Below are 72,089 nucleotides of genomic sequence, written 5' to 3'. Positions count from 1 at the left end.
TCCCAAGGAGTGTGACTCTTGATTCTGAGCCTGGGCAGGACAGCCTGTCTCAGCACAGGCTGTTATGTAAGCGACTGTGGGGAGAGCTGGCAATAAACAAACATTTTTCCAGCCCTTGTTTTCTCTGCAGCCTTGAAAAATATTTCTCTGGGGCTGCTGCTGTGCTCCTGCAACAGGATGGCAAATTCCCAGCTTAGAAATATCTTGCTCTGCATTTCCAGATTCTAAAATCAGAACAAAGTGAACCAGCATGTTCAAAGGAACTGAATTACTGAGAGCCAGGACACATAGATGGGTTTCTCAACAAGCGGCTTTGCAGCAGTGTTTCCAAAGGCTCATCCACACATCCTAGCGGCGAGTAACCATTGGGAAATTACATGGTGATATCAGGGCCACAGAGAGGAGAATCAGAAAATGACAGGAACTCACTTGGGAATGGAGAACTGATGTTATGGCTGCAGGTGTCAAAGTCAGACCCACTGTATAAACACAGACATTCATACATATGAGAACCACAGGACCGAACATTGGTAGAGTCCGTTTCTCCTTGGACCACTCCATCTTGGAAACTCAAAGGAGGAACACTTTACAGTAGTGTTCCACACACTCTGCCTCTAATTCCCAGTACTGAATTTAGTGGAACTCCAACCACAGTTCCTTCCGCCCAAACAGGGAGTTCCTTCTGGGTGTCTCAGAGGGCCATTTAGACAGGACAGCCTCCTCATTCACTGGTGAAAGATTTTCCAGAGCCAAAGCTCTTGCTTCCATGTCACCTGTAAGGGTTGCTGGTACCAGCTGCTTTTCTGAAGCCACTGCACCCTCCCCATTCCCCTGCAGTAGTCTCCATTGTGAGACCTCAACCAGAGTGACCTTGTGCTCTGTCTCCCTGCAATGGCTGATGTTCTGGTGTCACTCCCTGTGCTGAAAGCCAGGCTGATTTCTCCATGTCTCTGAGGAATTCAGATCGTTTTACAATGAATTACCAAGGAGTTTGTTATTGCAGTGCGGAGGGGGAGGGATGGGAAGCACTTTCAGAGTTTCTTTTAGTTTCCTTGAGTCTACTGAGACCCTTGAAAGAGAACTTACTGCCTGTAGCTTGGAAATGTTGCTGCATATCCAAGAAGCTGCCACTCTGCTCATTGGCAAGGCTATGTCTATGGCTATATTAATCCACCTTTCTCATCATTCTCCTCATACCATGGAACTAGGACAGAGTCACCCAGAAGGAAGTATGGGTACTGTAGTTTATCTGAGATCACTAGGCTAGTTTTTTGGTCCTGTGTGGCTAGGATTGGCCGCATAACATGTAGGGTGCAGTGCAAAATAAAAATGTCAGACCTCTGTTGAAAAATTATTAATAATTTCTAAATGGCAACAGGTGAGCATCAAACCAAACTCAGGGCCTATGCAATCATACAAGTCATGTGCTTATGAAGCCAAAGCCATTCTCAGTGTAGCTTTTATTTGAAGCCTCTGGTTTTCACAGTGGAGTGGCTAAATGAGGTAAGTTCTTTGAGGGTTGTGCAAGAAAGTTTAGGAAGGAGAGATGACAGCTGGCTGCTTTTAGCAGGACATTCTTTGTAAGTGGGTAGCACCTGTGGGTCATTATGAAAAACAAGCACCATCCTAAGTACTTTCCATATGTTAAATCATTTCATATACATACATATACATGAATAATGTGTATCTATTAAATCATGAATCCTCACAACAACCATTTAAAGTAGGTACTGTTATTTCTCTATGCTTTTATAGGTAAGGAAACCGAGGTACAGTAGAGTTAAATGAAATGCTGATTTAAAGTTTGGTTCTCAACTTTCTAATAGAAACCTTCTAGTTTTGAAGTGAACTTGGAGCTTACTAGACTGAATCAAGCTAAACTCCCAGAAAATTGATGTATATGCAACAAAACAAATTTATTCCTATAAAATGAGAGGCACTACCATCCCAGTAACTGAGATATTTATTTCTATGACCCAAGATACCCCTTTTGAGTATTAAGGTGACTGGGGTGACTGAAATAAGAGTCAGAAGCTTGCTCAGTGATCACAGAATCAAAAAAAAAAAAAAGCAAATTGCAAAATCTCAGAGGAGATGCTGACCATACTGAGATAGAATCTGGGAAATCATCCCTGTGCTTAATACTTTTCTTCCTGGTAGATGAAGTACTCCTGTCTGCTAAATACAGTCTTAATCCATGCATGGTGTTCAGTTCTCCTTTGAAGGAGTCACCCCCACCACCTCATGCCAAGTCAGTTACAGCACAACTGAATAGGTTGCCCCCTTCTTCATGTTGCTGTGCTCTGGTCTGGGGTGCGATCCCAAACATCATGATCCCAGCAGTAGCTGGTTTGCAAACCAACTCTGAGGGTGCCACATCCATAGAAAACCTGTCGCTTTCTTCTGGTTTCTACTTCACAGTGTGAACTGAATCTGGGCCACCATGTGCTGCCTAAACTTAGCATTTAAGTAAGCTCGGATGAGGAGTAGAATGGTAATGTGTTAAAATGAGATTCTGTTGGTTCCTTTACACATTTAGGATAAAGATGCTAGGCTGGCCCTTTGAAGGTAAATTAACTCCCGAGAAGCACCTACCTGTGTGGTATTAAGTAGTCAAACAACAAAACTACACTTGGATGGGTTTAAAGTGGAACTGAAAAAGTAGGCAAAAAGTAGATTACTTTTGCATCATCAGGGAATTAGTTTTTTGCTTTGTTTGTAACTCTCCACTTGAAAGTTGTCTTTTTCCTGCCAAATTCAGGGTGATTCATAAAACCATCTTCTCTTAATGTGAAGGGAAATTGCTGGAGGTTGTTTTGAAGGGCATCTTTGGGAACCACCTTAACAAGTAGCTGAATAAGGAAGAGGAGGATGATGATCACTGACATAAAAAATGCCTACTATATAAGTGGCTGGCATTGTGCTAACTGGATTAAATATTATTTTTGAACAACCCTGTGAGACTATTCTTATTTTACTGAGAGAAAATGGATTTGGGACCAGCAATGGTCAGAGTTAATGGTGATGATTCTTAAACTCTGAACTTCAAGCATTAAGAATTGGCTGCACTAGAAAACTGGTCCTACATGATCCCAAGTGGCCCATCATGGGCCAGATACTAGTGGGGGATATAGGGAGGACCAGAGGCCACAAAGAACCATGTGATGAATGTAGAAGAAAGAAGGTTTTAAAAGGGCCAGGGCAGAGGTGTTCCTGTCGGATTAGGCACACATAGACAAAGCTCTCCTGAGATCCCTCACTGAGAAGGAATTGGAAAGAACACCAGAATCATGTACTCCCTAGTTTGATGTGGATATTAATTATAACTGATTATGTGTATATATTTATGCTTAAGTTAACTGTGAGTAAATTGGTTGTATGTCATTCCTTGATGTGGATTTTGCCTTCCCTATTCTTTTTTGTTCCATTATAAACTCGGGTTGCTAGAACCCTATTCGATCCTGTGAGAGGTGGGAGTCAGCTGATCCTCACATGGCCACTCAGTCTTTTCCTCTTTCCTGGGAGGTGGTGGTTTAATCATATCCATTTGTAAAAGAGGAAATGGTGGCTCAGCGGTACTCAGTAATTTCTACAGCTAGATAATTCATGGGTGCAGAGTTCAGATCTGGGGCTCGGATCTCTCTGGCTCTTACCCCTAGAGTGTCTGTGGCAGGGAGTCTAGGCAAACAGCAACTCCCACCCACAAGCACCCAACAAGGTTTGTCCCTGTTTTCAGTGGGCCTCCTACTTCCCTGAAAGGTCTAATCTCAGCAACAGAGTCTCATTTAGCTTGTTGTTTTGGCTACTTACGTGCAATAACTGCGGAAAGCAAGAGGATGGGTTGCAATTTCCTTACCTACTTGTTGTGTTCAAATCAGCTCTTTGAAAGCAGAGTCAAGATACAATAATAGTAATAATAACAATAATAATTTATAGTTAAAGCATGGAATTGAATGGTGCTTCCATGGCATCCATGTGTGTCAGGTGCTCTTCTAAGAAAGTTACATTAATTCAGTTTGTCTGATATCTTCATAAAACAAAGGGTGAAGTGTATGAGGAAAAGGATGCTAGAATTTCAGTTTTGTCTTGCTCCATTCAATCTTTGAACTTCTCAAAATGGATTTTAGCAAGGCCTGACCTAAACAGAAATCTGTTTCTTACCCATGGCTCCAAAAAATGGCCCTACTCTGAAGTCTGCATTTTTGGCAATGGCAGGTGCCAGACAAGAAGTGAGGGTCTGAGGCCCACCCTGGACTCCTCCAGGCCTAGTCATCCTGGTGTGTTTTTCAGAATCTATGGTTCCTGCTCTCCTCCCTCCTCTTTTTCTTTCTTCCTGCCACAAAATCTCTTTTTTTTCGTTGTGAAGAGCCACATGCCAATTACTTTATACAGCAACACCCCCATCCTCCTCCAGCTCTCCAGGGTCTAGGCTCTTGGGGCCCTCATACATGTTCTCACACCCTGGAAGGGCAGAGACGCCTCCACCTCCTGGTGCCAGCAGAAGGGTGGGAGACATACGTGCAGTCAAGTGGAGAATGTGGCTCCCAGGGCCCAAAGAGACATTCAAAACCTAGCTCTGTGCGGCAATTCCCCTCATAAATCTCAGCTCTAACTACAAATTATTTACACTATCCAGTTTCACTTCCTTCTTCTCTCCCATCGGATTCAAAGGATTTTAGACTTCAGAGAAACATTGAGTCTGAATTAAACATCAGCATGAACTTGATCATCTGTAAGTCTCTCATTTCACATCAGAAACCAGGAGTGGGGAGTGGTGGGGGCAGGGATCAGAAGATATCTTCAGACAAAAAGACATTTATAAAGCAATATGGAATTAAAAATGGAAAAGCCTACATGAAAAATACAGAGGCCAGCCCACCTCCCTGTGACACTATTGCCCTTAATCATGGTACTGGGATGGTATATCTCTAGAAGTTTGAAACAGGAAGCAAATAATATTTCAGTTTCCAGCAAGCAAGTAAGGACAGCTTTGGAAAGCAGCTGAAGCCACTTTCTGCAATTAGGCCTTTGTCCCTCCCCTTGGCCTTGGCAGTGGGTCTAGGGTGCCATGCGATCCCTACAGCTTTCATTCCATCCAGTTCAAGAACCTGCTTGCAAGCGTCTCCTTGCCCAGCACACAAACAAACTTTAAATGATAAAGGAAAACACTGGCAGCATGTTCTGTGTTCTGAGGCAGGCCTGGGGCGGGGATTTCCCAGAGTTTGTTATGAGAAGCAACCTGCTCTCCCACCAGGTAAAGAGGAGCCTGGACCAAGGTTGAAAAGCCATGAGTCAGGCCTAGAGAATTTCAGTTGCAACACCCTCTTTGTAAGAGGTTATTTAGTCATAGCTGTTGCCTTCAATGAAAAGGTCACCGACTCCATGGTGAATGGTTATTTGCTGGCTGCTTCTCATAGTGTTCCGATTGTGATCCTTTCACATCTTTGATTACCTTTTGTCGGAAAACTATGACGTGCTTCATTTTGTTTCCCGGGGTGGTAGCCACAGTCGGCGGTCAGTTGGCGAGCTGACTCCATTTGACGGTATGCAAACAACTCGGTGGAAGCTTAAAGGGCAGAGTAGGCAGCATGGCCCTCAATGTGCAGTTTCCCAAGTTGAAGCCTCACTGAGTGATTGGAAACCAGGAGAAAAATTATTGTGGTCTGAGCAGGGAAGGAAGAAAGGTCCTGGACACTTGGCTTCTAGAGAGATCCACGCGTGGCATGCCGCAACTGCACTCAGCGTCTTCCAGCTTCCAACTTGTTGTCAGCTTTCAGCGTGACTGACCCAGGGAGATCAGCTGGGAGTCCCCTTACGACCTGTCAGCATGAGCCCCGAGAAGACACCTTGGTCAAGAGTCATTCAGCCTGGTCACACTTGCTGGCTTTTTTCATTATCATCATGGCTAAGCGGGAAGAGGAGAGTTGCCAAATTTGACCTATAATTCAGCATTATAATTTAGCCCCTTCATTTTCATCTTGAGGATAAATGTTAAAAGCCCAATTTGTGGGAGGCCAAGGCGGGTGGATCATGAGGTCAGGAGATCAAGACCATCCTGGCTAACAAGGTGAAGCCCCGTCTCTACTAAAAATACAAAATATTAGTGGAATGTGGTGGTGGGCACCTGTAGTCCCAGCTACTCGGGAGGCTGAGGCAGGAGGATGGCATGAACCTGGGAGGCAGAGCTTGCAGTGAGCTGAGATCAGCCACTGCACTCCAGCCTGGGTGACAGAGCGAGACTCTGTCACAAACAAACAAACAAACAAAAAGTCCAATTTTTTAGAGAATTTTTTAGGAGGGATGAGGGGAATGGGGATTGGAAGATAGGAAAGTCAAATGTGCTCTGATCATTTCTTACTTTTTTCTATGCCTTTTCTATGTGGGACTTGTTGAATGTTTATTGCAAGCTCTTTAATGACCAGAAGCACATCATTTGTACCTATATTCAGGAGCCAGCCCAGTCTCCTGGGGCATGAGGCTGACCAACTGTGGGGATCTCGCTTAAGAAAAGTAAATATTTATTCAGAATCAGGAAAAAAATTCAAAATAAAGCACAAATTTTAAAATGCTGACAAATACCACAAACATCACAAAAATCCAGAAGCATAGCATACTGTTTTTATTAACTTCCTGACATACTTCTGTATGACATACTTCTATTGTTCTCTTCACACCGTTTTAGCTACACACTCTTTGATGGCCTCTTCATAGGACAATAATTTTAAAGAAGAAACGATAGAAAGATAATGCAGTCTTCTCTAATCAACCCATCTAACATGGCTGATCCAAAAAAATTCTTTTACATTTTAAATTAAATAGTTGAATACATAAACATGTGACTGACATAAGGCCAATCTGCTATTGCTAGCGCTACTATATTTTTGTGCCCTAAAGAGACAGAGAGAATTTTCCTTTTGAATACATGTTCCTGAACATTCAAATCTCTGCTTGTAATTTTGATGATGGAGAAATTCCCACAGACCAGTATCTGCCTCCACAATCTTGAACCTTGATCCTCCATTTCCCACATATTTTCAGGGCCAGATTCTGCACAGCAACCCATTTATATCATGATACAACTTCTCTCCATGTGCCTCCAAATCATGATGCTGGTTAAGTTGACACGAGTTATAGGAGTATTTTTAGAAGCAATTCCTATACCACCATGCCAGCAGTGACTTAACTATATACAGAGGTGACTGTGAACCATGTAAACACTGTTTATCCTTTAAGCCCAAACTAAACATATCTCCAACTCAACTTGGCCTCAGCAGAATTCCAAAAATGCTGTAGTGGCGACTCCAAAGCAACCCTACACAAGGGACTTGCCAGTGTGGTGGAGAGGACATCACAGTGGAAGAGATAACCTTAGCTGATTACAGTTAAAATATTTCACTTTTGCAAAGTTGGTAAAACTCATGTGACCATAGGCTCTGGAGCTTCAACTTCATTAACTTCAAGGTGAATTTTCCTCTGCTTGTATCCATTTGTAAGCCTAGTTTGGCTCTCAATCAGTAATTGTTAACTGAAGGAATGGAGAAATTAATCTGTAAAAGACAATGTAGATGGATGGATGGACACATCAAAGGCAAGGCTGCTGCCAGCCATGCATGTGTGCCGACGGCATCTCCATCCCAGGGAAGCAACTGGTTGGCTAGCCACAGAGCCCTCCAGGGAGACCTGTTTTTCAGATCATGACAGTTTTCAAAAGTACAGATTATCTTGGCTGATAGTGAAGATGAGAGGGCAGCCTGAATATGATAGAGAAGAAGAGAATGAGAGGTTAGGTAGGGAGTGGGGCAGGAAGGATCAAAACAACTTTTCTTCCAAATGGGGCCATCGATTCTCTCCCAAGCAATGGCAATTGCATGCACAGGTCCTAGGAGAGCATGTCACAGGTCACTTGTGTGCACATAAAACACAAAGGTTTCTGAAATTTCAGAGACAGCCATCTGCTGGTTCTAGGGAGAATTCTTTGCAGAATCTGAGGGTTTATCTATGTATTCCTAGGAAGTTTCTGTGGTTAGCTTTTTCTGAATGACAAAACAGGTTGGTGGGGGGCAGGAATGGAGTGTGTTCTATGTGACTGATTTGTGAACTTCAGGATATCTGTTGCAGAGCTAGGGCAAAATCTCATGTTCTCCATATCCTTGTCCCCTAGGGCACTGATATTCTCTTATTCATCCATTGATTCATCAACTACGTATTGACTGTGTATTGTTAGCGACTACATGCCAGGCACTCCTTTAGAGCCAGAGATACAGCAGGGGACAGGACGAGCAAAGCCCTGCCCTCGTAGAGCTTCCATTAGTCGGGGAAGAAATAGTGCATTAACAAACAAATAACAGACTCCAGTTCCAGAGGGTGGTAAATGCCACGGAGACAATGAAATGAGGCTGGGATGGGGGTTTGTGGAGGCAGCATATTCAGGAGTGTCCTCCCTTTCACGCTACCTGGGGCTGGAGTGGTGAGAAGGAGGCACTGTGTGGGCATCTGGGCAGAGTGTCCCTTTCCAAAGGGAAAAGCAACACCAAACACGGAGGCTGGAGACCCGGAGGAGCTGGCACGGCAGAGGGACAGAGAGCATGTCAGTGTGTCTGCCGTGAAGTAAAAGAGGCTGGAAGAAGATGGGCTTCATAGATTATAGTGGGGATGATATATTCGTACAAATTAGCCTATCTGTTTAGCCAAATTAACTCTCTGCTTTCACACTGCATTCCACATACCCAGAAAGGTACACAGAAAGTGACCATAGTGAATGTAAAGACCGCCAAAACGGTGCCAGAAGCAGGTCTAGGGAACTATGAGCATGATGGAGGGAGTCTGCCATCCCTAGAGGAAAAATGGGTGAAGTGAACGGGTTCACGTAATCTTACTCAGGCATGTGCCAAGCCACCCAAGAGAGTGAGCTGGCACCAAGTATGAAGAAATAATCTTCTTTACAGTTATAAAGACCTCCCTGGCTCCTATGGATGAATAGATGAATAGGATAAGAGAAGTAGCAGTGAGGCCAATTAGAAGGTCATAGCAATAGTTCTGGCCAGAGATGGTGGTCTATGGTCATACTTGTAGGGACATATGTTGCAGGTAGAGCTAGGAAGTCTTGCTAAATATTTGAATGGGGGTGTAGGAAAGTAGGGAAGAGACTAGACTAATGTCATTTGCTGAGAAAGGAAAGATGAGAGGGATAGAATTTTGATGGGAAGATAAAAAGTTCTATTTGGCTGTGTTGTTTTTGACACTTAACAGTGTGTTTAGTAGGACACTGGACAGAAGAATCTGGAACCTAAGGAGGAGCTTAGGGCTGTTTATTTCTTATCAGTTTTATTAGCCCCACTTCAGCAATGTGGTGAGCAAGCAGGCAAATATGTGGTTCAAATTTTACCAGTGCAACCATGACAGGATGACTGACTAGCTGTTCACCAAAAGTTCTTGCTCCCCTAAAGAAGAGTTGTTGCTGGAAACAGCTGCCCCCTCAGACTAATTTCTCAACCCCTCTTGCATTTGGGCGGGAGTTTCATGACTAGTATTGATCCAGGCCAAGACATTTACAAAGTGGCTCAGTCTAATCAGTTCCCTCTCTTACAGTTTAGCTGGCTACATACAGAAGATAACACTTCCCTTGGGCAGCGTTTCTCAACCTTAGCACCAATAACATTTTGGGCCAAAAAAATACTTTGTCGTAGGGACCATCCTGTGTGCTATACGATGTTTAGCAGCATCCCTGCTAACCTTCCCACTAGATGCCAAGAGAATCTCCCTAAGTAGCGACAATCAAAATACCTCCAGGCATTGCCAAATATGCCCCAGGGGGCAAAGTCACCCCTTGCTGGGAACCACTACCCTCAGGTGGTGATGCCGCCAACTGGAAGGACTTGGGTCCCTGAGACACTATATGGAGGAGAGCCATCGCCTGCTGAAAACCCACATCGTATTGTCACATGAGTGATAAATAAATATTTATTGTGTTAAACCATTGGGCATCAAGGGACTCATTTGTTACAGCAGCTATTTTACTCTGAGAAGTCCAGCACTGTAATAATGCCATAAACAAAGACAAAAAACAACAAAACCTAGAAACTACAACCTTCTTGTCACTTTAATGCCACTAATTACCTGTGTAACTCTATATAAATCACTGACTTCATTAGATTCTCTGAGCCTTAGCTTATTTCTCATCTGAAGATAAGATAATGTTGGCCTCAATATGTGGCTTCCATGCATTAAAGACTGCAACACACAAGAAGAAATGGATTGTGACGAAGATACACATGAGTTTCACAGAGCAATGCTTACTGTGAGCACACAAGTTTGATATGGACAGAATACTAAACCACCATTACAGGTATGGGTGTAAAGAGTGCTTAAGAAAATGGAAAAATGTTGATTTTACAGTACTGAAAAGCGAGACGTCTTAACTGAGTTCCTTCTCATGGCAATTACCTTGAACACCATGCATAAAAGCCCATTTTTGCTTAGAAATGTTGTTTTTCTAATAGAAAGGAAACCTAACACTACATTTTGAATCCAAAGAAAACCCAGATTCTGGCTTCTACAACACTTCTGACAGACTATATAATCTATAAAAGTGGTGTGAGGAAAATATGTTGCTTCCATTAGAAATTTTGGGGGGAGAGAGAATGGCATCATTTGTAGCACTTTCCAAGGACCCATTCTATATAAATACAAGATGTTATTCTATCTGCCTTTCACAATTAAAAGGAAAAAAATAGGAGAATTTTTCTTTTAAAACATAAGACCTTGAACCCTGAGTCATTGGTATCATAGACATTGATTACAGCATGGAGGACAATCTCAAAGAGTAACCTATTTTCCTGTCCCCAACTTTTTGTCTTAATTGAAAAAATTCTACATCCTAAATCTACAGGCTACAGGATTCCTGACAGCTGCAGTAGAAGTGAAGGAATCAGTCTTTGTTGAGAAGTCCCCCTTTCTGGAGCCTTCACTTGAAAGTCTGATGAGAAGTAAGATATAATAGAGGTAATGAGGTAGAAGCACATTTTTTTGAAGACTCCAGTTTTTCCTATGTGTCCTCACAGTTGCATCCTTTGCAACATAGTCTAGTGGGGTTATACATTACTTTGCCAATTGGTTCTAGAAGTTGGTCAACTGTTTTAATATCCCTCTGAGGAGTTATCCTTTGTTGCTCATAGCATAGACACCTCCTAAGACTGCAATTTCCTGGACCTCAATTGCCTGTGAAATCTCTTTTGGAAAGGCTACATCAAGTATCAAGGGTACCATTATCTTCCTTTTCCTACCTAGATATATTAGTATTTCATGCCTCAGTGGATAAGAAGAGAAATTATGGAAAGTGGAAGAGGGAGGTTTGAAACATATCTAACGCAAGGGATAGGGTTGCATATCAGTGGAGACAATATATAGTGAGATGTTTCTTATTCCAGAAAGGTGGTAGAATGGAACATCATCACTATCATTCATCCCAAAACTCTCTTGTCTTGAAGTTCCTAGGCATTCTTGATGACGATAATGATGATGATGATGAAGTAAGAATACTGATACTTAAAGAAGGTTAGTAACTTTCCCATATACCAAAACTAACAAGTGACACTACTAGGATATGAATTTGAGTCTGTTAGAATCCAAGTTTGTGCCCTTAGTCATTATGGTATGCTGCCTTTTTCGTTCCCCTAAGATGTCCATAGTGGAAGTAACTGTGGCATTCTGGAACAGATCTCATGGATAATTAGTGCTAGTGCACCACTGATGGTGATGGCATCCTCTTTTGTTGACACGTTGTGTTTTTCAAAGAAATAATGCTTTCTCTAAAATCCTAACATTAGCTCCAAGGCTTTGTAAGAGCATTTCTTTTTGCTTTTTTCAAGTTTCCCTAGGTGGCCATCTACAATCTTGTTTTCTTCTGGAAATATAGTCACTTTCCCTGATCACATGCTATGTGGGCATGTGACCTAGGCCCAGCCATAGTGGTTGGGCCACACTTTAGTACATGGTTCAGCTGGGCCAATCAGAGTCATTCCCTGAGGTCTTTGGCGGTGAAGACGACTGTGTAGCTACATGAGTCAATAAATAATCTTTTTTGTTTTGTTTTGTTTATTTTGATTTGGAGTTCTGAAAGAGTCATGATAAATACAATCTTATCCTCAATTCTTTCCAGTTTTTGTCTTATTGTAGGCCCCAGCGTACTTTAGCTATAGGAGAATTTGGTTTTGTACCAATAAAGACCAAGATGTTCATTTGAGAGTAAACCAAACATGAGATAAAGATGGGAATGGTACCTATAGGGAAACATCCTTATTGTAAGTGTTGGAGGACATAATTCCAAGGGAAGTTATAATATATCTTCTCAAAATATTTGTTTAAATATGGCAAGAAATTTTCATAAGGAGGAGGTGCTAGAGAAGATGTTGTTCTGTCTAAATGTAGGAGAGTCCTGAGGATTTTCTGGATCTAATCTGTACTACTTTATGCCAAGTTTGAGGACTCATCATACTTTAGGCTTTATAAAATATTTCTCCTCTGGGTGCTCCTGTTTGCGTAAAATTTCTATATTGGGTATGCATGTTTTTTCTAGTGGAACCTTTCTCCATTGTGTACATCTTTTTCCCCCCTAGGGACCCACAAGGAAAAAATATATATCAGCTTGTTTTTCTAAATGGAGGTTTGTACTCAACACAAAATTCTAGCTACAAGTAAATTATGCTCTGATCTTGAGGGATAAAATAAACACAAAGCAATGCAGAACTGTGTTTTGCCAGAGCCAAATGGAACATGACGTTCAGAAGTTTCCAATTGAGTTCCAAAATTAGACTAAATCTTGGCAAAATGCATACTCATGTCCCATTAGGAATCTTATCATTTGAACTCAATTCTGACTGTTCCACTCCTTACTCATTCCATTAGCTCCTAGGAGGCCTGAGGACCTGCCTCCATGTGTTTCAGACCTGCCCCAGGACTGTGATTTCTTTTTTGCTATTGGTAAGACTATGTCCCAGCTGGGATGGAAATAGGGCAACAAAAACCTATTCAGTGATCTAAGATTTGAAGGCCAACCTCAGCTCCATTGCTTCTAGGAAGTCCAGTTGTTGCTGATAGGACATTGACTAGTTATCACTACTTGGTTTTACAGCTGTAGCCCTCTCAGAAGCACTTGGTGGTAGGTGCTGGATCTAAGCCTTTTGGCTGGTCCTTGAGTGTTGGCTTACTATGAAAGGCTCTCTGGATTATACAGTCTATAAAACATATTTCATTTCCAGATTAGAGGCCTTCTTGGATAGGTACTCTGGTTCAAGTGTGAGTGTAAGAGTCCTTATCAGTTCCTATCTGGAAGTTGTTAAAAGCAGCCATATGATTGCCAGTTAGTGTCAAACAAGGATACGTAAATATTTGCTGAGTTATCTTCCAGGGGCCAGGATACCAAACTTCACCACCAAGGTGGACTTGAAACTCTTCCTTCTTTTGTTTATGTGCCTCTAAGCACAAGGCGTTATCTTATCTCCCCCAACTCATGAATCAGAGTATACATTTTAGTCAACCAGTATCTTCTTAATCCCTTAACATGCTGAATTCATTCTAATCTCAAAATTTGACTCATTTCGGTTTCCCCTCTTGGAATACTTCCCTCCATTCCACTCTCTAACTTCCGTTCCTGCCTCAAGCTCATCTCAAATCTTCAAGATCCTCTGTGAGGCATCCCTGTCAACAATTTCAGCTCACTTCAATTGCTTGCTTCTTTCTTTTCTCATTGCCTACCATCACACCATGATGGCTTCATTAATATTCAGACTTTTATTTTTCTGCAATTGAGTTCTACTATGGTACCAAAGCATTTTCAAGTCAGCACACATATTTCGAAATTTCTTTTTTATATCTCTTGCAATTTTGAAAGATAGGTACTTGGTATTTGCTCAAAGTTTCATGTACATCCAACAAAAGACGTGCAAAATCTTTATACTAAAAACTAGAGAACATTACTGAGATAATTGAAGAAGGCCTAAGTAGATCCTAAGTATTTTCATCACACACACAAAAAAGGTAACTGTGCGAGGCAGTGGATATGTTAATTAGCTTGATTGTGGCAATTATTTTACAATGTATACATATGTCAAAACATCACATTCTACACCTTGAATATGTACAACTTTTATTTGTCAATTATACTTCCTAAAGAAAAAAAAGGCTTAAATAAGTAAAAGTATAAACTTTGCTCTTGGTGGGGACTTAGTGTTATGATGCAGAAGAGTATCTTCACGGTAGTGGAAAAGACAAAGCTTGCATAAATAGCACAAAAAATGTACTAAACATAAAGTTGACTAGACATAAAATAAATTAGACTGCATTAAAAATAAGAATCTCTGTTTATCAGAAGACACCATTAAGAAGGTGAAAAACAAGGCCGTGGATTGGGAGAAGATACTTGTGAATCATATATCTGAGAAAAAAACTTGTATCCAAATATACAAAACTCTCCTACAAATTAATAAGAAAAAGATAGATATCCCAACAGAAAAGTGTGCAAAACACTTGTAGAGTTTACAAAAGATGAACTCTGAATGGTCAATAAATGCATAAAAAGCTGCCTCTGATTCCATTACTCTTCAGAAAAATGCCAATTAAAATCATGAACTTCAAAAACAAACCCACCAGAATGGCTAAAATGAAAAAGACATTCAATACCAAGTGTTGGCAAGGATTTGTAGTATTTGGAACTCTTACACAGTTAGTATACAGTGTTAGTACATAGTTGTTACAACCACTTTTCAAATCTATGCAGCAGGATCTCCTAAAGCTGAACATACATGTGCCACATGACCTAGCATTTTCACTCCTAGATATACATGAGTACCTATGCTTATCAAAAGACACGTAGGAAGAACATTCATAGCAGCACTATGCATAATAATAAAAAAGCAGAAACAACCCAAATTTCAATGGTAGAATGGACACATAAGTGTGGTATATCCATACAATGAAATTCTTTCAGCAACAAAAATGAACAAAGTATGGCTACATATAAGCTTGATGGATCTCACAGACATTTACTGAGCAAAAGAGGTCAGAGTCAGAGTATCTAGTGTATCGTTGCATTTCTTTAAAGTTAGAAAAGAAGCACAACGAATCTATGGTAACCTGCGAGGGGAGGTAGAGATTGAAGGAATAACCAGGAGAGCTTTGTGGATGTGGTACTATTCCATTTCTGCATCTGGGTGGTGGTTACAGGGTTTGTTCTTTTAGTGAAAATTCGTTCAATTGGTCACTTACGATAGTGCACTTTTTCTTTATATGAAGTGTTTATGCTTAAAAGCAACAGGCTGTGTCCTGGGAGGATGAACTTCTGCTCAGCAGGGATTCTTCTCACTGCTTCGCTTCTGCAGGAGTGGGAAATAAGGAAAGTTTGATTAAACAAACAGACTCATAAATCAGCTGTTAAACCTCATCATGACCCTGGAAAGGAGAGAACACTGGTTTGAGCTACTCAACTCCTCCTGCTTCAACAAATTTACTCATAAAACCATTTTATACATGTCACCTTGCTTGGCTTTCAACAGGGAGAGTATCTTTATTAGGAACATTCCCAGTCTCATTATCTCCCGACTGTGGCTCATCTCCTGGCTTAGAATTTATGTCTCAGGACTGTGATCTTGTTGAATCCTGCATTATAATTGCTTATATTCTTTTCTTATTCTACCACCCCCACCTCCTGAGGGCAAAATGGCCCTCTGGTGCTCAGTTGTGTACATAGAAGATGCTCAAGGCTGAATTTTTATAAAATTTAATTTAGTTGGATTAACTGCAAGGCTCAGTTACAAGTTAAGTGGGTGCTACAGCTTCACCTCATTAGGCCACCATTCCCACCAAAACTCATTGTGGTGCTGAGGCAGTTTTGCTGGAGTCTATATGACTATAGGTATGATTTCCTAAGGTTCTTCTCGAATATGGAAATTGACTTAGGATATTCCAACCAGAACATTCTTGAAGGATAAGGCAAATTGGTAAATATATTATCCTATTTTTGTGTAAATTCTATCAATTACACCAAAGTAAGGTGTGAAAGTATTGGGTTTAAAGTCTAGAAGTTCTGAATGTAAAATGTTTCTACTGCAACGCTTACTAACTCTGGGACTTTGATGGTGTTGGAGGGGGGCATTTAGCATCTGTTCTCTCATCTTTCCCAATGGGGCAGCAATGCCACCCCTCGGGAGTATTGGGAGGATTCCTTCATGTGTGCATGCATTCAGCTTTCCTCAGAAGCACTCCATGTGTCAGGCACTCCATTGGCCCTGGGGATTCACAGAGGATCACGGTCCAGTTGGTGAGGAAGACGTACAAATAAACCGGTTCAGTATTTCTCAATCTTTTTTTCATTATTATCCTCTAAGGAGCCTTGGTAGACATTTTTTCAAAATCTTCCCTTCTCCAACCTGTGAAATTTTAATACCACAGATATACTGTATTTGTGTACTATATGCATATCTGTGATTTATAATAAAAAGAACAAAATTTTTCCAGCCTCCCTCGACCAAGAACCGCTTCTGGCTCCCTTGAGGATATCAACTCCTTTGAGAATGAAAGAAATGAATGATTACAGAGGAGTGTAGTGAGTGCAATTGGATGAAGGACAAGCTGCCAAGTTTGCCTCCCCGTGGGTACGGGAGACCCACTGCAATGGGTGAAGTCAGGAAAGGTCTCAGGGAGAAAAGTGGAATGCCAGCGATCCCAGAGGAGGAATCTGAACTCTCTGGTGGCCACAAGCAGCGGAAGTTCTCTTGGAAAGGCACAGGGGTGCACCTACTCAGGGTGGGCACAAGAAGAGAGGCCGAGGGACAGGAGGAGGACAGCGGCAGCAAGACAGGGCCTCAAATGCTGAACCCAGGAGAGCAGACGTGACCCAAAGGAAACTGGCAATGCATAGAGTCTTAAGAAGGGGAATGACTTGCTCGTATGTATACATTTCCAAGTTCATTCAGGCTGTGTATGGATAAGTCAGGGAAATCCAGTCAGAGATAAAGGCGGAAATCATGACTTCAATGAGAGTGGTTGCCTGTGAGGATGAGAGGAGAGAAATTTTGGAATAGGATCAAGTGAAACAGTGTATATACAAGCACTTGGCATGCAGTAGGTCATTGATAATAGTGCATATGACTAATGTTTGGGCATTTGGTACCATTTAGCAGGTTGGCATTGCAGAAGCTTCCTACAGGCCACAGAACCTGATTGCTTCAATGTCTCAGGGGCCCGAGGTCTGATATTTGTTAAATTGATGTTTTTCTTTGAGGTGAAACTAGGCAGGGTAAACCTGGCCAACGGGCTCCTGGGGGAACTGCACAGGCTGCTTCTGTCTGGCTGGGCCCCGACCACTCAGCTACCTACTCCATGAATTACATACAAATGTGACAACAGCACAGACCTGGCCACAGGCATTCTCAGAGCTGTGTAGGGTTTTATTCATTCGTTTCAGACGTTCCCTTGCCTTAGCTCCGGCGAAATCAGAACTCACTGACTACACCAGTTGCTACACTTGCCATCTCTTCTGCCTGGCTTTGATCTCTTCTGGGAATCACCCGAACGGCCACCAACACCCTTGAGAGATGACCACACTGTCCTGTTTGTGGCTCTTGTTCACAGTAAATGAGATTGCTATGGGTTATCCAACACAAACTTATTCATTTCCTCATAGTAGTTTTTTAGGTCTTTTGAGAAAACTAAAAGAAGTCAGCAGTGATGTAACATGCAGGGAAGTGTGAGGAGTGTTAACATGTGATGGCTTTTCTATGAAGTGGAGGGGTGGTGGTTGGGGGCCTTTTGGTAATGGAAGGACGGTTTGCCCTTTCTAGAAGCTGAGAAGGAATTCAGGGAAGCAGAACAGGGAGGATGGTATGCTGGTGGTGCTAACTTTCCTTTCCAGGTTGGGAGCTGCCCAGTAAGGCCTTGGGGTTCACAGGGAGGTGTCTGCCTGTCCTCTCTGGGACCCTGAGCTGTATGTTTCAGCCCATGGTCTTTAGCCTTATGCAGAGCACACTTGCTGTGTTTGATAAATGGCTTTGAAGTGCGGATGATGTCTCTTTTGTCTATTCCGAATCAGATCCATCTTCTGGTGGCCACCTCCTTGGCTCTCATCTTTATGGTCCCTTTCAAGGCTTCCAGAGCCCACTGCAATGGAGGCAGAAGTCAAGAACTGCCAAAGCCTCCCTCTCAACTGCCCCTTCTAACCTCCCTTCTGTTTGGCTTCCTCGGCTTCTCTTGGCTTCCCACGCTGGTTGTCCACGTTGCCTAACCCCAGTTGGACCGGCAGCTGTGTCTCGGGCTGTTTACCTTGGCTCTGACACTGAGTGCCTTTAGAGTGCTGCTTTCTGAAATTGTCCTTCATGGGTCTGCAAGGAAACTTGGGCAAAGGGCCCTGGCCCTCTGCTTGCTCAGGGTGTGGGAGCTAGATTCAGCCAGGCCCACAGGGCCCTCCAGTTTCCACTTATCTGTTAGGAGAAGAAAGAAACAACAGTGCTGAGAAGGAGCTGGAGCAGAAGGGAGTTAAGAAGCTTGCTAACCAGCTCCCAGGTGCTGCATGAGGCCAGAGCGCCTGACCTGGCTCAACTTCCATTCCAGGCAGGGCTTACTTAATGAGTGAAAGGATGTATCCAAAGGGTGCTGCTGATTCGGGCATTTTGGTATCTATATGGAGGCCTTCCTTCGGTACTGTGCTACAGGTTCTGACATAGCCAATGTTTACCAATTAACTGGATTCACAGCTTTGGGAATATGTTAAATAAATACTGACACAATGCAAAGCTGGGAGTGGAGATAAGTACGCTGATAAACTCAGGATTTAGAGCAACTTCAAGAGGCTGAACAATGACGTAACATTCAGGGAAGAATGAGAAACGTTAATGAGAAGGGTGAATGGTTTTTCTCTTAGCTACAAAGTACAAGAAAGAGGAGATGTGGGATGTTATCATGAATTAGAAGAGCCTTTAGGCTCTTGACAATAAGGTAAAGGGCCTAACGCACTTGATCTGGCATCTCAAATTTCACATACCCAAAACTGAACATGTCAAATTCATACCTCCCCTGTCAGTCCCAATTTCTGTTGATTAGAGCTGTTAGCCTTCCAGGATTGTTTATTATACGATTGCATTCTGTGGTCAACTATTTAATAAACATATATTTGGTATATAATCCTATAAAATATTTTAATGAGTCATTTGATCATTCATTAATTCTTTTTTTTTTTTTTTTTTTGAGACAGTCTCACTCTGTCTTGTAGACTGGAGCGCAGTGGCACAATCTCAGCTCACTGCAACCTCTGCCTCCTGGGTTCAAGTGATTCTCTTGCCTCTACCTCCCGAGTAGCTGGGACTACAGGTGTGTGCCACCATATCTGGCTAATTTCTGTATTTTTAGTTGAGACGGGATTTTGCCATGTTACGAAGGCTGGTCTCGAACTCCTCAGCTCAGGCAATCTGCCTGCCTTGGCATGCCAAAGTGCTGGGATTACAGGCATGAACCACCACGTCTGGCCTCATTCATTATTTCCATAAATATTTATTGAGCACTGAGTAAGTATCACACATTGTAGTAACTGAGACATCGTCTCTACCCTCCTAGAGCTTGTTCTACCAGAGGAAATGGACATTAAACTTGTGAATACACACAAACTTATTCAAAATTATAATCCTAATTAACTTTATGAAAGAACAAGGTTCTAGACAGCATAGAGTGGGCAGATGAGACCTAATTTTGGAAGAGGGATTAAGGGGATGTTCCTTGAGGAAGTGAATTTTGAGTTCATGGAAAGTTATATAGCTATGTTGTCCAATATGGTAGCCACTAGCCGCATGTTGGCATTTAAATTTAAATAAATTACATGTAAATAAAATTAGAAGTTCAGTTTCTCGGTTGTGCTAGCCATATTCAGGTGCTCACTAGCCACCTGCTGCAAGTGGCTACCATATCACATAACACAGATAATGAATGTTTCCATCATTGCAGAAAATTCTATTGGATGGTGTTGTTATGTAGGATTTAACTAGATGAAAAGGCCAGGTACAGTGGCTCACGCCTATAATCCCAGCACTTTGGGAGGCTGAGGCGGGTAGATCACTTGAGGTCAGGAGTTCAAGACCAGCCTGGCCAACATGGAGAAACCATGTCTCTGCTAAAAATACAAAAATTAGCTGGGCATGGGGGCAGGTGCCTGTAATCCCAGCTACTCAGGAGGCTGAAGTGGGAGAATCACTTGAACCTGGTAGGCAGAGGTTGCAGTGAGCCGAGATCATGCCACTTCACTCCAGCCTGGGTGATAGAGGGAGACTCTGTCTTAAAAAACAAACAAACAAACAAAAAAAACAAAAAAAAAACTAGCTGAAAAGGAGAACAGGGGAAGAGGAAGGGAATACCTTAAGCAAAAAAGATACTACTTAATTTAGAGAAACCTAACTATAACTTAAGATAATTCTTCAGAATGTTCATTGATGGTGACATTGGATGATGGGGTTTTGGGGAAGGATCAGAGGATATTGGGAATGTCTCCTTTTCCTGTATTCTAACTCAGGCTCTGGACAGTTAATACCTAACTGATTGTGCAGTGCTTATTAACAGATGGGGCCCCTGTTCTCAACCCTTGCTTTGGTTCCCAGGTATACAAAATAGTGGTCAAGACAGCATAACACAGAACAATATTGTGCTTGAATTGTCCGATGAAATATAAAATGAGGGACATAGAATAGGAAAATTGACAATAAGTTTCCAATTGTATGGTAAAAAGTCACACATAACTGAATATTGGAAGTGGTCAACCTCTATGTCTTTTGCCATTTGCCACAGTTCCTTGTCCTCTGTCCATCACATAAGCACCAGTGCTCCTGGGCATTCTATCCTGGGACGTGTTCTTTTTTCTTGCCACCGATTCCTGAGCAAGGCCATTCATTCCATGACTTCACATGGCATCCATGTGCTATTGGGTCCCAAGTCTGTATTTCTAGCCCCACACTGCTCTGCTTCAGAAATCCAAATTCAAATGCCCAATAAGAGACTCCAGTCAACTGTCCTATGGACACTTCAAACTCACCCCATATAGTGCCCACCTAAACTGCACTTCCTTCTCAGTGCCTACCTCAACAATGGCAACTCTGTCCACACCAGAAGCCAGAAGCCTTAACTTTCATATGGAAACCCCATCAGTTACCAAGTCCTGTTGATTTTACCTCCCAAGTAACCTCTCAAATGTATTGACTGTTCTCCCTTCCCTTCAGCAACATCCTAACTTGTCATGCACTGCCTGGATTGTGTTACCATTTCCTAACCAGTCTCCTTGGTTCTAGTCTTGGCCTGCTCCAAACCATTCTTCACTCTCCAGCCGTAGCAATCTTCCTAAATCTGGTAATGTCCTCCTGTTGCTGAAAACCCTTCAATGCCTCCCCATTACATCAGCCAGATTGACTTTGTGGTTACAAGGCCCATCTAGATTTGGCCCTGATTACTTCTCCAGCTGCTTCTTTTACCCTTTCTTCCTTGCATTGCTAAGTATTCTACAGACATACTTAGCTTCTTTCAGCTCCAGGTATCCAGGATGCTTAACTTTGTATTGGGATCTTTGCACATGTTATTTCCAGAAACACTTTCACTCCTCCACACCTTTCTTTCCCCGCTTGCCTGACGTATTCAGTTTAAATGTTAACTTATTCAAGGAGACCTCCCCCAACTCCCCAGTGTGGGTTTAGTTGCCCCTGTCATAAACCCTCTGAAGTGAATTGAGTGGTGGTCTCCACCCGTCACCAACAAAGATACATCTACAACCTGATTCCCAGAACCTGGGAATGTTACCTTCGTTTTAAAAAGGGTTGTTTGCAGACATAATGAAATTAAAGATCTTGAGAGGAGATAATCCTGGATTATCCAGGTGGGCCCTTAATACAATGGTGAGTGTCTTTATGAGAGGCATGCAGAGGACAGACACAGAGAGAAGAGGGAAAGGGCAACATGGAGAAGGAGACAAAGACCGGAGCTATGCAAGCCCCAAACCAAGAAGCACCAGAAGCTGAGATTGGCAAGAAAGGAGGCTTCCCTAGAGCCTTCAGAGGGCGTGCAGCCCTGCTGACACCTTGATTTCAGACTTGTCTCCTCCAGGATGGTGAATCACTTGAACCATCCTGGAGGAGACAAGTGAGAGAACACATTTGTGTTGCTGTAAGCCACACAGTGGGTGGTAATTCATTAGAGCAGCCCTGGGAGATGGGTGCATCCTCCCCTTAGTTCTTCTGCGACACCTCTGGTCACACTGCACTGAAGTGACCCCTTTACTCGTTTGCATCCCTAATTTCATCAGGCAGGGACTTGCACATGCTATTACAATCATATCCCCCACACTGGCTCAGTACCTCCACAGATTAAGACATCAATAATCATGCAATGTGTGAATGAAGCACTGTTGGTTGATATCAATACACAGGGCACACTTTGTGGACTTGACCTGCTCTGAGAATGTGGGCAGGATTTGGGTAACACTGAGAAGGGAAGTGATTAGTCCTAGAAACTGGATTCGTAAGAATGAGGGCCTGGAGATGAGAGTGTGACTAATACATAAACTCACAGAGATCAGCCTGACTGCAGGATAAGCTTCCTGAGATAAAGCTGATGAGAACTATAGTGAACTCACAGGCTCTCTCTTGCAGGCCAGAACTGCCCTCACAGGAGTACTCAGCATCTTTGGTTGAAGCTAAAGAGTCACAATTTGCCATCACATCTGTTTTCTCCTGCATGGCTGGCCAGGGTCTGGGTTTCCGGAGCAGCCCACTGCAGCGTACAAATGTTATCACGTTCTTTATTTGTCATTGTCCAGAAAAGATGGAAATACTGCTAAGGTTAGAAGCCATCAAAGCTTCTTGAATTGAAACCTACATTACTTGTCAGCCCTAGTGCAAAATAAAAATGCAGGCCTTTGTTCAGAAATCATGAGACATTTCAAAATGCAACAGCAAGGTATCAACCAGCTGAGGGGTCTCTCTAAGCAGGGGTCTTTCTAAACTGCACGCCCATGAGGCTGACTCTGGCCATGAAAAAAGGATTTGCTTGCAAATCAAAACCACAATGTGATACCACCTTACTCCTGCAAGAATGGCCATAATCAAAAAAATCAAAAAATAATAGATGTTGCCATGGATGTGGTGAACAGAGAACACTTCTACACACTGCTGGGGGGAATGTAAACTAGTACAACCACTATGGAAAACAGTGTGGAGATTCCTTAAAGAACTAAAAGTAGAACTACCATTTGATCCAACAATCCCACTACTGGGTATTTACCCAGAGGAAAAGAAGTCATTCATTATACGAAAAAGATACTTGCACATGCATGTTTATAGCAGCACAATTCACAATTGCAAAAACATAGAACCAACCCATATAACCACCAATCAACAGTAGTTAAAGAAACTGTGGCACATATATGTGTGTGTGTGTATATATATGTATGTATATGTATGTATATATATGCATAAATATATGCACGCATATATATATGTGGCATATATATATATATAATGGAATACTACTCAGCCATAAAAAGGAATGAATTAATAGTATTTGCGGCAACCTGGATGGGATTGGAGAGTATTATTCTAAGTGAAGTAACTCAGGAATAGAATACCAAGCATCGTATGTTCTCACTCATAAGTGGGGGCTAAACTATGAGGATGCAAAGGCATAAGAATAACACAATAGAGTTTGGGGACTCAGGGGAAAAGGGCAAGAAGGAAGTGAGGGATAAAAGATTACCATTCGGGTTCAGTGTATACTGCTTGGGTGATGGGTGCACCCAAATCTCACAAATCACCACTAAAGAACTTACTCTTGTAACCAAATACCACCTGTTCCCTCAAAACATATGGAAATAAAAAAAATAAGAAACGAAGGATTTGCTGAAGATGAATATGAAGGTTTTGAATGGGTGGGGGTATGTTAGGGAGTCAGGTGGAAGGCTACTGCAATAATCCAGGAAGGCAGAAGTGGGGAGTCTCTGGGCTAGGATAGTTTTTTGGGAGATCAAAAGGAGGAAAAAGACAAACTTAAGGGATGATATATGCTCAGAGCCAGGGATGCTTCTAGGTCTTTCCAGGCTTAGAGCGGAGGGAGGCATCAGGAGGGACCCTGAGGAATCCAGGAGACTATTTGTGTGTTATTGACATTGTACTGGGAGTTGCATCAGACAGGAATGACTAGAATTCAGCAGACATGAAAGTTACCGCAGGCATTTTACTCCACAAAGGAACCATATACAGATACCGGATTGTTGCCTAACAACTTTATGGCTTTAGAGAGGAATATGGATGTAAAAGGCAGTAGGAGAGAAGTCAAACCTTCAGATGCTCCCAGGGGCCCGGTGGTTACCTGAATGTGTGAGGATGAGGAGCAGGTGGACTGTGACACACTCCTGGCTGTCCAAAAGTGACAGCCACTGGGCAGCTCCAGCCTGTCATGGCCACATGAAAACACAGGGTCAGTGTAACCAGAGCTTCAGATTTTTAAAGCGAAGCCAAATATTAAGAACTGTGAAACCTCTCCCAATTTTTAACTGTTGGCAAGTAAGTTAGATTTTTAAAAATAAATACAGTAAGCCACAGCAAACATACCCGTAAGACAGGTCTGGCTCATGGGACTCAGTAACCTGAGTTACTTGGTACAGGGTTCTGTGAATAGAGCTGGGCCTGAGTTCCAATCCTGCCTCCACCTCTTAACTAGCTGCAGTCCTCAGGCAGAGCCTTTCTAAGCCTCGTTTTTCTGTAGAATGGGGATAATTGTTGTGTCTACCTCTCAGGGTAGTGGTGAGGATTCAATGGCATCTTCTAGGTAAAGCACCGAAGCCAATGTCTTCATATAGAAGCTAAATAAATGTTGGCTGTCACTGTTCTTACCCATCTACTTTATGCCTGGTTCCTCGCATGTGTACTTTATATATTCCACTTTATTTTATGCTCACAGTCACCCTGTCCCTTAGGCTTTATTATAGTATATCCATTTCCCAGAGGTGGGTTAGAAATGAGGAGTAGAGACAATAACCTCACTTGCTTCATATCAGTCTCCCTGTGTGAGCAAGAATTCAAATCTCATTATTTCTGTCTCCAAAGGTGTTGCTTTCTAAACAGTATCTCTTAACCTGTATTGACTCTAGTATTTCCTATTGGAGGTTTCTACAAAGAATGTTCTAGCAAATGGTATTTTTCAAAGAAAATTTTAATAACAAAGCAAACTCCAAAAAGAAAAAAAGGGCTCCTCCCCGCCCCACATACTGAAGTGTGCACACACACATGCGCACACACACCCACACACACACACATGCACGTGTACACGCATGCGTGCTCAAAGCAAGCATAAGAAAAGCTGCCAGTACATTTTCCCCTATCTGATGGACTGTTAAGTAACACTGTTTGGGGGAACACATTATCCTTTGTGTTTTCCCAATCCCACGGGACAATTATTGCATTTCTATTCTGCCTCAAAGGTGAAGGAGTTGACAGTATAATGAATAAGGGACCTACGTACAGGCCCTGAGGCGAGAGATTAACAGGTAGGACCCAAATGCCTTTATTGCGCAGACAAACTCCCTTGGGTCCACTCAAGAGTGGTGACAGGTGTCAGAGCCAAGCGTGGGGCCTTAGGGCCTCTGTGCCCTGAAAGGCAATTAGATATTTGCTCAGTGGCCTACACTTCATGTATATCCTCCAGTCATGCAAACTGATCATTCCATCTCCCTCTTTTACTCAGGGGCTTCAGACTCTGGAGCTCTCTGTCCAGGATCTTCCAGCAATCAACATTTCTTAACAAAAAAAGAAAAGACTTGCATTATTGGTAAGTCTGAAATTAGCAGGAATTTTAACTTGTTCCTGGAACAAATTCTAGGGCATTTGAATTGAGAGTGGAATTAGGGTAGGGGTGGGGGGAGATCCCAGCTGGGCAAGCCAGAATGATGAAATTCAAGGCAAACAGCTTTGTTTGATTCTTTTGACTATGGCCAAGCCAGTAGGGCTGAGAGCATGATGTTCTCAGTAACAGCCTTGACAATAACATGATTTGTTTCTCTTCCAAAGCCGAAAATGGCATCTCTGCCTGCAAAGGGGAGCTTTCTTCTGAACCTGTGGGATGAGAGGGCTGCTTTCGTCCTACAGAGTAGGAAACGAAGGCATTAGGCAGAGCAGACTGGAATTGAAATGTCATCTGGCAATAACACTTGCCTAAACAATACGTGTTTTATTTTATTTTATTTTGGACTCTTCGTGGGTAGGATTTCAGACTAAGATGTTCCTTCCTCTTTCCTAACCGCCAGTTTGAAACTGAATATTACCTTGGTCCAGGGAGCACAATACCTGTGTTATTTCTGTGTGGTTTTCTTCTTTTTACATTTTCTGGATTCTTTCAGGGAACTGGGAGGATGTAAAGTAAGCCGCAGTGCATTCTCAACAGGGAAAACTGAAAGCTCTTAGGCATTTATGCCACTAAGAAAAATAATTGTTGCAGTTAGCTAGCAGTTAATAATAACTGCAAGTGATTGCAAATCTCCTGTCCTGCAAAAATTTCTACAGACAGAAGCAAGTGATGGTTCCCTTGCTTTGTTCATCAGTGAAAAGCATAGATTAACCTCAACTCTGGCCAAAGGGATGCTCCAGTGCTGCAGGGAAAAACACAAGCCAACAAAACAAGTGTGATCCCTACCCCTACTGAACTTCCAGTATAGTGCAAGAACAAGGTGCACACAGTTGCATGCATGCATACACAGGTGGAAGAGGCAAGTCTCCAAATATGTGCATTGCACAAGTTCATTTCTAAGTCAATGGCAGGAACTCACATTGCATCTGCCAATATAAATTGTACTATAAGGGTTAAGTAGGTTCTTAGGTCAGCAAACCACAGCCAATTTGCTTCTTCAAACCAGGTGAATTTGTCCACCTTGTATAAATTTGTCTCTATGGACAAAGGTATTGATTGATTCTCATGGTGTTCATAGCAAATCCCAGAGGCACCAAGTCACCATCCTGCAGGAGGGAGTGTCTCCCCCTTGTTCCTTTTGCATGAATTCTGCTTTCTTAAGAGTTTCAGTGGTAGTGAGGAGATGATACTTGGCCATTGGTGGGAGTATTGAGCAGTAGGTGGCTTGGGTAGGAATGGGAAGTCAGGGAGGCATTCAGGGAGTGGCTCATCTTTAGGAAGAAATTTAAATCTTAGCCATGGCACTTATTAGTTATGGGGCCTCAGGTAACGCCTTCTTGGTGAGACTCTTTCCTCCTCCTCCTCCTCCTCCTCCCCCTCCCCCTCCTCCTCCTCCTCCTCCTCTTTCTTCTTCATCTTGCTCTGTCACCCAGACTGGAGTTCAGTGGTGCAATCATAGCTCACTGCACCCTCCAACTTCTGGGCTCAAGGCATCCTCCTGCCTCAATTTCCAAAGAAGCTGGAATTACAGACTCACACCACTGAGCCCAGCTACAGGGAATCTTTGAAGCTCAGTTTTCTCATCTGGAAAATAGGATCAGCAATAATAATAAATGAGGCTTCCCTCACAGGGTTGTTGTGAAGATAAGTACAGCACCTCATACTATTCTCCGTCTCATTGTTGGCATTTAGTAAGTATTGAATCTGGATCTGTTAAAGAAAGACACGGCATGTACAAAGGTATCAGCAGGTACAAATACATTGAATGCAAACTATTTATACACAAAGATATGTAGTGTACCAGTGAGCTTTTGATAGGTTATATTGAGGCAACAACTGATTCCCACATATTAAAAGCATGCTTTTTTCCCCCTTAGTCCTCCTGTCTGTGGCTGTGAAAGCCAGGCTTTAAGATAGCCCTAGGCCGGGTGCGGTGGCTCAAGCCTGTAATCCCAGCACTTTGGGAGGCCGAGACGGGCGGATCACGAGGTCAGGAGATCAAGACCATCCTGGCGAACACGGTGAAACCCCATCTCTACTAAAAAAAAAAACAAAAAAACTAGCTGGGCGAGGTGGCGGGCGCCTGTAGTCCCAGCTACTTGGGAGGCTGAGGCAGGAGAATGGCGTAAACCCGGGAGGCGGAGCTTGCAGTGAGCTGAGATCCGGCCACTGTACTCCAGCCTGGGCGACAGAGCGAGACTCCGTCTCAAAAAAAAAAAAAAAAAAAAAAAAAAAAAAAAGATAGCCCTAGTGATCCTTGCCTCTTGGCTGTTGTCCCCTCCCTCATGGCACTAGAGTTGGTATTCTACAATACAACACAGAATACAACACAACACTACAGAAGTGATGCGATACCATTTCTCAGATTAGGTAATAAAAGACACTGTGGCTTCTATCCTGAGCACATGCTGTCTCTCTCTTTCTTGGATCACTTATTTTGGAGGAAATCAGTTGCCATGTTGAGTGGCTCTACGGAGAGCCCCATGTGGTGAGAACTGAGATCTCCTGACAACAACTAGCAAGCAATTGAGGCCTGCTGCAGATGTCCATACAAGGGAGTCATATTGGCAGCAGATGCCTAAGCCCCAGTCAAGCCTTCAAATGGCTGAAGACCCATTGGCGGCTCGACTGCAACCTTATGAGATCCTGAGCCAGAATCACCCTATTAAGTTGCTTCCAGATTCCTGACCTTCAGAAATTTTGTGAGACAGTAAATAGTTTTATGTAAGCTGCTGTTCAATTTTAGGGTGATTCGTTATGCAGCAATAGCTAACTAATACAGTGGCTGTGAGTTTGCTGAGACTGCTCCACAAAACATATGAAACCCGGGCTGGAAGAGCAGCTGCTTGCACATCTGTTCTCATGGCAGAGAAAATGAGGCAGAAGGGAGTGGAAGCCCACAATGGCTTTAGGTTTTCTGCTTAGAACTAGCATACATGACTTCTGTTCACATTTCATTGGTCAGAGTGAGTCACAGGGGTGTGTCTGTTTATGGGGGTGGGCAGGTATACTCCTTCCACTCCTTCCAGAAGTGCCTCCTTCCAGAAGGCACTGCCCAGCCAGCAATGAGGAAAGAGGGCATTCCTCTTTACTGGGAAAGGGGGTATCAATAACTGGAAACCACAATACATTTTATCACAAGAGGCATGATTTATTTGCAAATCTATGCATAAAATACCTCTGGAAACATACACAGGAGGATGCTAATATTGGTTGCCTCTAGGGAAGATAATTTAGTATCTATGAAATAAGAATGGGAAGGAGATTTTTCTCTATATGCCTTTTTGAACCATACAGGTAAATATAGTACCTACTTTAAAATGCTTACTTTAAATTGAACCATGAAGTGGAAGACGTGAGCCTTCTGTTTTGAATTATGCTGCCTGCAGACACTTGGAGACGCAGCAGTTACTTAAGGAGACTGCAGTGAGGGTAAGGCGGGAGCAGCGAGGAGCTGTGATGTTTTCTTTAGGTTGTGTTAGTTATTTTTAAAAAATAAAATAAACGTTTGCTTCTAGGAAGATGGAGTAGATGTACTTTTCCCTATTTCTTCACTAAATACAACTAAAATCCCTGGATATTCAATCTAAAACAAACATGAGATGTTTCTGAAAGGTGGGGAGAAGGAGGCATGAGCAGCTAGGGACCTCGGGACCTGTGAAATGACATGGTGGTGAGTTCCCTGAGTTTTCCTTTTGCTTCATTTACCCCAGGCTTGGAGCTGAGGAAGCCAGCTCAGCTCCAAGCCTGAGAAAGCCTTTCTGAGAACCCAGAAAGGCTAATAGGAGCAGACCCCGGGCCCCTGACAAAAGCCCCAAGGAAGGCCTGCTCTCTCTAGCCAAAGGAAGAGGAAAGGGGCAGTCTAGAAAGACAGACTTTTAGCCAATAACCGCTCTGCTGTATTTTAGCCAAACACCTTAGAAAAAACTGTGTTCCCACCCCTACCCATGCCAGTGAAGGCCTGGTGGAGAACCTACACTTCCCCTTCTGTAAGGCTGTACTAGGAACCCCCATCCTCCAGTGCAGTACTGTCAGAGAAGACCACATAGGGAACCAAGACTTGCATGTCCACTGGCCTGTACAAAAGTCTCCCACTCCCCACCAACAGTGTCAGTGGAGATTATATGGGGAGACCAACTCTCATGTTCACCCAGCAGCAGTAAGGAACTGCCATCTCTGGTGCTTATATAGGCTGAGTGATGGACCTGGATTTCTAGCTCCATTTGACAGTAACAAGGAGGTGACTTCTATCCCCCACCCACCACCCCTCCAAAGCAGGGTCAGAAGAAGCCAGCTAAAAACAGGTTTAGATAAAATCCAAAATCTTGTAACGTATTTTGATATACAGCTTTTTATTGGTTTCCTATAACTGCTGGAACAAATTACTATTAACTGAGTGGCTTAAAATAACAGAAATTTATTCTCTCCCAGTTCTGAAGGCCAGAACTTTAAAGTCAAGGTATTGGCACTCAAGCACTTTCTTCGAAGGCCCCAGGGGAGAATCCTTTCTTGCATTTTCCAGCTTCTGGTGGCTGTCGGCATTCCTTGGCTTGTGGCCTCACCAATCTAATCTCTGCCTCCATGATGATCACATGCCTCCTCCTCTTCTGTCTTCTTCTGTGTGTCTCTTATAAGGACACTTTTTGCTGGATTTAGGTCTCACTTGGATAATCCAGGATGATCGCATCTCAAAATCCATAACTTAGTTCCTCTGGCAAGACCCCTTCTCCAAATGAGCTCACATTCACTGGTTTCAGAGATTATGACATGTATATATTTTTGGAGCTACCATAATTCCACCCACTATAAGGCTTAGCTCAATTCTATCAAAACCTCAGCAGGATTTTTGTAGACCTAAACAAGATTATTCTAGAATTTATATTGGAAGGCAAAAACTTTAGAATGGCTAAAATAATTTTGAAAAGGAAGAATAAGAGGAATCAACCTATCAGATTTCAAGACTTATTAAACAGTTACAGTTATCAAGATTATATGGCCAGGTGCAGTGGCTCATGCCTATAATCCCAGCAGTTTGGAAGGCTGAGGTGGGCAGATCACTTGAGGTCAGGAGTTCGAGACCAGCCTGGCCAACATAGCAAAACCCCATCTCTACTAAAAATACAAAAATTAGCCAGGCATTGGGGTGCATACCTGTAATCCCAGCTACTCAGGAGGCTGAGGCAGGAGAATCACTTGAATCCAGGAGGCGGAGGTCATAGTGAGCCGAGATTGTGCCATGACACTCCAGCCTGGGCAAGAGCAAGACTCTGTCTCAAAAAAAAAAAAAAGCTTATGTGTTAGTGGTGGAGAGAGAGACACATGGACCAATGGAACAGAGCAGAGAACTTAGAAATAGACCCACACAAATATTCCCTATTGGTTTTTAACAAAGGTTGAAAAAAATTTTTAAAAAGCAAGAAAGATGGCTCTGGAGCCATATCCATAGGCAAAAATTGAACCTCAATCTAACTTTCACACTTTACACAGAATTAATACAAAATAAATTATGAACTTCATTGTTAAATGTATAACTCTAAAACTGTTAGAAAAAAATAGAATATTTTTAGGATACAGGGCAAAGAGTCATTAGACTTAATATCAAAAGTACAATCCATGAAAGGAAAAGTTTATTAATTAGAAATGTCAAAATTTTGTTCTGTGACAGACCGTATTAAGTGGAAGAAAAGACAAGATACACAGTGGGAGAAAATATTTGCAGACTACATATCTGACAAAGACTAATATCTGAATATACAAAGAACTCTCACAATGGAACAGTGCAAAAATCAAACAATGCAGTCAGAAAATGGGCAAAAGATATTAAGAGATATTTCACCAAGGAAGAGAAATAAATAGCAATAAGCACATGAAAAGATATTCAATATGAATGGCCATTAGGGAAATGCAAATGAAGACCACAATAAGATATCACTATCCAGCTAGCTGAGCTAAAATAAAAAATATTGACAACACCAAATGCTGGTGAGGATGCAGAGAAACCGAATGATTTATACATTGCTGGGGGGAATATAGAATAGCTCAGACACTCTGAAAACAGCTTGGCGATTTCTTAAAAAAACTAAACATGCAACTACTGTGTAAGGCAGCAATCATACCCCTAGACATTCATCCCAGACAAATGAAGATTTATGTTCATACAAAAATCTGTATGTGAATATTTATTGCAGCCTTTTTGTAGTAGCAAAAACTGGAAACAACTCAGATATTACTCAAAGGGTGAATGGTTAAGCAAACTGGGATACATCTATACCATGGAATACTGCTTAGTAATAAAAAGGAACACGCTACTGATACATGCAACAAACTGGATGAATCTCCAGAGAATTATGCTGAGTGGAAAAAAAAAATCCCAAAATGTTACATACTGTATAGTTCCATTTATGTAACAGTCTAGAAATGACAAAATTATAGAAATGGAGAACAGATTAGTGGTTGCCAGGGGTTAAGGAGAGGGTGGAAAGGTAGTGGGTGTGACTCTAAAAGAGCAACACGAGGCATTGATGCCAACAGCTGGTTGGCATATTGTGCCATAGCTTTGCAAGGTGTTACCACTGAAGATAACTTGGTAACGAGTCAAGAGGATTCTCTATATTATTTCTTATAATTGCATGAGAATCTACAATAGTCTCAAAAGAGTTGAAATTAAGAAATCTGAAGCAAACTTTAAAAACTATGTTTTTATATTGTTTTCAAAACTAAAAATAAAATAAGTAACCTACAGGGAATGTATATTTTACACAAATTACGAAGGATTATTGTTATTATTATAACATGACCTTTATGTAATTAAGAGCAGACAACTCAATAGGAAAGTAAGAAAAAGCTACAAACAAGGAATTCTCAAACTAAGAAATGCAAGTGGTCAGCCACAGTGTGACCATAAGCTCTCACTGATCCTCCAGTCAGTACCCACTTCTACTCTTAAAATACTCCAGATTGGACAATAAATGATATGATCGTCTTACTAATACACCAATAAAAAGATGTTCACCTTTGTAAGTAGTGAAAGAAACGTGAACAAAGTTACTGTTTTTCCCTACCAGCTGTTAAAGAATAAAGGTTTGCTAATTCTCACTGTTGCAGCAGTGTGGGAAAGGTATATGCTTATGCTGTCCTGGTGAGCGTATAAATAGACTCAACTTTTTGGGAGGGTAATTTTCGACATGCTTTTAAAAACCTTTGAAAAGTATATTCCCATGAACAGCAATTCCATTTCTAGGAAATGAGACAAGTACACAAAGATGAATGCTCAAAGATTTTCATTGAAATGTTGTATATGCATTGAAAAGAAACCAAGCAGCAAACGTTCGTTAATTAGGAATTAGGGATGGAATGTTTACATAAATAATGGTACGCACATACATGTATATTTGATGAAATATTATGAAGCCATTATACACACACACAGGAAGTATATACCAGACATTAATGTTACCATATCTTGGTAAGTGGGATACTTGTTAAATGCTTACTTTCTTCTTTATTCTATCCTGTATTTTCTAAATTATTTTCAAAAGGCATATACTGTTTGTATAATCATGATACAGCAAATCTGTTTTTAAAGGATCAAGAATATTATACCTAGAGGATCAAGGTAACTTCAATGAGATGAAGTGAAGCAAGAAAACTCACTGTCACTTAGGAAAGTGGCCTTCAGGATGTGGAAATTGATTCGGCATCTAAGCATATTGTTAGGGCTAGGCCTAGCCAGCTTGAAAAATATCATCACCTTACTGTTCTGTTTTTGAATGCAGTGGCTCTTCATTCAAAATGAGAACACGAGATAGGTATTTTATAAACAATAGCATGTAATGAAAACGTTGGTTATGATTATTTAAAGTGGCCTCTCCATGGGGCTGAGATAGGATTTAAGGGCTGCTCTGAAACTGATGAGCCAGTCGGATTGTGAACTGGGCCCCCATCGCTCAGTTTACGCTCACCCTTTAGCCGTCCTTGGGTGCCACGCTGAGATGCCACATAGTGCGGTACCAAAAGTGAAGATTTGGGCAATATTTAAAACACAGGCTCAAATCCCGATGGACCCATTTGCTACGTTAGAAAACCTGGGCAGACTGCTATAATTCACCAAGGTGCTTCATTCACTTAAAATTGAAGAAAATAATGATTCTGATATTATAGGAGTGTTCTGAGGATCCAGTGACACGGGGCATGTGGAAGGGCTTTGTCAATGCACACCTGCAAAGCTCAGCTATGATGATTAGAGAGGCAGTATCCATCCTAGGAAGAGCATGGGCGCTCCAGTTAGAAACCAGAGTGGCCGCTTTGTAGTCACATGAACTAGGTAAGTTACTTAAACTGTAAACTTTTGTTTTCTTGTCTATAAAATAAATATGATAGCTTCCTCATAGTGTCTTCCATGAAACTAAGTGAGATAGTGAGGGAGGGAAGAAAACTCACATTTATTGAGCACCTACTGTATGTCAGGCACACACTAGGTGCTCTTCTATGACAGTAAGCAAACAAATATAGGGCATATTTTCCCCCAAAGTATCCTTTCATATAGAGAGCTTTGCCTTACATTCAGGTCCTTAACAATGTTTCTTATATTATGGGATGTTCTCTGTTATTTTATTTTATATTTTTCAGTTTTATCTGAGACAGGGTCTCACTCTGTTGCCCAGGTTGGAATGCAGTGGTGTGATCACGGCTTACTGCAACTTTTGCCTTCTGGGATCAAGCGATCCTTCTGCTTCAGACTCCAGGGTAGCTGGGACTACAGGTGCACACCACCACGCCCAGCTGATTCTTAAATTTTTTGTAGAGACGAGGTCTTACTGTATTAGCCAGGCTGGTCTCAAACTCCTGGGCTCAAGCAATCCTCCCGCTTTGGCCTTCCAAATTGCTGGGATTATAGGTGTGAGCCACTGCACCAGGCCAATTATTTTAATTTGGAACAACAAAGTACCATTTGGGAAAGGCATAGTACAACAAAATGACTCAGTGGTGCTGATTTTGAACACATGGAGGTAATCAGGTGGGACCTGTGAAACAGGAAGCCTAAGCAGCAAATCAGAAGCAACACTATGGGGTGGTGAGCCAGTCCATAAGGAGCCTGATCATGAACAAGAATCTGCAGGGCATTATCTAGCATTCCCCACATCTTCAGTGAAATCATTTCTTTGGTAATATGAATAGTGTCAAGACTGGTGAGTAGTTAGACATATTGCACTGACTTCGCTCTCCTTTATGAACAAGGCACAAGAAGATGGTAAATCTAGACCCACAGTCAGCCCATGGCCCTCTGTCCCTTCCTTCACAGAGGACCCTCTTGCCTGATCCCACCCAGAACTGTCCAGCACTGTCCTAGGACTATCAAGACATCTGCCCCAGCTGGAGTCTTCAATACACGGTGCTTGCTGGAGTGCCTAGGCCAGAGTGGGTCTTCTCCAAACTGCTGAACAAGTTGAATGAGTGTATTTGTGCTTCCTTGCCAATATGCATCTATATGTCACATGGGGTTCAATTAAACATTTTTGAGGTCATAGGGAGGGGATTTTTAGTTCCCCACAAGTCTCTGACCTCAAGAGGTTACCAGTCGTTGTAAAAAGAACCTGAAATTTTCTGAATGGCTAAATTTGCTTAAGTCAGAAGGCAGCACTGCCTGTTTCTCCCCCGACTATAAACTCCTTTAAAGGTAGGGATCATGATATTTTAGCTTCTTTCGAATGCCTACTATTTGTACTAACTTTGTACAAAAGTAAATGTAGGAAGCAGGTATGTTTACTGACTAAAAGTGTGGGATTTGAAATAAAATGTCCTTCTAACCCTGGCTTTTGCATACTGTGAGAGACTTTGGGGAACTTACTTAAGCTCACTATGCCTCAGTTTCCTCCTCTGTAGAATGCGAGTGGTAACAACAGTATCCACTTCGTAGAGTTATTGTGGAGATTAATAGATATGTAGAGCTCAGAACAGTATGTGACCTTCAATAAAAGTTAGTTATTCTCAATAAGTAGGTGTAAAATGTTTGTTATGTAAATTGATAGTAGTAATCCAGAGTTCTGGCAATTGCTCAAGAACTCTGTTCAGGCCAGCTATTATTGTGCAATTACTTGCCATAAATCTGTTACCACTTCCAAGATACGTATCCCTGTCAAGAAATTCACCTGCACCTCACACTAAGCCACTGCTGGCAGGGTTGGAAGGAATCTGCACAGCCAGCCTCTCTGTCTCTGGTTCCTGCTTCTCACAAGACAGCAGAATGCCTTCTGGGAAGGCCACCAGGAATCCAATCCCAACTCATTCCTAATGGGTCCTATTTTTTCCTCACCAAGTGACCTCCCCACCAGGATGTTGGTGATGACAATGGGTAGACATTCTTCTTTGTTCCATTCCGTCTCATTACTTAACTCTCCTCCTTCCTCCAGCTATGCTAAGTGATTCCCAGAATGTGAACCTGAATATGGTTTCTGTCAACTCGTGGAAGAGGCTTTTCGCATTAGAGCTGGGTTTGACAATGGTTCTGTGGTTAGACTAACATGTGGAGTGCTTGTATAGTCTGCAGCATCATATGGGTTTGTACACATCCAGAAGCACCAGCACACGCACACAGGATCCACATGGAGTACATACCTATTGCATGTACGCACGTTCGCGCCCCTTCTCTTCTTCACACAATATTCAGACTTATCCTGAAAAGACCTGACATAGCGACCAAGGAGTGGGGCCTCGAAGCGCAATCCACTTTAATTCTTTCATCCTGTTGCTTCACACTTGTTTTGAAGAACCAGGGCCCCTACCCTGATGTTTATTCTCTTCCTCTCACCCACTTGGCTCCCATCGTTTCCTCCTCCACCCCTGGGGAGGTTCTGCCCTGTGGTACAAGTCTGGGGTGTGTGTGTGTGTGCTCAGTGTGATGACTCGCTCTAAATGCAGCCTTCAGGCCCTTTGTGTCCCACCAGGAGGGAGTCAGGACATGGTCCTCCCATGCTGACAGTCCACCCATTAGCCCCGGGCTGTGGTGGTGAGGATAGGCATAGGGGAAGGAACATTCCAGACTTGAGGGCTGAGATTCTATCTTCTCAGGGCTGACTTCTTTACTCTGATTGCTGCTTGTCTTAGGGGACCATGCCCCTAAAACCCCTAAGCATTTAGAGGCTGCTGCCTCCCATATCCTGGAAATTGTCCAGCTTGTTAGGCAAATCCCTGACATGGCTGGTATTGCATGCCGAGAGAGCAAAGAGGAGTATGGTCTCCGTGAGGAGGAGGGAAGGTCTCTCCTCCTTGTCTAAGATGGTGACAACATGGCCTTCACGCACAGCGGAGGCTATTTAACAGTCAGTGTCTATGGCTATCTCAGTGTGTCTCTATAAATAGAGAGCTTTCCAGAAAAACCATCCTAGTGAATTTCCTTATCAGTCCCTTAAATAGTGTTGACTGAGAGGGAGAAGCAGGGCTATACTAGCTTTCCAACAGTAAGTGAAAGGCATGGCTGGTAAATGAGGCAAGGGAAATGTTAGTGAGGTTGAGTAGGTGAACTGTCCACCAGAGAGCAATGAGGGATGAATATTGTTTAAGAGCTATGGACTCTTTCATCTTGCGTGCATATTTTCCCCCAACTAATTATGCACTGGCTATGGCAAAGAGAACGGATAATGCAGGTAAGACATGTTTGTATTCTGGTTGTCAAGGAGACAGGGAATCCGTTTGCTTAGCTTAATGCACAGGTACACTTAGTAAGCACACCCAGCATTTAGATTTCTAGACCTTTACCAAATCTCTACATCTCTGCCCTAAATCTATCTTGAGTTTAGTCATTTGTGGCATATTCTCTTCATGTTTCTCTTATCTCTACCACCCCCTCAGCCTATGAAACTGCTGACATAAAATGAAATCCTTTGTGATGAGAGAGTTTCAGCCAGCAGGAGACTCTGCCCAATGTTGGCAATCCCCTAGAATGACAGACAGCAAAGAGAACATCTACAGCTCAGCTCCCAGCACCCTTTCCTCTGCGAGGAAAGTAGAGACTTTCCTCAGCCTACAGATCAGCTTGTTCAAAGGACAAGTGACTTACATGGAGTGATGTGGTTGTAAAAGGCTGGAGGAGGGAAAGGGGCTTGGAGCCAGAGAGGAACATGCTGGAGTTGAGGGCAAGAAGGCTGAAGCATAGATATTGGTTAGATAAGACAACATTGAGTGTTGTCAAATGCAGGTCAGAAAGTGACAAATGTGGAATTCTGAGTAGGAAGGGAGAGAGGATGAGATCTGGGGAAACATGGCAGCAGAGTGTCTTGGATCCAGGTGCTGGGATGACAAGGTTTGCCTGGCAGGATGGTGGGAAAAGTTATGGGTCTGGCTAGGTGAGCCTCGCCAGCTGTTCTGTTTCTCCTGGGATCTTCTATGGAGCCTGTTTTGCTTCAGTCAATGGGTAAACCACTACAGAGGCATAACTAGACTCCTTGCGAGTGTTCCCCGGGCCTCATTAACCTTAGACCCAAGTGAGACTGATGACTGCAGACTAGATTTTGCTTGCTTAGCTGCATGCCCCTGTGGGACTTTGGTCCTCCTTTCACAGTATGAGCCCCTCCCCGCCCCAGTATCTCTGAGAGTTCCAAGGCTATGCTGCCTGTGCTCAGTGGTCAGCTCGGCTGTATAGACACTGCATCCTCTCTTCGTGGTCTCCTCTTCTAAAGGGTCCCACATGAAGTTGCTTGGAATAGAGAAGTTTTGTGAATCAGGTCTGAGTTACATATAATCCTTTCTCTTCAAGACATACTCCATAAATGGAGAGTTAGGATGAAGCCCAACAAAAGCCACCCCTCTCTCTCTCCCATTATCTTCCTTCTCTGGGATCCAACCTCCTTAAGAAGACACGCCATGTTCATTTCTTCCAGTCAGCCTTCTTTTATCCTCTCCTCTCCCATTACAGTTCACCAGTTGAGGAGGCACGTTCAGCAAATATATTGTTGCAGATAAATAAATCAACAAATACAGATATATTCTGAAGATTTTGCATAAATGAGGGGAGCAGATGAAGGGTCAGGCACAGAAAGTCCCCTAGGAGAGGTGAGTCGGGTCAGATGGAAAAGGGGCTGAGGGCTGAGATTACTGGAGATGGGGAAGGTAGATGACCTAGGTGCTTCCATAGCAACCTGGGCTTTCCTCTGAAACACCTGCCATAGTGCTGGGACCTTGTTATTGCTCTTTCCGCTGTCTTGCACTAATCTGGGAGCATCAGAGACTGAAGCTTTAATCTCTGTATTCCCAGAACCCAGCTCATTTCCTGATATGGGACAGGTGTTCAAAACACAGAAGAATGGCTCAGGCAAAGATCTGGAGGCAACACAGGCAAATCACAGGCCAGGGGCAGTCAACAACGCTGCTTGGTTTAGAACAACAGATATATGAAGAGAAATGACAGCCTCGAGTGCAGAGCTTTTACTCAACAATGAATCAGAAGCCAAAATCAATCCTGGAGTGTGGATCTGACAACAGGCCTTGAGAATTAATTTTTAGGTGTTGTATGTGTTGTGTGGCACAGGGAGGGAGAGAGGAGGAAAGAGCTGTGGGTTGAGGAACCCATCAACGAGGTGCTGCAGGAAGTCAGTGTGAGATAAGGGAGGTCAGGGCTGGAGGGGTACTGATGGGACTAAAAGGGAGGAGCAGAGGGTAGGGTTAATGAGCAGGAATGAAAGCTGGATTGTATGAAAGACCCAGAGAGTGGGTTTACTCACTTGCTCCTTCACCTCTCATTCACGCATCCACACCTGCCTCCTTCACCTTTGGGTTGTACAAGTGCCTGGGCTCAGTGATCGTCTCTGCTCGCTATAGGGCAGCAGCCAGAGGGGACACCACAGGCTTCCAGAGGGTGACCATGCAGCACAGTGTGGACTCGAGATTCAGTCTGCCCTGGTTCACGTCCCGATTCTGCCTGTATGGTCTTGGGCAATTTATTTAGCTTCTCTAAAGCTCACTCTCCTCATTGGATGATGACCAACTCCATAGGGTTATATGAAGGACTGCCTGAGATAATGCGCTGAGCTAAGAAACACTAGCTATTACATGATAAAGGAATGTTTGCGAAGCACCTGCTTGTGTGTTAGGCACTGTGATAGATGTCAGAATGCCAAGACAGATAAGACCTCATCTTGTCCTCTAGCACCCCAAAGACAACCTTAGGGGAGAGGGAGGAAAATTTGCAAACTACACTCTGTACTGTAATGTGGTAAATAATTTAATAGAAGGATGACACTCGTGCCATGAAATTCAGACAAAGGGAATAATGGGGCTTGGGGAGTTCAGGCAGATCCCACAAAGGAAACAGTAATTGAACTGGGCTTTGAAAAGGAGTAGAAATTTGGAAGGTGAGTGGAGGGAGAAATCAAAAAGAATTTCAGATAAAAGGAACATCACGGACAAAAGGAACATCACAGGCAAAAGGGACATCATGTACAAAACAGCAAAGGCTAAGGACCCACCACTCTTGCAGGGTTTTCTTGGGGATGAGCAGAGGCACCACATGCAGGACGGCAGGGCCACAGGTACAGAGGAAGCAGCAACCAACCAGTGAACACTCGTTTCCTCCATCTCTTTGCTGAACTCCACCTATGTCTTCTTTAGAAAGCTTATAGCTCAAACCCAGAAAATGAAGAAACATCGCAAAAAAGGGGAGAAAGAAAGCAGGGGTCCTAATGCCAGGTTTTTGTAACGGTGATTAATGAGTGAATTAAGAGAGAGTGAATGAAGAGAGAGTGAAGTAAGTGTCTGCAAAGGAGGCTGACAGAGGTCACTCGGGGTGAGAGGAGCAGAACCAAGAGGGTTCATGTCACATAAACCGAGGAAGGAGAAGTCTCCAGAATGAGTTTGGTCAGTTACGTCAAATGTAATGAGAGGTCAGAAAGGGAAGAATGTTGCCAGGGCTGCTTCTAGTGGCCTTCGGCGGTCTCCTTGGAAGTTTCCATGGTAACAGTGGCTGTTATGCAGAGCCTGGCCCTCCAGTGTCTGCCACAGCTCGAGTGACATTTCTTCTTCCCCTGGTATCCCCACTTGCCCTCTGTACCCCCACCCCAGGACACCACCAGGTCCACAGTGCAGGCAGATCCCAGAGAGGCGGGAGGAAGAGGGTACCCCAGCTCTACCCATGGACCACCTGACAGACTCAGCCACTCCCCCTGGAAGGCCCCAACCACCTGAGCCTTCTGGAAGGTTGTAGCCTCAGGCAGGAGAATCTCACTGTCATGAAGGACAGCTGCCGTACACTCCCGATTCAGCTTAGGGGAGCAATGAGTTAAGATCAAAATAAAGCACGGCAAAGGCTCCTTATTTTACTGTGTAGCTGGGGTTGGTCTTCAAACTGCCTGGCAAGGCAGTTCTCCCAGGAAACGACTTTAAAGGACTCAGACCACAAATATTTAATGACAAATAGACTTGGTTGTCAAGATAAAGTCCTACAAGAATGGGTCGCTCTCAAATGCACTGGTAAGTAGTGAGACCACACTACATCCTTACAATATCCACCTATTCCAGCACCTATCATGAAACTCAGGGAGCTTACAGTTCCCAAAAACTACATATTGGTGGGCTTGCCTTTGCTTGAATCTTATGTCAATACATAGGATATGGACTCCTTCTGCTTCATAGTGGAAACCCTGAAGACAGAAATTACATTTGAAAATACAGTAATACAGTGGAGAAGACAAACACAGTATGTTCCTTTTTTTTCTTGCTTCCTCTTCTTCGCTCCCCAAATTGCCTCATATTTTCTAAAATTTAAACAGTGAATCAATTCTGAAGAACTACCGTAGATAGCAATGTAAACTAATATGTTAATGTTTAATTCACTTTTGGTTTACCAGGCATTGAAAACTTTGAACAAAATGGACTCAAATAAAGATAAAAGATGGATGAAAATCTTAATATAATTTTGGTGGGGAAAAAAGACAAAAGCAAAGGATTAAGGAGGAAGTAGTCCCATCAGGGACTGGGCTGTATTTTCACTGGTTCTCATTCTGCTAGATCTTTTTCACTTGCTAGCTGGTCACCACATATGAATCTAGCATCTGCTAATTGCAAAGTAGAGTATTTAGCATGTGAGAGTACAACAAAGAAGAATGATACTCTAAAAACCCCCTCATCTTCACCTATCTCAGAGATCCTTTCCTGGCCCCCAGACGAGGGCAGGGCACCCACTGTGTGCTTGTGCAACACCCTGTGAGTTTTTGTGTCTATTTCACAACAGCTATCATGCTTGTGTTTACTTGATCAATATCTGTCTCCCCACAAATTGTAAGCTCCAAGAGGACAATGATTCTTGGTCGATCGATCCTACCTGTATCTGGAACATCTCATACACTGCCTGACACACAGAGTAGGTCTTCAGTACACAATACATGAATGAATGAAATGAGCAAACAATGGAAAATAAACACCATTTCTAGGTTACTGAGATAATTAATTCATCCCTCTTCTGAAACAGCAATGGAAGTTAGGTCCTTCAAATATCAGCTCACTCCCCACTCCTCTATATCCTTCCTTTCCTTTCCTTTCCTTTCCCTTTCCTTTCCTCCTTCCCTCCTTCCTTCCTTCCTTCCCTCCCTCCTTTCTTTCTCTCTCTCTTTCTTTCTTTCTCCTTTCTTTCTCCTTCCTTCCTTCCTCTCTCCCTCTTTCCTTCCTTCCTTCCTTCTTCTTTCCTTCCTTCCTTCCCTCTTTCCTTCTTTCCTTCCCTCCTTCCCTCCTTCCTTCCTTCCCTCCTTCCTTCCTCCTCCTATTACTTCCATATGCCTCACTTGCCACCTCTCCCACTAGTCCCTCAAATATTAAAAGAACAACAACATCATTAACAACAAAATGCACTCTGTCTGCGTTCTGGAGGAGGAGGTGGTGTCTTCCTGGACTGCACAAGCACAAGCCCACATCCTTGACTGTGCTGCCTGGGGTTTTTATGTAATAGGAACACGTTGATTGGTATGTTCTCAGTTTGGAAAGAGAAGCCATGCCTTGTTGTGGCTTTGAGTTCAGACCATTTTTCTTTCATCTTTGAAGATGACAAGTGCTATAAGCAAAGGAAGTCAAAATGAGCCTGAATGCTTCAAGCTTTAGGCAAGGCAGGAAGAATGCTGTGCGGTGATATTGTTTAGAGAGAGACTCGGTAATTGCTGTACTGGAGAGCCGACATTTGCAGAACTCAATTGTGTGGCGTCCGACTGAGTAAGTTAGCAAAATAAAGACAGATGGCAATGGATTAACTCCAACACGCCCACCAAACAATGGCAGCCAAAATGGAGAACTGTGGTGTGCTCTAAAACAGGCTTTCTGGGAGAGTTCACCCAGTCCCTCAATTAGATGCCACCTAGTGACTGACCAAAACATTGCATCTTGCACAACCCTGTATATTTAGGACACAACTTAAGGAGACCGTACCATAGATTGTTTGGCTTTGTTTTCAAAAGACAGAGCGGAGAGATGCCAGGTCATGGCCGACTTGAAAACTTATAGTTTGATGTTTCGTTCACTGAGAAATAATGGTTGAAATCTCTGTTCTTCCTTGTATGCTTAGAGGAAAATAGAAAAACAAAAAAGAAAGAAAACAAATCCTGCAAGACAGGCAACTGCCTTTGATTTAGAAATGCATGACGTAGAGATAGATAAAAGTTTGAGGACAGTTTGTACATTCTGGTCCTGGATTTATACAACTGAAACTGAGGAGGGCAAATAATTTCATTACATCTAAACAGCTCCAGTTGATTATGAAGACTCTGTGGATCATGAGGAATTATGAGGTGAGCTCCAAGGCTGGGGTTGGGACCCTGTGGTTATTGATGGCTGTCTGCCATGCTGCAGAAGAGGAGAGTGGTGGAACCTGGGTCCTTGTTGAACAACCATATGTCAGGCTAGGAAATCTCCTAATCTATTTAATCTTGAGTGTTTAGAGAAAGATTTCTCTGTATTCCTGAGAGTCTGCGGGCAGAAGCTGAAATAGGCATAGAACATATAGAAAAGGTGACACTTTTCCATCTAAAGGAGAGATGAAGAAATAATATGAGCAATTTTGTTATGATCTACCAAACTAAGGTTTCATTATGTTTGCCCCTCATTGTGGAAGGCACTGTTTGATTGCCAATTTGCACCACTACCATATATAATTTTGTTCTGGAGTATATGCCAAGAACTTTGTAATGAAACCCTGGTTATTCCTAACTATAGGATTTATTTTCCAAGTGAATGTCTAGACAATTTTAGTAACTGGCCCAGAGTGTGAGGTTGAGAAGGAAAGGAGCTTTTGTTCCCAGGCTCCTCAACCACTACCTACCATGGTGGGCTGATGTTGCATTTCTTGCTTTTCCCTAGCAGTCAGTGCTCCTGGTGAAAAGAGAGAGATCCTTTTCTCTTTTGACCCTTAACATCCACTGGTGACCAGCAAACAGTGCCAGCTATGTCTACAGATCTGGGGGACATGCAGCATGGAGGGTCCGGTAATTGTATGGTTAATTGGTCTAGGTCTGCCCAACAGAGTCCATGTGTCAGGGTAAGAACCTGGATCCCCAGCTGCTATACTTCTGTTTTCTCAAGTAACTCCCTAGAGGCCCATGTCTTTTGAGCTCAGTTTATTACAGGGCAGAAAGCTGCACACACAGGCATCAAACTGCTCAGCCTTTTCTAGTTTTAATTCAACTTAACACTCATTGATTAACTGAATGCTTATTACCACGCAAAACACTGTGCTAAGAGTCAAGCCCAGGAGTCAGACGAGGGTTCTAGCTTCTGCGCTGCACGGGGCGAGGGATTTTGCTGTCAGAGATCTCTGCTTCCACCTCAGTTGAATGAGAATACAGAGCTCAAGTAAACCCTCTAAATTCCTTTCTTGATCTAAAATTTTACGGCTTTATGAAAAGAATGCTTGAAAAATGAGGTTTGGTTTCAGATATGATGTGTTAAAAGATGATAACTTTATTATTTCTTCATTCAAAAATTTTTTTTTTTTTTTTTGAGACGGAGTCTTGCTCTGTGGCCCAGGCTGGAGTGCAGTGGCCGGATCTCAGCTCACTGCAAGCTCCGCCTCCCGGGTTCACGCCATTCTCCTACCTCAGCCTCCCGAGTAGCTGGGACTACAGGCGCCCGCCACCTCGCCCAGCTAGTTTTTTGTATTTTTTTTAGTAGAGACGGGGTTTCACCATGTTAACCAGGATGGTCTCGATCTCCTGACCTCGTGATCCGCCCGTCTCGGCCTCCCAAAGTGCTGGGATTACAGGCTTGAGCCACCGCGCCCGGCCTCAAAAATATTTTTGAGTAACCACTAGTATGCAATGAACAAGACAAAGTCCTTGACCTCACAGAGCCTATAGTCTACTTGGGGGAGACAATGAACAGACTTAGCAGTAAATGCAAAATAAAATATACCAGATGTGCTGTGAAGACACAAGGCAGAATAAGGAGAGAAAGGGAGAAGGACCAGAGAAAGCCGCTCTGACTGATGTGGGGGAGAGGGGTATGTGAGGTCTGGAGAGAGTTCTGGGCAGAGATAGGTGCAAACTTGAGGGCTGTCGGGGAGAGCAGGCTTGGCACACTTGAGGAACAGCAAGGGGGCACTTAGATAAATAGTTTACTCGTTGTCACGTGCAACCTACCCATCTAAGGAGCCTAGAAGAGTAACCCCAAGGAGACTGTAGCTGGTGAATGCCCCCTCTGTGCCAGGCACTATCCTGGGTGTTAGGGGGTGCAGAGATGGGAAGGAGACACTACCTGTGTGGGAGAAGTTCACATTTTAATGAACAGTCAAGGATGCCAATATGATGAAAGAAGCACTGTGACTAAAATTGTGGCTGAGGGCAATGGGAATTCAACAGAGAAGGTTGAGTTCAACATTTTAGCGGGGTCTTGCAGGATAAGGGGAGAATTGGACAGGCTGGAGATGAGGGACTAGAGGTTGCAAGGGCAGGCCCACCTGGAAATGTAAAGCATAACTGGGAAATAATGAGTCAAGGTCCAGGTTGGCAAAGCACAGGGCAACAAGACTTTATTGTCAACAAAGCCAGAATGCCTTTTGTGTCTCATCTGCTTTGATGTGAGTATCATGTTTGGACTTTATTCTGTAGGCCAGTGGTCCACAATATTCATTCTTAAGGACTCTCTTTAAATATTTTATTTCCTATGGCTCATGTGTCTTCATAGATTTGTTTTTAATCCCCCCAAATATTGCAATTACTAAGAAGTAACTAATTTGTTTCCCCATTCAAAAAGATCATCCAACCTTCATGACTTCTAATCAGAGCCACAGATAACTGTGAAATATAGCATGTTACCACACTGAGTTGATCAAATTAGTCCCATGCTCCAACCTGACTGCAAGGGAGGCTGGAATATATGGGGATACACAAGGAATATTTGTTCATCACTAACTAACTCTGCTACATGGCATAAATGTATAATTTTGCCCCTGGATTCCTGGAGTTCAGGGGAGTCTTCAGTTGAGAATCCTACTCTGGCATTAAGAAGGGGAGGAGTGACAGGATTGGTTTGTTTTCCAGAAAGATCACTCAGGTGGAAGGTGACAGCATGGGCTGCCTAGGTAGACTGGAGGCAGGATGACAAGTTGGGAGACTCTTACTACTCCAAATAAGAGAGGAGGAAGGCCTGACTCAACACATTGGTAGTGGGATGGAGCAAGGAACAGGCTCAAAAAATAGTCTGGGATTAAAATTCCTCCGTGTTGACGACCAGGTATGCCATGCATGGGAATGAAGTGTGAGAGTTGATTCTTGGGTTCCTAGGCTGGATGAGTCAAAGGCACTGTCACGACCACAGCATGAATCACCAAGAGAGGCAGGGCCAGGCAGGCAGGACCCTCTTTCCCAGCGTGCAGGAATAATGGTTGCTAGTTATTCTTTTTTCCCTTCTTACCTAATAATTTGCCGTACTCCTTTCCCATCCCAGAAAACACAGGTCTGAGTCACAGCTGTGGGAATGTAAAAGCCAAGACACCCAAGTAAAGGCAGATCTGGCTGGAAGTTTTGGATCCAACCCAGGCATCAAAAACAATCTTAGCTCTACCCATCTAGGCTTAGGTGCTCTGTTGAGTGTCTGGGTCAAAGGCACTTACAATGGCCACCGTGGCCATCCCCTGGTGCTCCTTCTTCTCTTCCATTCACTTTCCTTCATCAGGTTTCTTCTTTTGGACTCTTCCCACTTGTCCCTACTGACCTTGCCAATTTGCACCAAGCATTATAGCAACCCCCTCAATCACTTGGGGAATATTGAAATCAAATGTATTCATGTACTTATTCAGAAACCCAGTCTGTTCTATCTCCCACTAGACAACAACCTCACCTGTGGAGAGACCATGCCTCCCAACTGCTGCAAAATAGAACCTTTCCCACCCCTTTCAATAAAGGGCCTACACTCCTTAATAAAGTTAGCCCACTCTGGACATTAGAACCCCGAATGAAAAAATCAACTGCATTTCTCTGCTTGAAGCATCTTCTTCTTAGCAGAATCTGCATGATAGGGTTTCTTTGAACTTTATATAGGCAAATAAAAACAAGAAAACTTGAGATGAATTGAAACCACACTTAGAAACAAACTCTGCTCAGTTTGCTGAAAGTCCATCCTGTCTGCTCAATATGATGAACTATGAATAACACATAATACAACATAATGCTATAGCCACAGTGTGGGACCATTATAATGGATATCAAAAGAGAATGGGCTTGAGCATCAGGGAAAACTCGGTGCTTGGGTTCTAACTCCACCATGTAGTGCATCTTACAGAGCTTCACTATCCTTATCTGCAAATGAGAGATCCTACAAGGTAAATGGCAGTGCTGTGCTCAGCTTAAGCCCATGATATGTAGAGCACCTAGTGTAGGCCTTGCAGAGTAAGAAACACTCAATAGAAGGTAGCTGGTGCTGCAATTATTCATCCAGTCCCTTCCTGATGATGCTATGGTGTAATCTGAAATATTTCTGCCCTCCTTCTTATGTAGGTCCCGTTCGCTTGTTATCACCCTGACTTTATGTCCTTCACCGATCCTCATCCATGCCTCACACCCAACCTTGATGGGCTCATCACTTCCTTGTCTTAGTATTAATTGCAAAGGGTTCTCTGTATATTGTTTGCTCAAAACTTGAATCAAAAAGTAGTCTACATCAGCTGCTTTTGTACATACAGATTGGCCTCTTTATGTTCCTATTTGCTGCTCTATGAGACCAGGCAAATACTGGAGGGGAAACATGCTTCTAATTCTCCCAGAGCTGCCTCAGAATATCTTATGGTAGAGGAAGCAGAGCCAGAGAAATGTGTTTAGCTTGAAATAAATGATTACACTACTCATCGATAAATTACTGTAAGGATCCAACTTACCATGAATTATTCATGTTAGCTACAGAGAAGCTGAGGTTAAAAACTGGACTATTGTTGCCTTGCTGCAGATTTTCTATTCAACCATTGTTCACTCATTTATATGTGTAGGAGCAGTGAGTACAAGGCTGTGTGGTATGGGCAGCACTTAGGCTTCTGTTCCACGTATTTGGTATGTTCCCAATATAGTTTGGATGTTCAAAGCTGCTCCATATAGCCTGTCAAGAGAAGGATCTGTAGAAATATACCAAAGTAAACAAATACATACAAACATTAAATGACACACTTTTTTCCACCTGGGCCTGCATACAGTATATTGGCATCTTTACAGTGTCTTAGTGCTTTGATTTCCTTTTACAGATGTTTGATCAACATGTGGAAGTAACCAAAGCAAACCAAGAAGAAGAAAGTTACATCTTGGAAGAGGCAGTATGGTTGGAGGGTGGCTGGAATAGGAAAAATGTGCCTGGTGGAAGAGGGAAGGGGTGGGAAGCAGGCTGAATTGCATCTCCCCAAATTTCACATATTGAAGTCCTAACCCCCAATACTTCAGAATGTGACTGCATTTGGAGATACGGCCTTTAAAGAGGCAATTAAGTTAAAATGAACTCATTAAGGTGGACTCTAATCCAATATGAATGGTGTCCTTATAAAAAAAGGCGATTAGAACACAGAGGGAAGACCATGTGAAGACAGAGCAAAAAGGCGGCCATCTATAAGCCTAAGAGAGACCTCAAAAGAGACTAACCCTGCTGACACCTTGATCTTAGACTTCCAGCCTCCTGAATTGTGAGAAAATAGATTTCTAGTTGTTTAAGCCATCTAGTGTGTAGTATCTTGTCACAGCAGCCCTAGGAAACTAATGCACTTGTAGTCACAAGTGAATATTTCACAAGTAAAGAAGCTACGCAAGGCTAGAATAAATGATTATGTATCTATAAAATATTGTGGGTAGGTATGTTGTTATTTTATACAATTTGAAAGTGCCCTATACCTCTATGCCTACAATTATTGTTCAAGTTTAAATTGTTCAAGATCTTGGGGTTTAACTCAGGCAGAATCATACTCCAAGACCCCTCTTTTAAAGAGATATTAAATGAGTAATTCTCCAACTCTTATTTCTAGGTATTCTTAAAAGCAGATCAGAAAAAATGGACGCAGCAGTGAATTTGCCTGGAAAGGGAGCCTGGACTAACCTGACTTTCCTTAAAGTCAGGTTTGAGATATAATTTACATAAGTACAATTTTTATTGTACAGTTGGTTGAATTTTTACAAATACATTCAATCATGTAACCACCATCACAATGAAGGGAAAGGATATTGTCATCATTCCCAAATTTCCTTATGCTCCTTTGCTGTCAATTTCCTTCCTCTACTCCCAGCCCCTGTCAACCACCAAGCTGATTTGTACCCCTGTAATTTTGTCTTTTTCAAAATATAAATGGATTCAGACAGTATGCAGCCTTTTGTGTCTGGCTCCTTCTGTATTGTTTGAGGCCTGTTTTCCCCTTTTTTGTTGGTACATAATAGTTGCACATATTTTTGGGGTACATGGATATTTTCATACAATTATACAATGTGTAATGCTCAAATCAGGGTAATTGGGATATCTGTCACCTCAAACATTTATCTTTTCTTTGCATTGGGAACATTCTCAATCTTCCAGGTATTTTGAAACTTACAGTAAATTATTGTTAACTGTAGTTGCCCTACTGTGCTATCAAACACTAGAAGTTATTCCTTTTATTTAACTGTGTTATTGTACGTATTAACCAACTTCTCTTCATCCCCCTTTCCTCTCCCCTTTCCAGCCTCTGGTAACCACCATTCTGTTTACTACTTCAATGTATTTTTCACCATATATGAGTGAAAACATGCAGTATTTCTAATTATGTGCCTGGCTTATTTCATTTGACAACTTCTAGTTTCATCCATGTTGCTGCAAATGACATGATTTCATCTTTTTTCATGGCCAAATAATATTCCATTATGTATATATACCACATTTTCTTTATCCATTCATCCATTGATGGACACTTAGGCTGATTCCATGTCTTGACTTGTGAATAGTGCTGCAATAAACATGGGAATGCAGATATCTCCTTCACATACTGATTGTCTTTCTTTTGGGTATATACTCAGCAGTGGGATTGCTGGATCACATGGTAATTCTGTTTTTAGTTTTTTGAGGAATCTCCCTACCATTTTTTGTAGTTGTACTAGTTTACATTCCCACCAATAGTGTAAAAGTATTCCTCTTCCTCTGCATTCTCACCAGCACTTGTTATTTTTTGTCTTTTGATTATAGTCATTTCAGTGGGGATAAGGTGATATCTCATTATGGTTTTGATTTGCTTTTCTCTGACAACAGTGATTTTGAATATTTTTTCATAGACCTGTTGGCCACTTGGATGTCTTCTTTTGAGAAATGCCTATTCGCATCTTTTGCTCATTATAAAATCGATAAAATCGATTTTTTTACTTCTGTGGAGTTGTTTGTGTTCCTTATGTATTATGGTTCTTAATTTCTTGTCAGATGCATAATTTGTGTTCCACCATTCCGTAGGTTGTCTTTTCACTTTGTTAATTGTTTCCTTTGCTATGCAGAAGCCTTTTAGTTTGATGTAATCCCATTTATCAATTTTTGCTTTTGTTGCCTATGCTTTTGGGATCTTACTTAAAAAAAAAATTTGCCCAGACAAATGTTCTGAAATATTTTCCCAATGTTTCCTGCTAGGAGTTTTATAGTTTCAGGCCTTACATTTAAGTTTTTAATTAATTTGGATTTGATTTTTATATATTAATACAGATAAGAGTCTAGTTTTATTCTTCTCTATATGGATATCCTGTTTCCCTAGCACCATTTATTGATGAGACAGTAATTTCCCCAATGCATGTTCTTGGCACCTTTGTTGAAAATTAGTTGGCTGTAAATGCATGAGTTTATTTCTGGGCTTTCTATTCTGTTCCATTGGTTTATGTGTCTGTTTTTATGCCAGTACCATGCGCTTTGGTTACTGTAACTTTATAGTATATTTTGAAATCAGATGATATGATGCCTCCAGCTTTGTTCTTTTTGCTTAGGATTGCTTTAGCTATTCAGAATTGATACGAATTTTAGGATTTTTTTTCTATTTCTATGAACAATGTAATTGGTATTTGGATAGGGTTTGCATTGCATCTGTAGATTACTTTGGGTAGTCTGGACATTTTAACAATATTAATTCTTCCAATCTATGAACATGGGCTATCTTTCCATTTTTGGGGGTGTGTCATCTTAAATTTTTTTTTCATCAGTACTTTATCTTTTTCCTTGTAGAAATCTTTCTCTTTTTTTGGGACAGGGATGGTGGCCCATGCCTGTAATCCCAAACATTTTGGGAGGCTGAGGTAGGTGGATCACTTGAGGTCAAGAGTCCAAGACCAGCCTGACCATATAGTGAAACCCTGTCTCTACTAAAAATACAAAATATAGCTGGCTGTGGTGGCAGGCACCTGTAATCCCAGCTACTTGGGAGGCTGAGGCAGGAGAATAGCTTGAAACCAGGAGGTGGATGACAGAGTGAGACTCTGTCTCAAAAAAAAAAAAAAAAAAAAAAAAAAAATTCTTTCTCTCCTTTGCTTGATTTTATTCCTAGGTATTTTATTTCTTGGTAATTACTATAAATGGGATTGGTATCTTGATTTCCTTTTATTCAGATTGTTTGCTGTTGGCTTATGGGAATTGCTCCGGATTTTTGTATTTGATTTTGTATCCCACAAATTTACTTAATTTGTTTATCAGTTCTAACAGCTTTTTGGTGGAGTCTTTAGTTCTTTTCTAAAACTAAGACCATTTTATCTGTAAACAAGGATAACTTGACTTCTTTCTAGTTTGGATGTTCTTTATTTTTTTTTCTCTTATCTAAGAGAGATTTGTTGTATGATTCTAGAAACTATTTGAATTTTATATTCAATGCTGACATATATGTTATATATATCAAAAGTTGAGTAATATATCTATGTTTGTTCTAGTATTAGAATACATTTAAACCTTATATTTGAAACTTACACAATTAAATTACTTAAATGCAACCGAATAATAATTAAACAAAATTAGTACTCTATGAAGATGCATCATTTTCAAATTTAACAACATCTCTACTAATTATAAAGGTGTTGTGTTAGAAGACACCCCCAAGAAAGTTCAAAGAGATATTCATTAAATACCAAAAATACATGGAGCAGGCAATAATGAGCAGTAGCCATCTTACCTTTACCAGAGATTGCGATTATAAGTGTCTTACACCAATATTATATGTGAAATAAATGAAAAACATTTTAAATAAGACATATATTCAAATAGGCCACATGAAATGCTCAATAGTAATGGGTCATTGAAACATCACGATACACTAAAGTCTAAAACCAGTACGTAACAGTAGGAATAATAGTAGTAATGGCTGTGGGTCACTGATGTTAAGTTAGTAACCACTAAGCCAGTTCCTTACAAATGGCGTCTTTTGTGGTTGGTTGTTTCCCTGGGCATGACTCATTTGTCGGATATGTTTAATATCTGCCTCTGTAATGTTTATTTTTTAAAAAAGTTCTTGTATGAAGGTTGTTCTTTCCACCGAAGGTCTAGGTTATGGATGAGATAAACACAAAAAAGAAGAGGCACCCACTTGGTCAGTTGGACAAGCTTCCTGGGCTGCTCTTCTCAGCCATTCGTTACTGAATTCTTTAAGATCCAGATCAAGTATTGCCTCTTCTATGCTCCCGTCATGACCCATTCCCTAGCCCAAGGCAGAATGATTTTTTCTTACTTTTGGCCTCTCATAACACTGTGCACATATAGTTATCACATTTTATGGCAATTAATTCTTCTATGTGAGTATCTGCTGCTATACTTTCGTCTACTTGAAGACAAGGATTGTCTGACCTCTATATTACTAGATCCTGGCATACAGCAAATCCTTAATAAATATATGCTAAATTTCGTTGAACCTTGCCGGGCACAGTGGCTCATGCCTGTAATGCCACCACTTTGGGGGGCCAAGGCAGGCAGATCACTTGAGGCCAGGAATTCAAGACCAGCCTGGCCAACATGGTGAAACCCTTTCTCTATCAAAAATACAAAAAAATTAGCTGGGAGTGGTGGCGCATGCCTGTAATCCCAACTACTTGGGAAGTTGAGGTAGGAGAATCGCTTGAATCCTGGAGGCGGAGGTTGCAATGAGTCAAGATTGTGCCACTGCTCTCCAGCCTGGGTAACAGAGTGAGGCTCTGACTCAGAAAGAGAGAAAAAAAGAATTTAGTTGGCCCTTGCAATCCATGATATGCCACATGTCACAGAACTCCCCAAGTCAGACTTACGAGAACCAAGAACTGGCCTGTGTAGATGGAAAGCTAGTATCCATTTTAATTTGTGCATCAGGCCTCAGGTTTTCTGCCAGTCTGCCAAGCTTTTGACCCAGATTCCTTCTCTGAGCCTATTTGCCCAGTCCAACTGCTAGTATAATTCCTGCTCTGACCCAGATCCACTGCCTCTTCTTGTTCCAGCTCACCAAGGTCTCCTGGTTTGGCCCCATGTATGAAATCTAATATGTGACCAAGGCAACCCTGTTGAAGAGCCTGGCAGGGCAAGCCGGCACTGCCAGGTCCCAAGTGATACCCAACTCTCCTGGATGTCTGCAAGGCAATTGGGAGGGCCAAGCAGAATAAAGTTTCACATGAGTATTGGGTCAAGTAGCTCATGTACTGCCCACAGCAAACACTGAGGCAAGAAGCAGTTGCAGGTGTGGGCCAGGGTGAGGCTCAGGAATAAGCAGATTTGTGGGTTGTGATTTCTTGCTTGTTCCTCTGGCTGTGACCATCCCATCTATGGCAAATAGACAAAACTGAAACAAGTGTTCATGGAAAAGGAAAAAGGAAAAGGAAGCACAGGTAGGTCCAAACAAGGTAAACGGATGCATTCTATTTAGCCCCAGTTAGGGCTCAGTTACCCATTACAGTGAGTTCAATAGTCGACCCCCAAAGATGTGGCCACATTCTAACCCCTAGTTCCTGTAAATGTGAACCTATTTGGAAAACCGTCCTTGCAGATGTAATTAAGTTAAGGATCTTGAGTTTATCTAGAATTTAGGGTGAACCCTCAATTCAAAGACAGGTAATAAGAAAAAGGCAGGAGATTTGGGACAGAAACAGACAGAGGGAGAGGGCCAAGTGAAGACAAACACAGATTGGCATTCTGCTGCCTAAAGACAAGGAATGCCTGGAGCCACCAGAAGCCAGAAAAGGAAAGTAAATTCTCCTCTAGAGCCTTAAGAGGAGCATAGCCCTGTTGACACCTTGATTTCAGACTTCTGGATCCAGAACTGTGAGAGAATAAATTTCTGTTGCTTTAAACCAACAAATTTGTGGTACTTTCTCATGACAGCCCTTGGAAACTAATGCACGTCTCCTTTGTTTATCTGCCAGAGAAATGGGTTTGTATTAAGTGTTTGGGTCTATGAAGAAGGTTCTCAGAACATTAGACAAAAAAAGGCAAGTCAGAAGGGATGTGACTGGCCCAGAACCACAAAGAAACAGCTTCTTTTCTCCAAAAATTGTCAGTTGAGACCAGAAGTATCCACAGGAAGGTTTCTATTAATCAATTTAGTTTACCCTAGAAAAGATATTCCACTTACAAGAGAAGTAACAGTAGTGGAAATAATATAATTTCTGAGAATGACCCGTATGTGAGACATTGTACCAAGTGTTCTACATTATGTCCATTTTTTCTAATGAGAAAATTGAGGCTTAGAATGGTTAGGTAAACCTAGCTATAGTACTTAACTATTTGCCAAATGAAGTTCTAAGAACTTTGTAATTATTAACTCCTTAACCCTCATAATGGCCCTATGAAGCAGGAATTATTATTCTCTGTTTTACAGGTGAGAAAACTGAGGGACAGACAGGTTACATAATGTGTCTAATGCCGCACAGCCAGGAAGTGGTGAAGCTGAGATTCAATTCTAAGAAGTCTTGCCCCAAAGATTCTGCCCTTAACCTCTACCCCACAGCTCTAGGGTAAAGAATAGGGATTTGAATTCAGGTGTATCTGATCCCAAATCACAGGTGTATCTGACAGGCACTAATACGGAAAGAACATGATGTTCATTCCGTAAACTGAACTGCTTCTTAAATAAACAAATGATGGAGTTGCACTATGAGCAGCAGTCCTGCCCATATGACTGTCTGTGACTGCCCTGGTCCTTCTTGGTTGCAGGCTCTGAGAGTCTTCAGCCAACAGGTTGATTCCTCCCTTTTCCGTACACAATCTTAAGTACAACAGCCAACACAGATAGGGGCTTAGACCCAGCCCCTGGCAGAGATGGGCATTGGTTCTGAGGGCAAGTCTCTGGGATATTGCAAAGGAGCCCTGGCCAACCCTTTCCCCATGCTGTCACATTCATGTTTGCCCAGTTGTGTAACTGAGAATTTCATTATTTTAACAAACAATTATCAGGTTCGTATTGTATGCTCTGCAATGTACCAAAAACTGGAGATACAGTGAAGGCCCAGGTGGCCCAGGCATACAATTCAGAAAGATATGTACTATCAAGGAAGAATAATATCAATAGTAGCCACTGTTTTTAGAGTGTTTATGATGTGCCAGTCATTATATAATCCTTGTACATGTGCTGCTCTGGGAGAACACAGAAGGGTTGCCTAACCCAGTCTAGGGAGGTCAAGAAAGGCTTCCTGGGAGGTCCTGGTGGACACCTGAGGGACAAGTAGGCATTATTCAAGTAAAGAAAGAGTGCCAAGGAGAACGGTCTTCAGGCAGAATAGTCAAGTTGAAAGAGCACACAGCATATGCTGTAGAGAGGGAGAAGAGTTCAGTATAGTTGGGGAGCAAGGCAGGAGGTAGGAGTAGCAATGGTTGTGGCAAGAGAGTATGTCTGTGCCGGGGGTGGTGGCTCACACCTGTAATCCCAGCACTTTGGGAGGCCGAGGCAGGTGGATCATGAGGTCAGGAGATTGAGACAATTCTGGCTAACACAGTGAAACCCTGTCCCTACTAAAAATACAAAAAATATTAGCCGGGTGTGGTGGTGGGTGCCTGTAGTCCCAGATACTCAGGAGGCTGAGGCAGAAGAATGGCATGAACCCAGGAGGCGAAGCTTGCGGTGAGCCGAGACCGTGCCACTGCACTTCAGCCTGGGTGATAGAGGGAGACACCATCTCAAAAAAAGAGAGAGAGAGTATGTCTGCAGGGACAAGATCATCATGACCTTATAAGCCATGCTAAGAGTTTACTAGTCCAGCTGAACGGGAGCCCTCCATATTAGTGCCTGTCAGCAGGACCCTTAGCATCCTGCAGCTCTTGCTGAATTCTCTGTCCCTTTTCTAGTGTGTGGAGTCCTGATTCCAGATGGATGGACAACCCAGAGCTATTGCCTGACTACCCATCTGACTGCAAGCACTACCACTTCCCAAAAGCTCCTTGGATACTGACACTGGCCTGACTGGTACCCAAATTCACTGCCTCCTGTGGACACCTTCAATTTGATGATTGGATACTATCAGCTGTGGAGAGCAGATCCACAGGAGAGTTACTTCCTAAATAAGTAACTGGCCCAGCTGTGTAGAGCAGATCCACAGGAGAGTTACTTCCTAAATAAGTAACTGGCCCAGCTGTTCTTCCTCCCCACTCTCTGATGCCTTAAGGAGTCCCTGAATGCTCCAGGAACATATCTACCCTCTCCAGGTTAAGAAGAGATTCAGAGCTGTGTGTCTTGGTGAAGTCTGCACAGCTGGTCAGCGGGACAGGTCCCTGGTCTTGTGACTCTATGTCTAGGGCTTTCTCTGCTGCTGATGGCTCCCTTTGCCAGGGACACTCACATTCAGTGATGGGTCGAGGTGGGAATAAAAAGTCTAGCCCCCTTTCCCATGGGCTTGGATCTTTGTCGTCACTGCAAGGGGCTCAATTTCTCCTTCCGAGAGATTGTTCCCTAGAGCAGACCCCAATACATTTCCTGCATGTGAATCTCAGACTCACATTACCCAAGCCCTAATGATGGGGAAGATGGTGTGGTGATTATACTTCACTGTCTTTGAAGATTGAGCCTGAGCTGATACTGACAAGAATGTTCAGCTGGTGGCAAATGAATTAATTGACTTATATTTACTGCTTATTTTCAAATATGTTATTTCTTTATTTGAAGTTCCCATTAGGAAGAGAATACACAAACTTGAATTTCACAAGAATGTGTGAATTACAAAAGTGTGATAGAATTTTAGCAAGAATACAACTTTAGGCTGCTTTCAGACATTGATTGTTCTCAGTAAGGCATGGAATCTGGGTTGAGACATACTATCTTTTATGTTAGAACTGTAAACTGAACAATAACTAATTAATAATTCACTAATAACTGTTGTTACCTATTTCTTCCCAAAGTCTAAATATATCATAAACTCTATTATTAGGCTTAGTAAGAATATAGGATCTTTTGGGAAAACTAATATCCTGATAAATAGAGTTGTCACATTTCCATAATGCTTTACCAATTTTTAATGGATTTTAAAATAGTAAGATACATTTCATACCAAAAGTCTGAGGCACATAGTTTAATTTTATTTTTGGTAATTCCAAAGACATTTGGCATATGAGTAATATCTATGTGTTATAGATGTGCAGCGATAACAGTTACCAGAGAATGACAGATAAAGCCAGTTTTAATTTGACCGTATCTATGATTATGTTGTATGAATCTTATTTGAATATAAATATAAAGACAGTTGTAAATAGTGGTAAATGGGAATAGAGCTGCTTATGGGTACATCAGTAAACTCACTGATTAAAATTGGATCAAGCAGATTAAAAAAAGTTCAAATTAAGATAGAATTCACATATACTGTATATTAGGTGTAAGTGATCTGATTTATAATGTAAAGAGCATATAGCCATGTATCCAACATACTATTCAAGATATGGAACATCTCGAAAGCAGGGATTATGTGGGAAAGATCTTTTGGATTTCTGACTTTCCTGGACAGTGTGTTCAGCTCCCTGATAGGACTTGTTGGCAGCTGAATCCTGATGCACCTCCACCTACCTTCTCATGTTTCTTGCGACTTCCAGCACTGTTTATTGTATCTTTAGTCTGCTGATCCTCACCATAAACAGTTTTTGCCAGATTAGAGGCCATTTCTTTCATTTCCCCAGGCAGGGGCTATTTCAGTCTTTTCCTTCTCAGTAGTTTGTTGTTGGTTTACTAGTTTCAAATGATCTTTCCTCACAATGAACACACATGGTAGTCAGACTTCTCCACTCCCACCAGAAGCGCTCCATAAACCTTTGCTTATATATCTTGCCAGCACAATCCTGGGTGATGAGTAGGGAGCAAAGAATAAGCTTTGCTTTTGTGGATGGGAACCTTGGAGAAAGTGAAGTTAAACAGTTTCCTGGCTAATGAGTCTGACACCAACAAGGATTATATGACCCAGTGTATGTCATTGGTTTGAGTTTTTTTTCCTCCAGTAGGAGAGAGAATATGGTAGAATTGGGGAGGCAGTTATCTTATGTTTTTAAGCCTCTTGATTTTTCTCACCTCTACTTGAGAGGCTACTCCACAGGCCAGGTGTGAGGAAGCAAAGGCTGAGAGTAGGACACAGCAAGTAGGAAAAGACATAGAGAAATTTGATTTGAGAAGCCTGAGGTCTTGGTGATATTTTTAGGAATTAGGAACAAGGAAGAGAGAGCAAAGGGTCAAAAATGGACCAAAAAAGTCAAAACAACAGTTCTTCATACTTCTTACATTTTTCTGTTCACATTTCTTGCAATTTTATCTTCAGCAACTTAAGAGTTTAATTTAAATATAGGTTAACATTTTTAAATTTGACTTTCAGGATCAAAAAGATGATCATGAAAAAGTTATAACAAATTGAGAGAGGCAGAGCAAGATGGCAAAATAGAAGCCCCCAGTGATCATCCACCCTGCAGGAACACCAAATTGAACAACTGTCCTCACAGTTCTTTCATAAGAACCAAAAATCAGGTCAGTGATCAGAATATCTCGTTTTAACATATTAAGGAAAGAGGCACTGAAAAAGGTAGGAAAGACAGCCTTGAATTACCTACACCACCCCTCCCCCATCCCTCACCAGCAGCCAGGGAAATGTAGAGAGAGAATCTGTTTGCATAGTAGGGGGAGAGTGCAGTGACTGTGGGATTTTGCATTGGAACTCAGTGCTGCCCAGTCATAGTGGAAAGAAACATGGGGCAGAACTCAGCTGTGCCCATGGAGGGAGCATATAGATGAGCCCTAGGGAGAGGCAAATTGTCCATCCCAGCAGTTGGAACCCGAGTTCCAGCAAGCCCTGCCACCATGAGCTAAAGTGCTCCAGAGTCCTAAATAAACTTGAAAGGCAGTCTAGGCCACAAGGACTGCAATTCCTAGGCCAGTCCTGGTACTGTACCGGGCAGGGAGCCAGTGGACTTGGGGTGCATGCAACCTAGGAAAACACCAGCTTGAGGTAGTCAAGGGAGTGTCTGAGTCACTCCCCCAGCCTCAAGCAGCATGGCTCACAGCTCCAAGACAGGCTCTTTCTCTCCACTTGAGGAGACGAGGGGAAGAATAAAGAGGATTTTATCTTGTAACTAGGATACGGGCTCAGCCACAGTAGGAAAGACTACCAGGCAGAGTCCTGAGGCTGCATTCCAGGCCCTAGCTGCTTGATAACATTTCTAAGCACACCCTGGTCCAGGGAGGAACTCTCTGTCTTGAAAGGGAGGACCCAGTCCTGACAGGATGTATCGCTTTCTAACTGAAGAGCCTTTGGGCCCTGAATAATCAGCACTAATAGCCAGGCAGTACTTGCTATAGGCATTGGGGGAGACTCAGAGCTGCGCCGGCTTCAGGAGTGACCCAGCACATTTCCAGCTCTGGAGGTTATGAGAAGACATCCCTTCTGCTTGAAGAAAGGAGAGGAAACAGTAAAGGAGACTTTGTCTTGCAGCTTGGGTACCAGCTCAGTGGGATAGATCACCAAGCAGGCTCCTGAGATTTCTTATTCCAAGCCTTGGCTCCTGGACAGCATTTCTAGACCTGCTCCAGGCCAGAGAGGAGCCCACTGACCTGAAGGGAGAGACTCAGGACTGGCAGCATTCAACAAAGCTGACTGAAGAGCCAATGGTCCTTGCGTGAACATCAGTGATAGCCAGGCAATACTTGCCCTAGGCCTGAGGCAGTGGTGGCCATAGGGAGAGACTCCTCTGCTTGAGGAAAGGGGAGGGAAGAATGGGGAGAACTTTGTCTTTTGGCTTGGATGCTAGCTCAGTCCACAGTAAATAGAGAACCAGGTAGATTCTCAAAGTTCCCAACTCCTGGATGACGTCTCTGGACATGCACCCTAGGGGCAAAGGGAACTTTCCTGAACTTCCTGAAGGAAAGGACACAAGCCTGGCTGGATTCACCAACTGCTGATGGTAGAGCCCTTGGGTCTTGAGTGAACATAGGTGGCAGCCAGGCAGTGGTCACTTCAGGTCTTGGGTGAGACCCAGGGCTATGCTGGCTTCAGGTCTGACCCAGAGCAGTCCAAGGGATGTTGGCCTCAGTGGTGCTTGTGCCACCCCTACCCCAGTTCCAGGAAGCTCAACACAGAGAAAGAGACTCCGTTTGTTAAAGAAAAATAAGGGAAGAGAAAAGAGTTTTTGCCAGGTAATCCAGAGAATTCTCCCAGATCTTACTCAAGACAGTCAAGGTGGTATCTCTATGAGCCTGCAAGAGCCACAGTATAACTGGGCTGAAGATGTACCCTAAAGCAGATACAGCTGCAGTGAGCAAAGTCTTAGATCACAACACCCAAGTCTCTTTGAATACCTGGGAAGCCTTTCCAAGAAGGACAAGTACAAAAAAGTCCAGATTGTGAAGACCAAAATAAATACCTAATTCTCCAATGCTTAGACACTGATAAACATCCAAAAGCATCAAGACCAAATAAAATAAATAAGGCACCATTGACCAATCCCAGAGAAAGAGAGATATGTGACCTTCCAGACAGAATTCAAAATATCTGTTTTGAGGAAGCTTGATGAAATCCAACATAACACAGAGAAGGAATTCGGAATTCTATCAGATAAATTTAATAAAGAGATAGAAATAATTAAAAGAATCAAAATTTCTGGAGCTGAAAAGTGCAATTGGCATACTAAAGAACGCATCAGGGTCCCTTAATGGCAGAATTGATTAATGAGAACAAAGAATTAGTGAGCTTGAAGACAGGCTATTTGAAATTACGTGGTCAGAGGAGACAGAAGAAAAAAGAATGAAAAACAAAGGATGCCTACAGGGTCTAGAAAATAGCCTCAAAAGGGCAAATCTAAGAGTTATTGGCCTTAAATAGGAGGTAGAGAAACAGAGAGAGGTAGAAAATTTATTCAAAGGGATAATAACAAGAGAACCTCCCAAACCTAGAGGATGCAGTATACAAGAAGGTTATAGAACACTAAGCAGGTTTAATGCAAAGAAGTACCCCAAGGCATTTAATAATCAAACTCCCAAAGATCAAGGATAAAGAAAGGATAAAGATCAAGGATAAAGAAAGCAGCAATATAAAGGAAACAAATAACATACAAAGGAGCTCCAATCCATCTGGCATCAGACTTCTCAGTGGAAACCTTACAATCCAGGATAGAGTGACATGATATATTTAATATACTGAAGGAAAAAAACCCCCCAAAACTTGTATCCTAGAGAGGTCAAGCAAAATGGCAGAGTAGAACTTCATCAGTGGTCCCTCTGGCAAGCCCACCAATTTAACAACTATCTACACACACAAAAAAGCACCTTCATAAGAACCAAAAATCAGGTGAGCACTCACAGTACCTGGTTTTAACTTCGTATCACTGAAAGAGGCACTGAAGAGGTAGAAAACATAGCCTTGACTCCTGACACCATCCCACTCCCATCCTTCTGGCAGCTGCAGCATGGTTCAGAGAGTGTCTCTGGTCACTGGGAGAGGAGAGTACAGAAACTGTGAGACACTGAATTCAGTGTTGTCCTCTTACAGCAGAAAGAAAATCAGCCAAACTCAGCTGTTGCCCACACACAGAGGGAGCATTTAAACTAGCTCTAGCCAGAGGGCAATTCCTGATCCCAGTGGTGGAAAGTTGAATTTTCCCAAACCTCACCACTGTGGGCCAAAGTGCTCTTGGGCTCTAAATAACCTTCAAAGGTATCCTGGGCCACAAGGATTGCAACATATAGGTGAATCCTAGGGATGAACTGGGCCCAGAATTAATCGACTGAGGGGTGGGGGCATGTGACCTCTGACACACCACCTGGGGCAGCTAAAAGAGTGCTGGCATCACCCCTACCCTAACCTCAGGCTGCACAGATCATGGCTTTAAAAGAGACACCTTCCTTCTGCTTGCGTAGAGGATAGGGAAGAGTGGGGAGGACTTTGTCTTGCATCTTGGATCCCAGCTCAGTTACAGCAGGATAGGGCACTGGTCAGAGTTGCAAGGCCTATTTTCCAGGCCCTAGTTCCCAGATGACATAGATGACATTTCTAGACATGCCCTGGGCCAGAAGGGAAACTGCTGCCTTGAAAGGAAGGACCCAGTCCTGACTGCATTCATTACCTGCTAACTGCAGAGCACTTAGGCCCTGAATAACCAGCAGCAATACCCAGGTACTATGTCAAGGGCCTTGGATAAGACTCTGAGACTTGGTGAGTTCAGGTCAGATTCAGCACATTCCCAGCTGTGGTGGCTATGGGGCAAGAATAAATAATCACCTGAAGGTACAAAACTCGCTAGTAAGTACACAAGAAAACACAGAACACTATAACACTGTAACTGTGGTGTAAACTACTCTTACCCTAAGTAGAAAGACTAAATGATGAACCAACCAAAAGGAATAACTACAACAACTTTTCAAGACATAAACAGTAGAATAGGATATAAAATAGAAACAACAAAAAGTTAAAATGCCAGGGAATAAAGTTAAGGCATAGAGTTTTTATTAGTTTTCTTTTTGCTTGTTTATTTATTCAAAGTGTTGTTATCAGCTTAAAGTAATGAGTTATGAGATAGCATTTGCAAGCCTCATGTTAACCTCAAACCCAAAGAAATGAATACACAAAAAAATAAAAAGCAAGAAACTAAATAATAATATCAGAGAAAATCACCTTCACTAAAGGAAGACAGGAAGGAAAAAAAGAAGAGAAGACCACAAAACAACTAGAAAACAAATAACAAAATGGCAGAACTAAGTCCTTACTTGCCAATAATAACATTGAATGTAAATGCACTGAACTCTCCAATCAAAACATATAGAGTAGCTGAATGGATAATAAATAAACAAACAAACAAGACCTACTGATCTGTTCACTACAAGAAACACACTTTACCTATAAAAACACACATAGATTGAAAATACAGGGTTGGAAAAAAGATATTCCATGCCAACAGAAATGAAAAAAAGCAGGAGACGCTATACTTATATCAGACAAAATAGATTTCAAGAAAGAAATTATAAGAGACAAAAAAACTCACTATATAATAATAAAGGGGTCAGTTTAGTAAGAGGAATTTTAAATATATATGCACCCAATCTTGGAGCACCCAGATATATAAAGCAAATATTATTAGAGCTCAAAAGAGAGATAGGCCCCAATACAATAATGGCTGGAGAGTTCAACACCCCACTTTCAGCACTGGACAGATCATCAAACAGAAAATCAACAAAGAAACATCCGAATTAATCTGCACTACAAACCAAATGGATCTCATAGCTATTTACCGAACATTTCATCCAACAGCAGCAGAATACACATTCTTCTGTTCAGCACGTGGATCATTCTCAAGGACAGACCATATGTTAGGCCCCAAAGCAAGTCTTAAAAAGTTCAAAACAATTGAAATAATATTAGCTATCTTCTCTGACCACAAAGAAATAAAACTAGAAATTAATAAGAAGAGGAATTTTGGAAACTTTACAAACACATGGAAATTAAACAATATGCTCCTGAATCACCATTGAGTCAGTGTAAAATTTTCTGTTTTCTTTTTTTGAGACAGAGTCAATTTAAATTTTTCCCTTCCTCCCTTCCTTCCTTCCTTCCTTCCTTCCTTCCTTCCTTCCTTCCTTCCTTCCTTCCTGTCTTTCTTTCTTTCTTTCTTTCTTTTTCTTTCTTTCCTTCTTTCTTTCTATTTTGAGACAGGGTTTCACTGTATCACCCAGGCTGGAATGCAGCGGCACAATCTTGGCTCACTGCAACCTTCACCTCCTGGAGCTCAAGTGATCCTCTCATCTCAGCCCCCAAAGGAGGTGGGACCCATGGACATGCACCACCACCCCCAGCTAATTTTTGTTTTTTTTGTAGAGATGGGTTTTTTTCACGTTGCCCAGGCTGGTCTCAAACTCCAGGGCTCAAGCAATCCGCCTGCCTTGGCCGCTAAGAGTTCTGGAATTACAGGTGTGAGCCATCACACTTGGCCTAAATTTCGTAAATGAAAATTGAAGCACAATATACCAAAACCTATGGGAAACAGCAAAATAAGTACTAAGAGGGAGGTTTATAGCAATAAGTGCCTACATCAAAAAGGTAGAAAAACTTCAAATAACCTAAACATGCATCTTAGAGAACTAGAAAAGCAGAGCAAAAGAAACCCGAAATTAGTAGAAGAAAATAATAAATATCAGAGCAGAAATAAATGAAATTTGAAATGAAAAAAATACAAAAGATTAATGAAATGAAAAGTTGGTTTTTTGAAAAGATAAATAAAATGGACAAATCTTTAGCCTGACTAAGAAAAAAAGAGAGAAGACTCCAACAAAATCGGAGATGGAAAAGGAGACATGAATATACCAAAAATAAAAAGCAAGAAACTAAATAATAGTATCAGAGAAAATCATCTTCACTAAAGGAAGACAGGAAGGAAAGAAAGAAGGAAGAGGAGGCATATAGTATGACAGATGCACATCATACTGAATGGGGAAAAACTGAAACCAATACTGCAGAAATTCAAAGGATCATTAGAGGCTCCTATAGGTAACTGAATGCCAATAAATTGGAAGACCTAGAAGAAATGGATAAATTCCTAGACACACACAACCTACCAAGATTGAACCATGAAGAAATCCAAAACCTGAACAGACTAACAAGTACCTAAATCTAAGCCATAATAAAAGGTCTCTCAGTAAAGAAAAGCCAGGGACCCAATGGCTTCACTGGTGAGTTTTACCAGATATTTAAAGAAGAACTAATACCAATCCTACTCAAACTATACCAAAAAATAGAGGAGGAGGGAATACTTCGAAATGCATTATATCAGGCAGTATTACTCTGCTATCAAAGCCAAAGACATCAAATAAGGAAAACTACAGGCCAATATCCCTGATGAACATTGATGCCAAAATCCTCAACAAAATACTACCAAACTAAATTCAACAGCATATTACAAAATCATTCATTGTGACCAAGTGGGATTTATCCCAGAGACGCAAGGATGTTCAATATGCACAAATTAATCAATATGATATATCAACAGAATGAAGGAAAAAAGCCATATAATCATTTCAGTTGATGTGGAAAAAACATTCGATAAAATTCAACATGCCTTCCTGATAAAACCCTCAAAAAACTGGGCATAGAAGAAATACCTCAACATAATAAAAGCCATATAGTATGACAGATGCACATCATGCTGAATGGAGAAAAACTGAAAGCCTTTCCTCTAAGATCTGGAATATGACAGGGATGCCCACTTTCACCAATTTTATTCAAAATAGTACTCAAAGTCCTAGCTAGAGCAATCAGACAAAAGAAAGAAATAAAAGACATTCAAATTGGAAGGAAGAAGTCAAATTATCCTCATTGCAGATGATATCATCTTACATTTGGGAAAACCTAAAGACTCTACCAAAAAGCTATTATTAATAGAATTGATAAACAAATTCAGTAACATTGAAGGATAAAAAATCAACATACAAAAATCAGTAGCATTTCTATATGCCAACAGCGACTAATCTGCACAAGAAATCAAGAAAGTAATCTCATGTACAATAACTAAAAATAATATATCTAATTATTAAATTAACCAAAGAAATGAAAGATCTCGACAATGAAAACCATACAACCTTGGTGCAAGAAATTATAGGGGACACCAAAAAATGGAAAGATATTCCATCCAGTTCATGGACTAGAAGAATCAATATTATTAAAATGCCCATACTATACAAAGCAATCTACAGATTCAATGCAATCCCTATCAAAATACCAATGACATTCTTCACAGATACAGAAAAATAATTATAAAATTATATGGAACTGTGGAAGACCCAGAATAGCCAAAGCTATCCTGAGCAAAAAGAACAAAATTGGAGGAATCACATTATCTGACTTCAAATTATTCTACAGAGCTATAGTAACCAAAACAGCAGGTACTAGCATAAAAACAGACACACAGACCAATGGAACAGAATAGAGAACCTAGAAACAAATTTTGTGGGGAACAAGTTTACTGCGCCCAGGCTCTGGAGCCAGGCTGTCTTTGTTTGAATCATGGCTTTGCCATTAACCTTGGGTAAATAGCCATATCTCTGTAGACCTTAGCATCCTCATCTGTAAAATGGGGGAATAAGGATACTTCTCTCATAGGGTTATATAAATGAGTAAATGACATGATGAATGAAAAGGGTTTAGCAACGGTGCATGTATGAGGCAGGTTAGATGTTGCAACTATCAAATCCCACAGTGTAGTCATGATGGTAAGGAGATGAGGTGAACCGTAAGCCAGCCAGTAGCATGGCACATAGTATGTCTTAGCTTAGTAAGTGTTAATTTTTGTTTTCCATGTGGTACACAGTAGGCATGCAATAAAAATTTGCTGGATCAAGTGGGAAAAAAAAGAAAAAGTTATAAATAAGACATCGAATTTTCTGGGAAACCCTCCTTCCTCACTCCAAACGTTCCTCTCTCCAAATATTGTTCTTTAACTCATTGACTCTGTTGAAACAGGCACATTTGGTTATTAGGGGAAATATATGGTTAGAAGCTTAGGAAATTGTGACAAAGGATTTTCCATGCTTTCAGCAATGGGAGGTGTAGTCATCCAGTGTGTTAAACTTTGTAAAAAGGAATTGTGGGACTGGTTTTGCCCCTGCCCTGTCTCTCTAGTCAGAACCAAGAGATGACTGTGATTGGAAATGGTACCACTCAGCAGCTGTTCTTATTGGCTGGCTCACAGTTCATCTCATCTTACCATAATGACTACACTGTGGGATTTGACAGTTGCAACATTTAACCTGCCTCAAAAGCGCTTCCTCACTTCCAGGGAGTTCCACTGTCACTCCCTTAGTTTGCTGTAAGATGTAACCACAGCTTTAATTATTAGTCTTGAGAGAAACAGGGAGGTGGTATCACGACTCCATCTACTCAGCTACAAACAACCAACCCAGTTCTTTACGACTAACTCCCAAAACAAACGTCAAACCCCAAAGCATGAATAAAATAGCTATATTCATCATGCAACACAACCAGGGCATGCCTCCCTGTTTTCGCTCCTTGTGCAGTATCTTTACATTCATCTAAAGCTTGAGTACAACATTTCCTGGTGCTTTCTTCTGACTCATGAAAGCATCCACTTAATCCCCTGTAGACAACAGAGGATTCTATTTAGCTGTAATTGTGAAAAAGGCATCATCAAGGTTGCTAAGCAGCAGAAATTGGTTTACTGGAAACAACTTTCTGTGAGGAAAGCACCCCTTGTTTTCCCAAGGATTTGTGTCTTCTTGTTGATTGACTTTTTAAGAGAATTCTGCAAAAGATTTTCCCATTATACCTATGGGAGGACTGGGAAGTCAAAGTGGTAGAGAAAGACTCAATGTTAGAAAGTGGATGAGACAGTCTTAAGCAATTAAGGGACCATGTTTCTTTGTCCAGAAACCTCGAATTTAGGAAATCTGAAGCCCTGCTTGGCTGTGTGTCCTTTGCCCTGCTGTCAGGCCTCATTATGGGCTCCACCAGGATGAGGAAGGAACTCAGAGACAGAGAAGGGACATGTTTCATGCTGGGATGGCGATCAGTCAACCCAGGAAAGGATGTGGACTTGAGCTATCCTAGTGACTTGAAGTATCACAGTTGCCAAACTCATTTAGTTTAATTATCGAGACTAGCAGTTATGCTCATGGGACCATGAAGGTAAGAAAAACAGTAAAGCTACCTGTATAAGTCTATGTGTTGGAGGAAAACCATTGGCATTTATTGAATGATTAATATGTGATAGTTTTAAGCATTTTTTGTATACAAAAATGAATACTATTAGTTTTACACTCTTTAAAGATGAGAAACCAAGGCTCTGAGAGGGTACATTCATGTATACAGTTACCTGTAAGTTAGCAGCGATGGAATTTGAACCCTGGCAGCCAACACACCTGTCTGCTGGACTATCCAGGCCCTCAGTCTTAGATGACTGTGCCCATGGGAAAACTATGGCCCCAAGCTGCTAGATCTCTCCTTTTTTGAAAGGAGCCAGCTTATTTTTCAAATTTTTAATGAAAAATATCTGAATTTTTAAATTGTTGGCAATATCTTTAAAATTTTTTTAAATCTTATTTCAGGTCAACTATTGAGTATAAGCTGAGTGTAGCATAGGATTACTTCCTTCTTTCCCAAAATCATTAAGTCATTGGTCAAGCTGCAACTCTGTGCGTATCTAGGGATAAACCTGGACCAAGGAAGGGGAAATGTAAACAGGAACCCACATTTCAGGAAATAGCCTTTGAGGAAGCTTCGCAATATCGGGTTATCAGAGGCAGTTTGACCTCCTAGGCTTTGCTAGTTTTACCAGAAACCTAGGGAGAATGTGGGTCAAGATTTCAGATTTGTGATGGAGTAGAGTCTAGACCTGCCTGTTTAGGCCAGAATGCTATAATCCTATAGTTCAAAGATTCCCAACCAGCCACATAGTGGTATGTGGTCAGTGGGTCACATGTGAGCTGAAATACTGAACCTCTCAGTCCTCAGGGGTCTAGGTAGTTTCCGTGGTCATGAGGCCACTCAGGTGGTCATGTGTGGCTGTAAGAAGATTCTCCTTTCAACTTAACCTATGTTGCAGATGTTATAATTTTTAATAAATGCATGACAGGAAGTTAGAAAGTTGTGAAGCAATACTATGGTCTGTTTCCTATGTAATGTGGATTGTCCTGACTTACCCACCAAGTGAATGGGATCTATATCTCTATATAAATTCTTCAGTGTAACTTTTCTGCTCTTGTGCTCATCTGGATAACAGGATATCCTCCTCTGGGTTTTTCCCAACATATTCATGAAGGTTTTCATTTAAAAAAATCACTACATTTCATTCATTCATCTCTTCTAGTTCTCTTCCTGACCACCAATATCACATAGCAATTTGCTACTATTTGGTATCAATTCATTCAATTGTGGCTTGTTTAGAAAGGTCCCTGGGCGAGGGCATGGAGCCTACCAGGGTTACGAACTTGTCTCAGTCTGCCAGGAATGTTCCTGATTTTAACACTGAAGTCTTGTGTCCCAGAAATCTCCTCAGTCCTGAGTAAGCCAGGATGGTTGGTCACCGTAGGTCTAGCACAGAGGTAGAGTTGTAATTACAGACAGAAAGAAAGACCCTTCTTTGTATGAGTAGGTAGTTTGGGGAGGAGGGAAGGAGGAGGAGAATTTGGCTTCAAATGGATAGGTAGGTGCAGGGATGATGGGTGGGATTTCACACAAAATAACCTCATTTTTTCTTTCCTGGATAGACATAAGGTCATCTGCAGAGAGGAAGGTGGGCTGATGGTGGAAGAATTGTCACTTAACAAATCCTACTTCTTAACACATTCTTTTAAAACAACTCAAAAACAACTTAGGTGCATTTATATGCTTTGCATGAATGTACTCTGTCATTTCTGTGAGGAAGCAAATTATTACAAATAGCTACAAAAATGAAATAGTTATATATTTATGTTTTCAAAAACAAAAGGCAAATTCCAAAGGTATAATGTAAGATGAAGCATCATGATCACTAGTGGTGCCTGTTCCTATGACTGCCATGCTTTAATCCACTTGCCCTCAACTGTCTACCATCTTCTGATTCCCCATTCCTCACATCCTAAATAAGACACCTAGCTTAAGTAACAATTACTCACTTAAAAGTGGGAAAATGTGGTCATTATTGAAGGAGTGTAGCACCAAAATCTGTATCAGTCAAGGTTCTCCAGAGAAAGAGAACCAATAGGATATGTATGTATGTACGTATGTATGTATGTATGTATGTATGTATGTATCTACCTACCTATCTATCTAGATATTTAAGAAGGGATTTATTATAGAAATTGGCTTATGCAATTATGGAGGGACAATATGCCGCCTGCAAGCTGGAGACCCAAGAAAGCTGGTAATGTGATTCAGTCCAAGGCCAAAGGCCTGAGAACCAGCGGGGGAATACTGTTAGTGTAAACCCTGGAGTCTGAAGGCCTGAGGACAAGGAGTTCTGATGTCCAAGGGCAGAAGATAGATGTCCCAGCTGCAGAAGAGTAGAATCTGAACTGTGGCCCTTATCAAAGACCCACTGGAGGGCAGACACTGTCAGGCTATGGGAGAAGCTGAGGATAGGGTGAGTGAAACTCCACAGGTGACCTTGGACAAGTGCCTAACCTTTCCGTGCCTCTGCGTGTACATCTGCAAAGTGGAGTGGTGGACTATGTGAGCCCCAGAGTTCCTCATGCATTCTAGAATTGCAGACTTTTTGAGGGATTGTAAGAGGAAAGGAGCAGTTACAGAAATACAATTTTAAAATGCTAGTTCTTTGGTATTTTAAGCCAAGGAATTGGCCAGGGGTCTCTGAAAAAAAAAATAGGATTATGAATAAGATGGAACCAGGCAGCACCCTAAAAGTTTGTGACAAAGGAAGTCTCAATCTTCACATCAGAAGCAAACTTCTCACTGTATACCTTTATATTTTATAAAACATGGTCATGTGGAACAATAGCTTGCAGACTGGGAAGCACTTGAACATAATAGTGTTTTATTTGATCCTCATACACTCGTGGAAGACAGAAAGCATTGTTTTTACTCTATCTACTTTATGAACAAGGAAAATGAGTTTCCAAGTAGTTAAGGTCACAGAGCTGAGTACTGGACTCTGTTCTTACGTATTTCTGTACCCTCCATAGAGAATGGGGTCAGTAGGGTCTTATCCTTGAGCCGCCATGTCAGAAGTGGGAGCCCTGGGCATGGAGCCTTAGGGACTTATGGAACACATTATGTCCTCACTAGGCTGGAGCAGGGACTATGGTTGTGGATGCCATAGTTGGCCTGCTCTGGAAAGGGTTTCTTTTATCTCCACCAAAGAGATATCACCAAAGATCTGCGGGTAGCTTGGCCAGTCTGTGTGCTGACTCTCTGCTGGAGCTGTCTCCTAATCAGGTCACTGCTAGAGTTCCTCTTCCTAAATGTCCCAGTGCAATGACTTTGGTGCTCTGGCTTGTGGGATTTGTCAGTCTAAGAGTCCAGAGTCTACGAGGACTCCCGCTTCTCTATTATATGCTGCTGTGTGAAACTAAATGCTATTGTATCAGTTTTGTTGCTGTTTGGATTTTTTTTGTTGTTGTTCCCAGATTATTGTTCCAAAAGTAGACCTAGGATATATTCTTATACATTTGAATTTAATTAAGAACCTTTTTCTCACTGACATAAATATGGTTTTACTCTTTCCAGCCAGGCCAGACGAAGATGCCTGAAGACAGATTTCCAAATGACACTGTGTGACAATTTCTCTGTTCTTTTTAAATATCGTAACTAAGTGGCCCTGCTCTGAGACGGTGATTTATGACTTTCACATGCTGTCCT

This window comes from Chlorocebus sabaeus, chromosome 3, assembly GCF_047675955.1.
Source record: "Chlorocebus sabaeus isolate Y175 chromosome 3, mChlSab1.0.hap1, whole genome shotgun sequence".
Classification (NCBI taxonomy): Eukaryota; Metazoa; Chordata; class Mammalia; order Primates; family Cercopithecidae; genus Chlorocebus; species Chlorocebus sabaeus.
This window is presented reverse-complemented; position numbering follows the sequence as displayed.